Source organism: Microtus oregoni, unplaced genomic scaffold, assembly GCF_018167655.1.
Source record: "Microtus oregoni isolate MIOR12 unplaced genomic scaffold, Mior012 000112F_000, whole genome shotgun sequence".
In the NCBI taxonomy this organism is placed as follows: Eukaryota; Metazoa; Chordata; class Mammalia; order Rodentia; family Cricetidae; genus Microtus; species Microtus oregoni.
Genome location: NW_024544730.1, coordinates 406,328 through 477,526, shown reverse-complemented (window position 1 = coordinate 477,526; position 71,199 = coordinate 406,328). Strand labels below are relative to the sequence as shown.

General features: G+C 40.3%; 1 protein-coding gene across 2 annotated transcripts; it reads left to right on the top strand.

The window, feature by feature from the left end:
* The first annotated feature begins 29,753 nt into the window (after positions 1 to 29,753).
* Positions 29,754 to 70,435, top strand: LOC121443694 (protein XRP2). 2 transcript variants are annotated; one of them, XM_041645502.1, is made up of 6 exons: positions 29,754 to 30,005; positions 52,324 to 52,989; positions 55,750 to 55,864; positions 66,687 to 66,772; positions 67,313 to 67,407; positions 70,364 to 70,435. In XM_041645502.1, the coding sequence occupies exons 1-5, from the start codon at positions 29,904 to 29,906 to the stop codon at positions 67,394 to 67,396; spliced, it is 1,053 nt and encodes a 350-aa protein (XP_041501436.1). In that variant the 5' UTR covers positions 29,754 to 29,903; the 3' UTR covers positions 67,397 to 67,407; positions 70,364 to 70,435. The 2 variants fall into 2 exon arrangements, with proteins under 2 accessions (XP_041501436.1, XP_041501435.1); XM_041645501.1 differs by lacking the exon at positions 70,364 to 70,435 and having other exon boundaries at positions 67,313 to 69,783.
* Positions 70,436 to 71,199: the final 764 nt, after the last annotated feature.

The window sequence follows — 71,199 nt, the reverse complement described above, 5'->3', positions numbered from 1 at the left end:
ATGCATACAATAGTCAATATAATTTAACTTTGTATCAATATACAAGAATCAATACCAATATATTTGTCTAAAAGCAGTAACTCACAATTATAAATCTATTATCCCATCATCCCTCTTTTTTTTTTTTCAAAATGATCCCTGAGCTTATAAAATTCCTCCCCCAACCTCCCAACCCCTAAATGATGTCCCTAAACCCAGGGGTAAATTTTACTGGGAGAGGGGACGTAGTCCTCTAGAATTACTTCCAGCTGTCATGGGGGCGACGTTCTTTCTGGGGGATCCTGTGGAAGTAAAATGATGGTTAAATTTCAAGATCAATGTCTTTTAAAATTGCCAATAGTCTCTGAGTATTTTGTGGAGGTCTGGCCAGAATGTTGTACAAGATGTGCATCATTTCAGCTAACCAAGTTGGGATCGTCTTGTGCAGCTGGTACCCAAAACAGGTCTTGTAGTAGCGCTATCAGTATCATGACGTCATATCAACCAGGTAGAGTTGTTGTGGGGCCCCATCTTCTTCCTGGAAACTTCAAATGTCACTTCAGGAAAAACTCATTGTTCATTGTGAAAAACTTAAACATTAGTCATATAGACATAGACATACGTATATATATTCAATGAAAGGCATGATAGATATATTCAATGAAAAGTATGATAGATAAGAAGAAAAGCAAAGATGTTTTCTAAACTCACATTTCTTTCTGTCCCATATCATGGCTCTTGACATGAGACAGAAACTCCAGAAACTCTGGGTTTTTCTCTTACTAACAGGCTTGGAATTGGAGAGGGACTGAGCCAGAGTCCAACTTCAAAACCAGCTCTACATATTTATAAAGAAATGTTTAATAAGACATATATATATATATAATTATTACTTACAAAATGTGTCTATCCATCAGTAATTAAATATTCAGGGTCCCTCAATTTCTTTGAAGATGAGTATTTTCCTGTGGAGATAAGAAAAGAACCCTGCCTCCAACCTATCTGTATTTCTTACCATCAGTATGCTCGCCATCCTTATGAAAGAATTGTTATTTATCTTTTCCAAGTGGCTTCTCTTCTTCAAACCGAACCTTTATTAATTTTGACGGTATCCACAATTTTTCCTCACCTGTGGAGATAAGAGCAAAACCCCTTCCCCAACGTAGCACATCTCCTGGCTTCCATTGTGAGGTCAGCACATCCTTGAAATAAACTGGTTGATTTAGTTCAGTAGACTTTTCCATTATCCAATGTCTTTCTGCAGCCATTGTTCCCTTCTCATTAGCGTTGAGAAAATTCAAGGTTAACAAAGCATTATGTAACCTATTTCTGGGGGTGTTTTCCACCCCTTTCTGTTTGCTCAACATATCCTTTATAGTTCGATTTGATCTTTCTATGACTGTTTGACTTGTAGGATTGTATAGTATACCTGTAACATGCTTGATATTGTAATAATCAAAAAAACGTTTCATTTTCCTAGAGACATAAGCAGGACCATTATCTGTCTTTATTTGTGTAGGTATACCCATGATAGCCATGACTTCTAATAAATGAGTGATTACTGAATCAGCTTTTTCTGAACTTAAAGCAGTTGCCCACTGAAAGCCTGAATAAGTGTCAATGGTGTGATGAACATATTTTAATTTGCCAAATTCTGCAAAGTGGAACACATCCATCTGCCAGATTTCATTCCTTTGGGTGCCCTTTGGATTAGCCCCTGCAGGCAGTGGCGTTTGGTTATGGAAAGAGCAAGTAGGGCCTTTCTTTACAATCTCCTTAGCTTGTTGCCATGTAATTGAAAACTCTTTCTTCAAACCTTTGCTATTGACATGATGTTTTTTATGAAATTCAGAGGCTTGTAGCACACTACCAAATTGATCAATAATTGATCAATTTCTGCATTACCTTGTGCTAGAGGACCTGGCAGACCCGTATGGTTGTGAGTAGCACAAGTCTACAGCTGTAAGTGTAAACATTTATAAAGAAGGCAAATAGTTCTAGCCATTAGAAAAACAACATCAATAAACTTTCCCCTAGGGCCTATGACTTCCATAGCTATGGGTTTTTACTATGTTTACAATACCAGGCAAGAAATCCCTCCTGTACAACAGGCCTCAAATCCAATCAAGAGAGCAACTGGTAACCCCAATAAACAATACTGTCATTATTACACCAGTCGGCACATCTTGCTTGATAAGCCAGTATTGTATATGCAGGTTCCAGCACTGTATAAGACCACTGGAGCTTTTTTCTCCCCCATAATAGCCAACATAGCATCTTCAACCACCACAAAAGTTAGCCAGCATGGAGAGTTTTCTGGTCAATTTAAGGCTGATTCATCCTTGCTTCCCAATCAAAGTATATAGTGTCTTCAGCAATGGGTCTTACCATCTAATTATGGTGTAGAACCAACAGCAATAACAATAGCCTGTACTACTTGGGATGTCTCTGGGCCCTCTTTGTCCAGTAACTTGCAGGGAGGCAACCTATGCCAAGCACTGAGATTTTCATTTAATAGCTAGTGTCTCTGAGAGCAGCATTGTTCACTAATGTGTACTTTCATTCAAACTGTTTTAAAAATAGATTTTAATTAGCTTGCAAACTAGCAGAGCTACAGAAGGATTCCTTTCCCCAACCCCTATTCCCATCCCAACTTAAACCTTTAGCTCTCAATGTTCACTCCCTCTTCTTTTACATCATATGTGCTATTCCCCTCTTGTTACTTTTTAAACTTGGATTGCAAGATCCTAGGTTAAAGCTGAGAAAGAAGAAATATAAAATGTATAATTTGAGGAGAAAAGGGGCACAAGGAAGTGGAATGGAACTATGTCCTGTGCTCAAGGAGAGAAACAGATTAAGAAATTGAATAAAAAGAGTGGTAACCTCAGGGCCAGATTCTACCCAGCTAAGTTTCCAATTTGTGAAAATGAATTAAAGAAAATCTTAGAGTCAGGTGTGGTAGTGTATTCCTTTAATCCCAGAACTCGAAAACTGGCAGACTTCTGAGTTTGTGGCCAGCCTGGTCTACAGAGCAAGTTCCAGAATAAGCAACCTTAGGCAGTGAAGGAAACCACTGAAAACCAAAATCTGGTGAAGATGTAATTGAAAGATCTCTGAGTTCAAAGCAAGCCTGGTCTACAGAGCAAGCTCCAGGACAGCCAAGCTTAAGCAGTGAAGGAAACCATGGAAAATAGAAAGCGGGTAAAGATGTAATTGAACAAGGAGGCAACAGCAGAACTTGACAGCTTTGGTCATGTGTGCCAAGGATAGAAGAAAGGGCTTATGGAATCTTCCTATGCAACTAAGGAAAGCTGCTGAGGCCAGGCATATATCAGGAGTGTTCCTGAATGGAAGCCTAAAGACGCCATTGTGTGAAACTGTGAAGCCTGGATCTTGGAGACCCCAAGATGGTGGAGATCCAGAGCCATGGGATACCTGCTGAGCAAATCTGCTCACAAGGAGTGAAACCAGCCCAAGAAAGAAAAGTGTGTTGCCGTCAACATAGCTGACAGGAGTTGGAGATCTGAAGAGTGTTTTGACATTAGATATGGAGATGCAGAGTTTGGAGTTTTCCCAACTGATTTTCAGTCTTGCTTAGGTTTAGTATACTCCCTTCCCTATCTTTTTGGAATAATAACGCTTATACTGTACCACTATATGTTGAAAGTCTGTGCTCTGCTTTTTTATTTTGATTTTACAGGAGCTTACAGTTAAGAGACTGAATGAATCTCAGAAGAGACTTTAAACTGTACAGTTTTAAATAAGTTTGAGACTGTTATAGACTTTGGGGCCTTTTGAAGTTGAATTGAATACATTTTTACATTATGATATGACCACAAGCCTATGGAAGCCAGGGCATGGAATGTGGAGGTTTGAAAGAAAGTGGCCCCCATAGCGAGTGGCACTATTAGGAGGTACGACTTTGTTGGGAGAAGTGTGTCCCTACGGAGGCAGGTTTTGAGGTCTCATATATGCTCAAGCCACACACAGTGAGACAGTCCACTTCCTGCTGCCTGTGAGAACAAGATGTCAGAATTCTTAGCTCCAGTACCATGTCTTCCTGCACACTACCATGTACGACCATGACCATAGTAGACTAAACTATAATATATAATATATATAATACAACCCCAATTTAATGTTTTCCTTTTAAGAATTGTCGTAGACATTGTATCTCTTCACAGCAATAAAAACCGTAAGACAACCCCAAAGGGGTTGTGGCCCACAGGTTGAGAACTTCTTTTAAAAAGCTTCAGCACCTATTCCAGTAAGCTTCCCTTAGTCCTGAGAACAACCCCAGTCTCTGAAAATTATTCTTCTATGTTCCTGAAGCTCTATTCATCTCTAAAGTTGGAACTCTATAATTTTCTATCATTTTTGTCCACCCTGGCGTTGAGAATCATATCATCCTGTAGAGATAGAGCTTAGTATGTTGTGGCAATTGTTCCCAAATCCTTTTATTTCCCTTCCCTCAAAAAGAATAGCTTGCCAGATGATGGTGATACACACCTTTAATCCTAGCACTTGGGAGGCAAAGGCAGGAGAATCTGAGTTTGAGGATAGCCTGGTCTACAGAGTGAGTTCCAGGAATGCCAGAGACACACAGAAACACTGTCTCAAGAAAAAAAGGAAACACACACACACACACACACACACACACACACACACGAAAAGAGCAGAAGAAGGGCTTATTTTCCATTTCTTTGAGTTGGACCAATATTATGATTGGTTTATAGACCACAGAATGAGGCAGAGGGGATGCTTGGTGGCTTCCTAAGCTAGGTCAGAAGAGGCAATGCATATTCTATCTTGCTCCCCGTGATGTGAACTTAAAAACTGATTGACATAGAATAATGCTCTGGTTAGTTTTTGTAAACTTGACACAAATTAAGGACATTTTGGAATAGGGAAACTCAACTGAGAAAATGCCCCTATCAGAATTCCCTATAGGCAAGTCTGCAGAGAATATTTTTTATTAATGATTGATGTGTGAGGGCCTAGCTCACTGTGGGTACACTGAGTGAGCATGAGGAGCAACATTCTTTGCTCTCTCATTCAATTACTGTCTCCAGGTTTCTTCCCTAATTGACTTCCTGCCTTGTCTTTCCCCGAGGATGACTCTCACTGCTCTCTATCTGAATTCCTGATCCACAAAATTCATGGAAGCAGTAAATGGTTATTGGAAGCCACTAAGATTGGGGCTAATTTGTTTCTGAACAATGGTAAGCAGAATGGAGAGATTACAAAGCTGAATTGCACACTTACGGAGTATGCTCTCGGGCATTCTCTGGCTCTGCAGGAACCTGCAAATGGCTCAGAGAAATTTTCCCATATGAAGATTTGACAAGGAGAATTTTCCAGATTCCAAGTATCATTTTTAGAATCAACTGTGTGATTGCTTCAAGATGCAAGTATGTGATGACTATAGTCCAAGAGGGAAGACAGGTCTAAGAAAGTGGGAAGTTAATTTTGGTAAGTAATTTTTATTCAGAAAGTTGTCCATTTCCTTTAAGTTTTCCAATTTTGTGGAATACAGGTTTTCAAAATATGACCTGATGATTCTCTGGATTTCCTCTGTGTCTGTTATTATGTCCCCCTTTTCATTTCTGATTTTGTCAATTTGTATATTCTCTCTGTACCTTTTGGTTAGTTTGGATAAGAGTTTGTGTATCTTGTTGATTTTCTCGAAGAACCAACTCTTTGTCTCATTGATTCTTTGTATTGTCTTCTTTGTTTCTATTTGCCAAATTTTGTTAGTCTTCAATAAGCCTAAAATTCTACAGTCTGAGATAATGGAAATATTTATCTTATTACCCATAATGTCATCCTTAGCTACTGTAATCCCTAGCTACTTAGAGAAACTGTTAGAGACCACTTTCCAAAACTATACCTGAAGGGCTTTGTGGAACAGCAGACTTGTTCTCTGAACCTGATCCTGTTTTACTAAACAAAACCCCTGTGTTGTAAATAATGTCTCTTTCTATTTGGTGACATTGGGAATCTTCTCAAGAACGGTATGGCAACATATGAAATCTAATACTGTGTGTGAAAATTAAAACTAAAGTTTAAAATGATATGATAAGACACGATGAAAGGAGAGAAAGCTCAGTGGCAGTCTCTGTCACTTCAATCAGTGAAGGGCATTTTCTTCTTGTGTCACAAAGCTAAGAAATAGGGCAGAAACTCTTATTATCAGATAGAAAATTAAAGACAAAAAAGTCACTGCCTATGATTGCAAAATCAGGATGGGACACAGTCAAAATTTGAAGGCAGGAACCTTTCATTATAAGTCGGTGCTGCTTATTTCGATGAAAGTTAAAAAAGAAATTTAATTAAAAAACAAGTAAAAGAAAATTGAATGCTTGAGACTTTGGTTACTACCTACCATGCCCAAAGAAAAACAGGATGAAATAGATCATGAGCCACTCATTCTTCCTTTTCTCTTCCATCCACCTAGCATTTGTCCTTGTTAACCCAGTCATCCCCTACCTTTCTACTCAGCCTTCATACAGCTCATCCACTTTTATCACAGACACTCATTCCATTCCATATGCTAGTTAAGACAATTTCAGGGCACTATGTAAATTGCAATGTGCCATCTAGACGTGAGCTATTATTATCACTTTTATGCTAACTTGAATTCATGTCCTGTTTCATCACCCTGCCTAGAATGGCCTATACTGCCTTGAGAAACAGAATAGATGCAACAGGCTTAAAAAAATCCTTAAACTGTTGCAAAGTGTATCTGGAGTAACATTTGTATTATAACCACTTAACTGCAGAGTTTAGTCTTATTGAAGATATTCACATTATTGTTTAACCGTCACCATCATCCATCTCTAGAACTTTTTGATGATGAAAAAAACCCAGAAATTCTGCACCCATTAAAATCTAACTTCCAGCTCTCCTGTCCTACAGTCTCTGTCAACCACAACTCTATATTTTTCTCTATGAATTCAACTACTCTAGGCACCTCTTATGGATAAGATCATACCTTGCTTGTGTTTTCAGATCAGCCTATTTTATTTATGATAATGTTCTCAGCGTGAATCCATGTTGTAGCAAATGTAAGAATTTCCTTCCCCTTTAAGGCAACTAAAGTACCATTATATGGATATACTATGCATTATACATATGAACAAATGTCCATACATAGGCATTTCTGACATTTTTACTTACTCTTAGACTTTTAAAAATCAATGCCACCAGTACCCCATACAAAAAGCAATGGCCTCCACCCTTTCTGATCTGCTTCCTACTCTGCACTGTTATCTGGGTGTCACAAGCTAACCTGTACCTCTCTCTTTGACCTGTGTTCTCCTCGCCTTGGGCGTGGCTTCACTCTTCTACCTATCTTAACCTTCCACACATCCCCGTTCCCTGTCAATCACCACAATTCCAGAGCCCTTTGTTTTAGACATTGATCTTTTATTCTAGGTTTCTGAAGAACTGAGTCATATTCTCTACCAACCCTCCACATACTGGTTCCTAAGCCCACAGGCCCAGGTTACAGTCCTTTTAAGACTGAACTGGCTCCCTGCTGCCACCTGCTGGCTATAGACACCAATGAGACTGTTTCTTATTCAAAGGTAATCCTTCCCATTGTAGAGTGGCATATCCATTATGGGATATGACATTCAACTACATAATTAAAATTTGTCTTACAATATTTTGACTCCCTGTATTTAAAATGAGTACCTTTTAGAAAATCCTTGTGTAAGTCATAGAGATTCTCAATCACACTTGCAGAAAGATAAAGAAAAAATTTCACTCTCTTACTTGAACACTACATTTTACAAAATGATAAGAATATATATATATGAGTATATACATATATTAGTATATATAGTATATTACTTTTCATTAGCTTTATAATATTAGTTATGTTATAGTCAAGATGAATTGAATAATCTTAATATTTTGCTTTCATTTGCTATGATAAAGACCATGACCAATGAAGAGAAAAGGATTTCTTGGTTTACAGGTCCAAATCACAGTCCATTCTCAGGGGAAACTGAGGCAGAATCTCAAACAAGGAAGGCACCGGGAAGAAGGAACTGAGGCCTAGACCGCAGAGGAGCGCTGCCTACTAGCATGCTTCCCATGGCTTGCTCAACCCGTCTTCTTATACCACCCAGGACATCCATGAGCGATACAGTGGGTTATCTCTCTCAGTCTGAGGCCAGCTTAATCTACATAGCAAATTCCAGGCCAGCCAGGACTACATAGTGAAATCTTATTTTTAAAAAGTAGTTTTGAGGACTTATCGATATTATGGCTTGAATTTGGAAGGTCCCCTGTAAACCATTTATTAAATGCATGATCAACAGTCTGTGATGCTCTTGGGACATAGTTGAACCTTTAAGGAATGTGACCCTCTCAGAGGAAGTTAAGTCATTGTGAAAAAGACTGGGGCTCCCTCTTATGCCCCTCTTTTGCTTCCTAATCACTATCTACCACGCACTCCTATCACAATTCACTGCTACCACAGGCCTGAAGCAACAGGCTGTAGTGACCATGGACTGAATAAACCCATCCTCCTTTCCAATCCCTTTATTCCATGTATTTGTCACAGCATCAGCTAACTAGCAAAATGGATTAAATGAATTTGTGAATTGGAAAAACTAAACATGAAACAAAATAACAAACAACAACAATGAAAACCCAGAAGCAACAAGCCTTGGTATTGGAAAGTAAAGGAATAGAGTCTGGTATTTGAAACTCATCTTCGTATATTTACATACTGCCTTTATCTTTCCCTCGGGGTTATCTTTTGTCTTTCCACTTCACTTTAAATTTATTTTTCCATGTGATGTTCTCACAGACATCCAAGATCAGTGGCATTAGAAATACTATTTTTGAAGGTTGTTATATTGGTTTATTTTCTCATTGCTATGACAAAGCACATGACAAAAGCAACTTAATTGAAGAATTTATTTTTGACTCACAATATATGAAGTGACACAATCCATCATGGTGGATGAGACAGTAGGAGTATGAGACAACTTGTCAGAGAGAGAAGTGCTGGTACTAAGCTTGCTTTCTCCTTTTTTCCTTTTAATTTAGCCTTCACCTTAGCCCAATGACAAACCAAGGTATGATTCCACCAAAGTTCACTCTAGGAAAGCAGCGAATTTATTAGGCTTACTTACAAAGCAGTGAGAGAGGGGTTTGTGGAAGAAGCATGGGTGACTTAAAGAAAGCACACTGGAAGGATAATGATTCCCCCATGCCTTGTATATGGATTCCCCTCCCCTCATTTTCCTCCATATATATATACTCTAGCCCTTTCTAGCTTCTCTCATATGACATGCAGTTACGGCAGAGTTGTATACAGTTGTAGGGAGGAGTGACTGGGTACTCAGGTGAGGGTCTCAGGTCTCTCCAAGCCCCCTCCTTCCAAAAGGCAACATTAACAATCATTAAAACCAGCTGTGGTGATCTTTGGTGAGTAGGCCCAGTCATACTCCTGAAGATGGTGGCAGTTTGGCTCAGAGAATAGTCCTATATAACGCCAACAAAAACATTTATACCTATCGTACACTTTCTTGCTGTAAACTTGATAGTACTTGCAAATTAAGAAGTGTGCAACCTGGGACAAGACAAAAGTCATGTATGAGTTTTGTCTTCTTACCTATGACAACTCCAATCCTGCCTTGGCTCAGGATAAAGTTGAGATGTTTCTGAGGTGTCTATTCAAAATAGTTTGTCTTTTTCTTTGATACTATCCACTTGCCCAATATGCTATATTAAATATTCCACTCAAGTAGTAATCCAAAGAATGATCTGGACAGTCCACCAAACCGCTGAAGTTGGAGGGAATATATCATTGGTATTGTTTAACATCACTAATGCAGGATGGAGTACAAGTCATGCTGATTTAGTCAGTGTTACATTCTTATGGATATATAGGTGTGCAGCACCAAACACTGCTTATCGTTGACTTCAATTTTTATTATTATTATCAGTGCGTGTGGCATGGTGCATTTGTGTGCCATGGTGTATATATAGAGATCAGAGGACAACTTCAGGAGTCAGTTTTCTTCTTTCACTGTGGATTCTAGAGATTGCATTCAAGTCATCGGGCTTGTAAAACATATGTTTTTACCCAGAGTCATCTCCCCGCCCTATCATGATTTTGAATGCTCTAGAAAATGAACACTCTTGTTGCTTGTAGCTAGGGTGAGTCATTCTCATTGTTCCTTTCCATGATTGGAACCTACCAACTTCACATTTTCCCCAGAGACTTAATTCTACATCAGTGTCCATTTCTGGGCTTTCTCTTCTTGTATATTGGTCTGCCTCCTCACTAGTATGTGAGTAGCTCACTCCATTCGTAAAGTTTTATGCTTTAATATTTTATTCTGGCTCTCTATCTTTGCTTTTGTATACTTCAGACTGTTCTCATATCAATTTTGAAATCTGTTTAAACGTGGCTTTTGCTTTCACTTATAATCTTACTCACCTTTAAATTTGAATGTTGCAAGCTTGTAGCTCTTTTTGAAACAGGATGTCATGTAGCCCGGGCTTGCTTCAAACCTACCTGATCTTCCTACTCCTCCCTTCCTCCCTCCCTTCCTCCATCCCTCCCAGGTGCTAATATTACAAGCATGAACCACCAAGCACATCCTAAACATCCACGAAAACCACATCCATACTAAAACTTTTAATTTTTTAGTATTGCAAAGTCTTATCTACCAAGGTTGTAGAAAATTTCTCATTCTATGTTAGAATTGTGACTTTTTAAAAGATTTTGTTTCTTTTTTAATTATGTGTATATGTATGTCTGTGTTTGGGTACGTGAGTGACAGTGCTTGTGGAATTGGATCACATGGAACTGGAGTTACAGACCATTGTGGGTTGTGAGCATCCCAATATGGATGCTGGGAAGCCACTACACTTAAGGTTGTAATCTATCATGTCCAGACAGCTCTTTAAGGTCCAGACAGCAAAATGGAGGACTCCGTTTGCAACAGGGCTCCCTCCCTACCTGGATAATGTCTCTAGGCTCAGAAGTCTGATCTTATCTGGAAGCTGTCCCTAAGCCTGGATGCCTGATTACCTCAAGCAAGGCCTTTGACATAGATCCCTGCAGATGCTCTCCCCTGCTGCCCATATGATAATTAGGTTTTGTGCTCCCAGCTGTATGGTAGGACCATGCTGCCACATATGGTAACTAGGTGTGCTCCAGCTGTATGATAAAACTTTGCCGACAAAAGCAAATGAGGTGATGATTCCCCTGCTGCTGTTTCCATATTATATATTTCCCCTCACTCTGGGATAAAGTTGAACTGTGACACTGAAGCAGACTCCCGGAAATCCATCGTGCTCACAGCCTTCTGAACCCTGTTCCCTGCTTCTGCTCCCTCTCCCCTCTCGAACGGATGGCCAAAGATCCCAATCTCGGAGGAAGGAGGCTCACAAGCCATCTCTCTAGCCTTTTGATTTTAGCATTCTTATTTTTAGTTACGGTTTTACTGGTTGAGTGTTATGGTTTGAACAATGACACCCTTTCCAAAAATTAATTTCAAAACTGAATCCCCAAAGCAACAGTAATAAGAGGTGTAGTCTGGGAGTTGCCTCAATCTAGACTTTGCCCCCAAGAAAGCCCGCCAAATGATGACCCCTTACCAGAGATAAACAAGACCACACCCACAGAATATTTAAACTGCCCCCCAGAGAACAAACGTGTGGTTTTCCAGTCTTCCTTCCCTGGATCCTCTCTGGGGGACTGGAAAGCCATCCGGGAGCACTGGTAATCATTAAACCTTTCCGATTATTGCATTGGCAGAGAGGTTTATGGGGATACAGAAACTTTTCAGCTGATGTATGACTGTGCTGAGATCAACTGTGAACATCACAAAGTAAATATTACTAATGACAAAATGAAGGGTGATATATTGTTCAGTGGTACAGTGCATTGAGAAGTCCTGGGTTTGATACCAGCACCACAAAAATGGGAATAATTACTATCTTGTTTTCTAATTGCTTGTATGTTTTTCATCTAGACTCCAAACTCTATGAGGATGGCGTACTTTATTCATACTTACACCTCCAGTGTCTAGCATACTAGGTGCACATAATTGAGGAATATATGAATTAATGAATGAATGAATAATATGGATTGGTGCTGACTTCTTCCTTAACAGTAAGGTTTTAGGTATTTATTAACTCCATTTATTTTAACAATGAGATGAAGTTGTCTCCAGATCCTGATTTGATCATGATATCATAGACAGCTTAAATATGATTTCTTGCTTATGATTTTTTATTTTGATTATTTTCTTCTAACACAGATGCTATACTTAGGATCTTACTTAATTCTACCTCTGAAAGTGACACATAAATCTCTAAATTGTATCTTTTAGAAGGCTTTCATTTTTAACTTATGTGTCTATAACAAATTCTGTTATGGGAAAAACCATAAAAGTGAGGCTTTTTGCTTGTTTCTTGCAGAAAAAAGACAATGTTCTATGTACTATATCGAAGCTTCTGCAAGACTCTGTTTTTGTTTTTGAGGTGTGAACAACTGCTAGTAGTCAAGGAGATAGTATCATCACTAGAACCCAGGAGCTGAAAACATCCAGATGTGTAGTCAAGGAGATAGTATCATCACTAGAACCCAGGAGCTGAAAACATCCAGATGTGTAGTCAAGGAGATAGTATCATCACTAGAACCCAGGAGCTGAAAACATCCAGATGTGTCACATTATTAATTAATCGGCAGCACTATTTTTCCATCTTATCTTCAAATACAGTCCCTTGCCACCCTGGTTATTAACAAGTAGCATAATTTATTCCTTAGAGGCCCTCAGAGTGACATAATTCAGAACTACAAAACAAAGCAGGAAAGAACAACATATTTTACAACAGCAGAGACTGCTAGTAAAGTTAATCAGGCATTTAATGACAATAAACAATTTACACAAGAAACTTGGAACATGGAAACAGGGATGAAAATTATTGAGTGGGGTTTTTTTTGTTTTGTTTTACTTTATTTCGTTGTGCTTCTTACAAAGCGCACCTTCACTATTCCACACTATAATCATTGTTCCTGCTTCCTCTACTGGTTTGTCTCAAACACACTCCAGTCAGGGTATTGTCCCTACCTCTGTGTCAGAACCCTTACCACCTAAGTCCTTGACAACTTCCATGCAAACAAAGCCTAGGTTAAGTAAGTCTATATAAAAGATCATTCTTTTGGCCTCTCTATTTTTCATCTACTTCACCAATTTCTCATTAATTTGATTTTTAACATTTTATCTCAGAAAGTAGCAACACAAATACTATAGAGTGAAGACAAATGCTATAGATTGGCCCTGTGCAGCCAGCTCTCCACATGTTCACATGAACATACTATAAAATCAAAACCTGACATTGCAGATATAATTGGGATTTCACCATTTTTTGCACGCCTTTATTTCAAGAATATAATGCACAGTATATGTTCATGCAACCGTATTTGCATTAAGACACTGTGGCATGACCACAAAGAGACTTCCTGTGCCATCCCTTATATTTGTGCTAGTTACCTTTCTCTCATTGTGACAAATATCTGAGAGAAATAATACTCCCCAAAAGTTAGAAGATTGGGTTGTAGCCAGTATTTATCTAATGTTAGTGAGACCCTGTGATTAATTGCTAACACTGTAGGAAACATAAAAGAAAAATTTAGTTTGATCCAAGATTTCAGGCCAAGGTTGATGGATCCTTTGCTTGCTTTTGGCTTAAAGAAAGGCAGAATTTCTTCAAAGCAAGCAGGAACATGAGGTCGAATCTGCTTACTTCGTGGTAGTGATGAGCCAGCCTGGCTCCATTTTAATATTAGAAACCATCACTAGGCAATGGTGACACACTCCTTTAATCCCAGCACTCAGGAGGCTAAGAGATTTCTGAGTTTGAGGCCAGCCTGGTCTACAGAGATAGTTATACTACATCCAGGGTTACACACAGAAACCCTATCTCAAATGAATAAATAAACAAGCAAACAAAAGATTAGAAGTTATCTTGTTAGATGGTCAAAATAAGTTTACTTCTGTTTGCTGTAAAACTTCAGTTCCTGAGAAATTGAAGAAGACACCAGAAAATGGAAAGATCTCCCATGCTCTTGGGTAGGCATAGTAAAAATGGCAATCTTCCAAAAGCAATCTACAGATTCAATGCAATACCTGTCAAAATCCCTGCAAAATTCTTCACACACCTTGAAAGAACAATACTCAACTTCATATGGGAAAAGCAAAAAACCCAGGATAGCCAAAACAATCCTGTACAATAAAGGAACTTCTGGAGGCAACACAATTCCCAACTTCAAACTCTACTGCAGAGCTACAGTACTGAAAACAGCCTGGTATTGTCAAAAAAAAAAAAAACAGACAGGAGGACTAATGAAATTGACACTAAAACTCACATATCAATCCACACACCTTCGAACTCCTGATTTTTGACAAAAAAGCAAAAAACATAAAATATAGAACAGAAAAAAGAAAGTATATTCAACAAATGGTGCTGGATATTAACATGTAGAGGAATGAAAATAGATCTATATCTATTGTCATGCACAAAACTCAAGTCCAAATGGAGCCTTCAACATAAGGCCATCCACACTGAACCTCATAGAAGAGAAAGTGGGCAGTACACTTGAACGCATTGGCAAAGAAGACCACTTCCTAAATATAACTCCAGTAGCACAGACACTGAGAGAAACTTCTGTAAAGCAAAGGACATGATCAACAAGACAAAACAGCAGCCTACAGAATGGGAAAAGATCTTCACAAACCCCACATAGGACACAGGTCTGATCTCCAAAATATACAAAGAACTCAAGAAATTGATCATCAAAAGAACAAATAATCCAATAAAAAAGTGGAGTACAGACCTAAACATAGAATTCTCAACAGAGGAATCTAAAATGGCTGAAAGACACTTAAGGAAACGTTCAACATCCTTAGTCATCATAAAAATGCAAATCAAAACAACTCTGAGATTCCATCTTACACCTGTAAGAATGGCCAAGATCAAAAACACTGATGGCAACTCATGCTGGAGAGGTTATGAGTAAAAGGAACACTCCTCCATTGCTGGTGGGGTTGAAAGCTGGTACAGCCCCTTTGGATATCAGTATGGAAATTTCTCAGAAAATTAGGAAACCACCTTCCTCCAGACCCAGTAATACCACTTTTGGGTATATATCCAAAGGATGCTCAATCGTGCCACAAGGACATGTGCTCAACTATGTTCATAGCAGCATTGTTTGTCATATCCAGAACCTGGAAACAACCTAAATGCCCCCCAACCGAAGAATGGATAAGGAAAATGTGGTACATTTACACAATGGAGTACTACACAGCAGAAAAAATAATGGCATCTTGAAATTTGTGAGCAAATAGATGGATCTACAAAACATCATATTGAATGAGGTAACCCAGACCCAGAAAGACAAATATCATATGTACTCACTCATAAGTGGCTTTTAGACATAAAGCAAAGAAAAACAAGCCTATAATTCATAATTTCAGAGAACCTAGACAACAAAGAGGACATGGATCTAATCTACATGGGAAGTAGAAAAAGACAAGATTTCCTGAGTAAATTGGGAGTGTGAGGATCATGGGAGAAGGTAGAAGGAGAGGGGAGAGGAAGGGAGGTGAGCAGAGAAAAATATATAGCACAATAAAAACAATTTAAAAAAACTTGAGTTTCTCCTTCTTATAATTTGTTCTGACTATACCTTGGAACTTCCTGGAATTTGACTTGGTCCAGAACCCCTACTGTACCTTGACCTCCACCCTCATATGATAAGACATTCTGCTAATTCATTTTGAAATGTTCTGCCAAGTTCCTACATAACCAAGATTCCCCTGGGAATTCCCCAACCCTTGAAAATCCCCTAGTCTTGCAGCTTTGTAGCTATAAAAACCCCACTTCTCCTATGTTCAGGTAGTCCTCTTAAATTCCAAATTTAGGGAGATGTAGTCACCAGACCAGCTATATTGTGCTCACATAGTAAATCTTACTGTAAATTGGACTAATTTGGGTCTTTACTCTTTTCTGTGGGGTTGATAGTAGCTAGGAAGCCCAGATAAGATGGGACTGGAGTCCAAGTATATAAGCTTTAAGGACAAACTTCCCCCCAGGCTTTTCCTTACACAGTTCCAACACATCCCAATAGTCTATTCAGAATTTGAATCTATCATTGGATTAATCTATGGATGAAGGCATAGTGTTATGAAGAGTTAGTTTTAATTATTAACTTGACAGAATCTAGAATCACCTGGGAAGAGAATACCAGTGAAAGATTATGTAGATGAGGCTGGCATGTCTATGGAGGATTATATTGATTACATTATTTAAGTATGAAGACTAGCCTACTAGTAGGTGGCACCATTTCCTAGGCAGGAGATCCTTAACTGTCTAAGAGTGGAGAAAACAAGCTCAGGACAAGTAGGCATATATTAATTCCTTCTTCTTTGCTTCTTGACTACCATGTAATGTGACCAGCTGTCTCTAGCTCCTGCTACTGTGACTTCCCTGAAACAAAGGTGTTTTTGTTCATTGCTTCTTCATCTTGATTATTTTGTTTTTGAGAAAGTGTCTCATTATATAGCCCTGACTGGCCTGAAACTTGCTATATAGACCAGACTGGCCTCAAATTAATAGAGATCTTCCTGCCTCTGAATGCCAAGTGTTGGAATTAAGGGAATGCAACATCACAACTGGCTCCACGTTGAGTGTTGAGACAGGATCTTTCCCTGAACTGACAGCTTGAATCTTCATTTAAACTGGTTGACAACAAAACCCTCAGGATACTCTTCCCACCTCCCAATTCTGGAATTACTAGTGTGTGTCCACCCGCTCAGCTCTTTACATGAGTGCTAGGGATCTAAAGACAGGTCTTTGTGTTTTTGTGGCAAGCACTTCATGACTAAAGCATCTCCTCAGCCTCAAGGTCTATTTTTAGGGTTTGTACAACTCCTTGAATTTTTAGACTTCTGCTTTTTAAATTTTTAATCACAGTTCCCCAAAACAATTTATTATTTTTAAATGTACGCTTTTCTCTCTTTCTCATTTTGTATAATTTCTACTAATCTGTCTTTAGTTTGCCGGCTCATTCCTTCATCTCCATTCTACCATTGCACACATCAAGGTGACTTCTAATTTTAACTGTTGTATTTTGCATCTCTGAACTTGTTGTGTGGTTCACAACTGTATCTTTGTAAACAGAGACTGCGTGCTCATCTCCCGGTTGTTCAATCCATAATAATCACACAGAAACTATATTAATTACAACACTGCTTGGTCAACAGCTCAGGCATATTTCTGGCTAGCTCTTATATCTTAAATTAACCCATTTCTATTATTTTGCATTTTACCACAAGGCTCATGGTTTGTTGCCTCATTCTTCTTCGGCAACTACATGATGTCTTTTTCCTTTGGCAGCTACATGGCATCTCCTTGGCTTCAACTACTCTCTTTCTATATCTCTGTTTGTATTTCCTACCTGATTTTATTCTGCTAAGCCATTGGCCAAAACAACTTTATTCATTAACCAATAAAAGCAACACATATACAGAAAGGGCTGCCCACATCGTATCTTTTTTTTCTTTGATGAGACTTTGTATTTTTCAGCGGTTTAAAGAATGTTCATGACTACTTGTTGGATCACTTATACGGGTATTACTTTTAAAGCATTGTGAAACAGTTTCAAGGCTGTGTCATCTTGGTGTTGGCTACTGTTGATTGTCTTCACTTGCACAATTTTAAAGTTTCATAGTTCATGATAGAGTTAGTTTTTTATTATGTTCTAGATAATTTTCATATTACAGTGTAAAGATTCTGGTTTCTATTTGAGTCTTCTAGGACAGAAGACAATCTTTATAGGTTAAGAAAACATAATATTATTCCATATTTCTGGGATGTGATCCAAATACACATTTACTTCTCAGTCTCTGCAGCACCATTTGGATCTGTTCATATATGTGCTGCCCAGAAATTTCTGTCAAATCTAGGTGGGGTTCAATTCCCAAGTATTTCTCTGTTGTTTCTGTTCAGTTTCACATTTGAGCTGCTAATAGGTCAGCACAGAATTTCATAGGCAGATTTTAAAAATTACTTTCTTTACTTCCCTTCTCTTGGTAATTTTCAGCCACTTCCTAGTTAAGAGGAAGAAGGATATAGATTTCTTGATGATGCATACCAGAAGCAGGACAAGTAGAATCAACTTACTCCATTGAGAAAACTGTTCTTTACTTGGTCCTCTAGCAATCAGGAATGAGTGAGCTTTTAATGAAGACATGATTTTTGTGTGCTTATTGACATTTCTGGATTTGGGACCTCTCTACTGCCCAGTCCATGATATTAAGGATATACACAAAACAAAGCAGAGAACTAACTACTATGGTGCTGCTCTTGTACTGTTGAGTTTTGCTTGTTTGTGTGAGACAGGGTCTTACTCTGTAGACCAGACTATACTAGAACTCACTGTGGAACACAAAGTAGCCTCGAATTCATGGCGATCCTCCTGCCTCACTTTTCCATGTGTTAGAATGACATGCATAGCTCACAATGTTTGGATACCAGAGTACTTCTTAAGCCCCACATTTCACTTTAGCGCACTTCTGAGTTGTCTAATGACCACAAAACTCTTTTACCAAATGTGTGCAGATTGTTTACTATAAATTAATGAGAGGAGTATCCTGGAATGGATTACCTCCATCGAGAACTCAAAGTCCATTATCATTCCTTTGAACCCTGGTCCCAGATAGTCAACATTTTTAGTTACCTAATTCATACACCAAACTAAACACTTCCATGTATACATTCAATTTTTCCTCCCTCATACTTTTCTGTCTCTGTAAATATAAATCATGCTCAAATCACTCTGTTTTGTCTTTTTTATTTGTTTCTCTCTCACAACTGTAACATGTATGCAGAGTGCATATGTCAGTCCCATGCAGGCTCCCTGGTTGTCAGTTCAGTCTCTGTGAGCCCCTGAGCCCAGGTTTGGTGATTCTGTGGGGCTTTTTACCCTACTGCTCTCTCGCTCCTCCAATCCTTCCTCCTGCTCTTTGCCAGGCTTCTCACAGTTCTACCTAATGTGTGGCTGTGGGTCTCTGCATTTGTTTCCATCTCTCATGATGGTTATAACCAGGCTCCTGTCTACATGTATAGCAGAATATCATTAGAAATCATTCATTGAATTTTTAATGAAAGGGTTCCTCAAATCATTATTTTTTATTTTTTGAAACAGAATTTCTCTGTGTAACAGTCCTGGCTGTCCTAGAACTTGATCTGTAGACCAGGCTGGCCTTGGACTCACAGAGATCCGCCTGCCTCTGCCTCCCAAGTGCTGGGATTAAAGGCATGCACCACCACCACCCAACTCCTCAAATAATTTTTGACTCCTCGTTTATGCCTTTCCTATTCAGACCCATTAGTACTTCATCTAGACTCTCTGCCTTTAACAAAAAATACATTTCTCCTCATTTTTCCGCCTGTCTCCTGGTCTAACCCAGCATCAACTGTGACCTGGATCACTGAAGTAGCATTCTAACTGCTTTCTCTGTTCTCCATTTCCCAGTGAGACATTACACGTCAACCAGACATTACATATCATACCCTTTTTCCAGAAACTTCTTGAGTCCAACCCATAGTCCTGTTGTGCCCCCCGCCTAGTCTGACACCAATCCTTTTCTCCAATAGGTAGAAGGACAGGTGAAAATAGACTCCACCTCTGGTGGCAAGAGCAGCAGCATACGCAGGAAGTAATGGTATCCCTGACTACCTTTGTGGATTTATTTTCATAGCAAATATTATATTCATATTCTATTTTTCTGATATATATGATAAGCATGTTCATGCATTTTAAAACTTTCAACATAATTTTTAATATCTACATGAGATTTCATCAATGCATGCTCCATAATTTTCCACTGATCTCATATTAATGAATACTTAAGATATGTCATTTTAAACTATTATCTAAAATATCACCAAAAAAGTCTTGTTTATAAGTTGTTATCCCTGATCTCAACATTTCCTTAAGTCAACTTTTGGTAAGTGAAATTACAGGAAGTCCTTGTCACAGAAATTAGGTAAGAGAAAAAAGGCATCCAAAGTAAAAAGGAAGAAGTGAAATTGCTTGCTTTCTGATGACAAGATCATATGTATACAAACTCTAAAACCTCATCAAAGATGCTAAATTCAGAAAAGTTGAAGGGTACAAACCAAGAATGTAATATCCAGTAATATTTCTACCCACAAACAATGAACTATCCACAAAATAATCAAACAATCATTTCCATCAATTGAATTTCCCAGAGCCACACATACACAGTCGGCAAATTTACTTCAGAATCCATTTAAGAGCTGAAGAGATGGCCCAGTGACTAGAGTTTAATTCTCAGCACTCACCTTACATGACTCACAACTGCCTGTAATTCTACAGGTAGATCCAATACCTTTTTCTGGCCTTTCTAGGTACCCGCACATGTACATGCACATGAATAAAAATAAAAATAAATCATTTAAACAGAATAGATTTAATCAAGGGGATATAAGAAGCTTACAGAACACCAGATATACTGGATCATAAAAGTCCCCTTGCCATATATAAATTAAAACACAAAACATACAAAATAAAGAATATTAAGAGCTGCAAAGGAAAAAGGTCAAGTAACATATGAGGGTAAACAAACCTATCAGAATTACACATGACTTCTCAATGGAAACCATGAAAGTCAGAAGGTCCTGGTTAAATGTGCTGCAGACACTAAGAGACCATGGATGCAAGCCCAGACTACTATACCCAGCAAAGCTTTCATTCACCATCGATGGAGAAAGCAAGATATTCCATGATAAAAGCAGATTTAAACAATACGTATCCACCCACAAACCCAGCCTTACAGAAAGTACTAGAAAGAAAACCCCAACCCAAGGAAGCTAACTGCACCCACAAAAACACAGGCATCTGATAACTCCCACCAGAATAACCCAAAGAAGAGAAACACACAAACACTACTACCAAAAAATAACTGAAATTAACAACCACTGGCTATTAATAGTGCTTAATGTCAATGGACTTAACTCACCTATAAAAAGACACAAGCTAAGAGAATGAATATGAAAACAGGATCCAGCCTTCTGCTGTATACAAAAAACACACCTCAACTTCAAAGACAGACATCTACTCAGAATAAAGGGGTGGAAAAATGTTTTCCAATCAAATAGACCTAAGAAACAAGCGGATGTAGCTATCCTAATATCTAACACCATAAATTTCAAGCTAAAATCAATCAGAAGAGATGGAGAAGGACACTTTATACTCATAACAGGAGCAATCCATCAAGATGTAGTTTCAGTCCTGAACATCTATGCCCCTAATACAAGAGCACCTAAATATGTAAAAGAAACATTATTAAAACTTAAATCACACATCAAACCCTACACACTAATAGTAGGAGACTTCAACACTCCACTCTCGCCAATGGACAAGTAAACCAGACAGAAACCTACCAGAAAAATAAGAGAACTACCAGATGTCATGAATCAAATAGACTTAACAGACATCTATAGAACATTCCACCCAAACAGGAAAGAATATACCTTCTTCTCAGAACCTCGTGGAACCTTCTCTAAAATTGACCACATACCCGGAAACAAAGCAAACCTCCACAGATACAAAAAAATTGGAGTAAGCCCCTGTGTCTTATTGGATCACCATGGATTAAAGTTAGAATTTGACAACAATACTACTCCCAGAAAGCCTACAAACTCATGGAATTTGAACAGTGAACTACTGAACCACCCCTGGGTCGAGGAAGAAATAAAGGAAGAAATTAAAGACTTCCTTGAATTCAAATTTGATTCTGTGGGCTTATGTAACTTGTACTCGTACCTTATGAGCTATTTGCCCCAAGCCCACCCTTGCACGACTTTTGAATGTTGTTCTGGAGCACCATCCAGTATGACCAACTAAGATTCAGCTCTCTCTGAACAAGGAATGGAATTTGTTTGGTACATTCAATACATTTGGTATAATTTTTATCAATTTGAAAGCAAATGGGTTATCTGTAAAATTAAATGCCATTGACAAAAATCAAAGTATGGATAAGAAAATTTGGAACTGGGTTTATTTCTGCTAGCAAATATGGCAAATACAGTAAGAGTTTACACTATCTTAACAGGAAGCAGAAGTGTCAGCTCGGTAAATATTTGGAGAAAGGGAAAGCTTGCAGCCATACTAATTGAAATCTGAAATACTAAGCCTACACATAAATTTGATGGTGCTATCTTACCTTTCTTAGCGGTCAGTCCAAAGTATTTGATTAAATGTGTGCCAATGGTTGTCAAAATATTTGTACAGTTGTCTTTGCTGATTGCTAATGAGTCTATAATGCATGCATTAGGATTTTGTTTGAGCATATCTGACTCTCATAGTTAATCTTTGACTGACTTTCAGCAGCCTACACCCATTTGCTTCTCTGTTCCTCTTGAGGTTTGCGTGAGATGTAGCAGATCTGAGGCATGCTGGGCAAACAGTCTTTGTTATTTGCTCATGTGCTATGCCGACATGGATGCATTCAGAAGCCAAATGATATGTGGAAAAAATGCATAACGTGTAGATTTAGATCCTGATTCCTCAAGAAATAATAACCCTCATACATTCAGACAGGCTATTTTACAGAGTTTTCCATTTTTAGTTTGTGTATGAGTTTTACCTGAACATATGTATGTATATTGTGTGCATGCCTAGTCCCTAAGGAGGCAAGAAGAAGACCACTGATTCCCTGTGACTGGACTTAATTATGTTTTGTGAGCTTTCATGTAGATGCTGAGAACCAAATTCAGGTCCTCTACAAAAACTCAATAACTGAGCCATCTCTCCAACCCCAGATTCTTTTTAAAAGACTGGATCTCACTAAGTAGTCCTAGTTATGTAACCTGGAACTTGCTTTGTAGATCAAGCTAGTCTCAAGACTCACAGAGATTTACCTTCTTCTACCTTCCAAGTGTGTGCATCACCATGCCTGACTGGATAGGCAGTTTTATAGTACAACTAATAAAATTTAAACTTTAGAGTTTTCATTTGCTTGAGTCTTGCATATACCCTAGGAAAGGGCCTGGTTATTTTATGTTAATAATTTTGTACTATTTTTATTTAAAAGACATGGTACATATTACAGAAACTTCAAAAATCTATAAATCTTGAATTTCTTCCTGTCTTTGGGTGAGTTATTGTTGATTTAATGCCGTTCTCAGCCTCACACGAATCAAGGACTGCCCTATAGATGGGATTGAGTCACTTCCCTTCCTGATGCGCATGTGTATCCTTGGCTGAGAATGTACTGTGCAGCTGGGCTTTGTGGTGGGGAGGAGGGGAAGTGAAAATTGTACCAAACTTAGCAGAAAAACTCTGAGGAACATTTTTGTCTAAAATAAACTCCGGTGTTTATTAACTTTGTTGGAAACCAAAGAAGAGGGAAGGAGAGGAAAGAAATTCTACTTTTATAAGAAGCAGAGGTGAGTGGAGTGGGTCTTCTTAGGCATTGACTAGCTACATAATGTTAACATTTTTCTTATGGAAGATTCTGGAATTGTTATTAGATATAACATTTTTAGACAGTCTGAACTCACTGTCCAGGCTGAAGTAGACCTTGTCACTCTCCTGCCTCAGTCTTCTGGACTCAGTCTGCTATGTATGTCCATATTTGACTTTATATATATATATATATATATACATACATACTTATATATATAATGTTTAATTAAAACTTTTCTATTGTGACATAAGTTATTTTGTTCAATCATTCTACCTAACACACACTATTTTGAGATTATGTTGAAATTGTATAAATGTTTTTGGGTGACAGTCATGAGAACTGGGATTTTCTAGGTGTCAGATGAGAATTTATTTTAGTATACATGGTGTGATGACTATTCTGGGTTGTCAACTTGACTATCTCTGGAATGAACTACAATCCAGAAATGGAGGGCACACTTGTGATAGACTTTCTGCTTGGTTTGAAGTAGACAAATCCACTTCTAGTTCTGACCTTTGAGGCAGGAAGACACACCTTTAATCTGGGCCACACCTTCTGCTGGAAGCCTATATAAGGACAAATGGAAGAAAAAGGGAGGGAGGGAGGGAGGGAGGGAGGGAGAGAGAGAGAGAGAGGGAGGGAGGGAGGGAGAGAGAGAGAGAGAGAGAGAGAGAGAGAGAGAGAGAGAGAGAGAGAGAGAGAGATGATTATTCCATAAGTTCTTTAACTCTAGAGAACCCTGACTAAAACACATATAGGAAGAAGAAACTAGGTAAATCATTTATAGCTTGAATGAAATGGGAATCAGTTCTCTCTTTTTTTATACAAAGTAAGTTCCTAATAATAAAAACAGAGTTTTGATCTCTGGTGGCCACCCTCTGCTCAAGCACAAGCCACGTCTGCCAGAAGACTAGCAGAAGACCTTCTCTATTTTTTCTGTTCCCCTAGCAGACCCAATCCCTCAGGCTCATCCCTAGTATGGCAACAGAACAGCTGGAAACTCGCTTCTCTTCTCATCATGCCTCCTGTGGATCTCTGGCCTCCCTCCCCTCACTCATCACTGCATCCCAGCCTCCAAGACCATCAGGCATTGCCTGTGAACACAGCAGCTGAGAAGGGCATGAAAACATCCGTCATACAGCCATCATACTCTCTGAAAATCCAGAGGAAATAAAAACCAAGAAACAAAATACCCATCCAGCAAATAAAGACCCATAATCATAAAGAACTACAATCACCCCAAACCCAGGTGCCTAGATGATAGTGTAATAACACAATCAACAGTAGCCAGGGCAATATGTCTCCATTAGAGTTCAGCTATCTTACCACAACAGGCCCTGAATATTCCAACACAGCTGAAGCACAAGAAAAAGACCTTTAAAGTGACTATATGAAGATGAAAGATATCCTTAAAGAGGAAACAAATAAATCCCTTTCAAAAATCCAAAATATCACAATTGGAGGAAATTAATAAATACTGTAAAGAATGCAAGGAAAATACAAACAATTAGAGGAAATGAATAAACCCCTTAAAAAAGCCTAGAAAATGCAAACAAACAGTTGAAGGAAAGGAATATAACTATTCAAGACCTGAAAATGGAAATAGAAGCAATAAGGAAAATGCAAACTGGGGTGATTCTGGAAATGAAAAAAAAATTAAGAATTCAAACGAACTACAGATGCAAACATAACCAGCATTATACAAGAGACGAAAAAGAATCTCAGGCACTGAAGATACCATAAAGGAAATGATACATTGAAATTTTAGATTTAAAATGTTAAATCTAAAAAATTCCTGACACAAAACATCCAGGAAATCTGGGACACTATGAAAAGACCAAACCTACGAATATTAAGAATAGAGGAAGCACACACACCATCAAATAGATTGGACCAGAAAAGAAAGTCCCCTCACCACATAGTAATCGAAACACTAAACATACAGAACAAAGAAAGGATATTAAAAGCTGCAAAGGAAAAGTGCCAAGTAACATATAAAGACGACCCATTAGAACAACAACCCACTACTCAATGGAGACTAACCCTTATCCAAATTAACTAAAAGGTGGAGAGAGAATATCCAAATTAATAAAATGAGAAAAAAAGAGGGACATAACAACAGACACTGAGGAAACTCAGTGAATTAAAAGGACATTAAAAACCTGCACTCCACCAATTGGAAAATCTAAAAGAACTGGAGTTACAGACAACGAGCTGCCATGGGGGTGTTGGGACTCAAACCCGGGTCCTCTGGAAGAGCAGCCAGTGCTCTTAACCACTGAGCCACCTCTCCAGCCCGGGAAAATCTAAAAGAAAGGGACAATTTTTGCAATAGGTATCACCACAATTAAATCGCAATCAGATAAGCAACTTAAATAGACCTAAAACATCTAGTAAAATAGAAGCAGTAATTAAAATTCTCCCAACCAAAAAAAGCCCAGGGACAGGTAATTTTAGTAAAGAATTGTACCAGACTTTCAAAGAAGAGTTAATGCCAGTACTCCTCAAGTTACACAAAATAGAAACAAAAAGAAAATTGCCAAATTCATTTTATGAGGCCACAGTTACCCTGATACCCAAACCTCATAAACACTTAACCAAAATGGAGGATTACAGACCAATTTCCCTTATGAACATACATGCAAAACATCCAATAAAATACTTGCAAACTGAATCCAAGGTAGATGAAGTACCCCAGACCCAGAAAGACAAATATGGTATGTATTCACTTATAAGTGGGTATTACACATTAAGCAAATGATAACCAAGCTACAGTTCACAGACACAGAGTGGTTAGGTAAAGAGGAGACACCTGGGGGAATGTATAGATCTCCCTGGAAAGAAGAAATAGAATAGATTTTGTGGGTGGATTGGGGACCCGTGGGGATGGGAGTATAAGGGATCAGGTGGAGGGTAGGACAGAGAGAGAGGGTGTGGGGAGGGATGGCTGGAATTGGGGAGGGACATTTAGGAGATGATGAGGAAACCTAGTACAGTGGAAACTTTCTGAAATCTATGAGGATGGTCGTCCTAGTAATGGAGGATATGGAATCTGAACTGGCCTCTCTTCCATTGGCAGGACTCGATTGCATTCAATTGAGTTGTTCTCCGAAGGGGTCCAGTGGAGATCCGCAAACAATCCAGGCTTAATGCTAGAACAGAGGGTTGCTCTCCAAAAACTGGCACCGGGGCCCCATTGTCATGGACAACATACACATAGCTCATTGAGTGTAGAGAGGTAAAACTGGGGAAGCCTTCACCCTAAGTTCTAGTCTCTTTGGTGTGAGAAGGTACTCTATAGGCTACTGAAAGAGAAACCAACCCAGAAAAAAAGAACTGTCCACCTATAATCTGTCCTGCCTACAAAATATGCTAGAGCAATGGTGGCACAGAAGTAGGAGTGGCTAACTAAATGTTTGATTTACCTTGAATTATCTAAGCAGGGCTCATAGAGACTCACAGAGACTGGAGTAGCTAACTCCCTTTAGAGCCTGAATTAACATATAAGGAGCTCATTATACTGGGACAGAAGAACCAGAAGGACTCAAGGTAGGATGGCAGTTGGCAGCTATGCATATGCTGATTAGTAAGTACAGAGCCAGTCTGCAAAAAAAAAAAAAAAAATCACTATGAGAATTCATGGTGGGAAGAGCTAAAGAGAAGAAGAGAGAACAAAAGAAAGCAGAGGTAATCACTACTCCTACCTTTGTTTCTGAGCTTTTTAGTCCTGAGTTTTCATGGGTGGGTGGAGGGCTATGTGGAAAGGAGACAGTGCCTCAAGTAGCCCAGGCTGGTCTTGAACTTTCCCCTGCTTCTACATCTCAAATGCTGGGAATATATCACCACACCCAGCTACAACTTGTACAATTTCAATTTAATTTTAGTTTAATTTGGGGTTAGACTGCAGTGGACTCAGAGTTACTAGAGAGGACCCCTAATCTTCACTTTTATTTGAGAATCTTTGAAAAAATTACAGGTTGATTTAGGTTTCATTTTAGGTTTGAATTTCTCATGAGCACATATTTTAAAGCAATGAGTTTTAGAAATTATTTCTCTAAAATTATTTTTATTGAGTAGTATCTTTTTTTTTTTTGGTTTTTCGAGACAAGGTTTCTCTGTAACTTTGGCGCCTGTTGAGTAGTATCTTCATGTAAAGCATTATCCCTGAGGGACAGAGCTCCCCTAGGCACCAGAAGGCTGAGGGATGCATTTCAATTTCTTTGTCTCTGACGAATTAGAGAGAAACAATATAAAGACAGGAAAAGGGTCCAGACAACACAGGCTCTGGGTTTTTCTAGTACCTGCTCAATTACTGTCATTGTGGTCACAGACTCATTCCTGGATCTTGGCTTCTTATTCTGCACTATGCAGTGATCAAAGTTTTGCTATTCTATGAACATAAACCAGAAGCTAGGCTCTAAACCAAAACTATCTTCACATAGAAAATTATCGGACACTGAAGAAAAAAAACGTGTAATGACCAGCCTTTACCGACCAAGATCTGAAACTTCAGTTTCTGGTCATTTATAATTTCTTCCTGATTGTGCAAAAAGGACAGGAAATGAAATGGGGAACAATCTTAATGTCCAAATTAAGTTAGAGGCTCATTTAAAATCCACATTCCCATTAAATGTGATAGGTGTGGCAAAGTAAAAAGATAAACAAATTTGAAACTGAACTGATAAGTATTCAATGTCCTATCATGATGGCGAAATACTATACCTCAGAGAAATCAACTTATCTATTATGAAAGCAGTTCATTTGTATTGTACTAAAAGTCCATCTAAATACAACAAACATTAATATATATTCTTAAATCCAGGCAAACTTTGTACCACTTGCTTTGAACAGATCTGATTGTTTATGCGGTAGGGTTTATATTCTCTAATAGACTATGCACTGCTTGAGTTCCAAAAATACCTTTGTAGTAACTCCGCATGCCTCCCCCACCTCCACAATTGGGTCACTTTCTTTGGGAAGATATAGAGGAAAGGTTATATGTGTTTGTATCATTAGATGCATGTAATCACTTGCTCAACATTCTATGGAGCACCTAGACTGAGTGAGCCAAAGGCACAGGCCCCTTTACAATATTCTTTTGCTTTCAAACTCACAGTTCTAGTAAGGAGACAATACTCAGTTATTTTACTAGATACTTTTTCAGTTTTGGAGAGATAAGGAGATTTTAGAAAACTCAACGGGTTGGAGAGATAGCTCAGTAGTTAAGAGCATTTGCTTCTCTTGCAGAGGTTTGGTCTCCAGCACCCACTTGGTGGCTTACAACTATCAGTAACCAGGAGATTTGAACCCTTTCAACCTCTGCGGACACACCAGACATGCACAACTTGACCAGAAGCTTGTGGGGTCTATGAGAAGGGTGCTGAGGGGAGGAGTGAAGGACACAAATTTTAGGTCTTATCATGGCAACAAGAATTCTTTTGAGGGCTGGAGAGATGGCCCAGTGGTTAAGAGCAGTGACTGTTCTTCCTAGAGGACCTGGGTTCAATTCCCAGCAACCACATGGCAACTAACAACTATCTCTAACTCCAAGATCTGACACCCTCACACAGACATACATGCGGGCAAAATGCAAATGAAATAAAAGTAAATAGGTTTTTTAATTTTTTTAAATTTATTATGTATCTAATATTCTGTCTGTGTATATGAGGAGGGCAGTAGCAGACCTCATTACAGATGGTTGTGAGCCACCATGTGGTTGCTGGGAATTGAACTCGGGACCTTCGGAAGAGCAGGCAATGCTTTTAACCGCTGAGCCATCTCTCCAGCCCAGTAAATAGTTTTTTCAAAAGAATTCTTTTTCTCACGCGATTTATGTCATAAAACAAGTCTACTATTCCACAAGGCATCCCCTCCAGAGCTTAGAATTTCGAAACTTTGGAAACTTGAGCACCACATTAGGAGAAGGGAACTCCGTGTAGCCTAACAGTCAGCTAGCCCAGCCTAGTTCCCGGAGAGGAGGGGCTGAGGGCGGGGCAGGACCGACCAGGAGGTTGGGTCCTCTGTGAGTGCGCCCCAGCGGCCAGGCCAGCCCGGTTTGCTGACGTTAGGAGCCAGGCTTGGATTGGTGAATGAGTCCTTCTGTCTGAGCTCATAGGTGCAGAGCGGCTTGCGGGGCTTTGATTGGCTCAGTGGCTTCTGACCGTTCATTGGCTGTGGTAGGTCGTCAAGGCGACCGAGGGGCGGGGAAAAAAGGAGAAGGGTGTTGGGCCTGGCGGGAGTGCTGAAGGTTGTGGGCGGCTGGGCTGCACTCCTGGGTGGTGTCCGAGGAGCTGCTGGCCGAGTCGCCCTGTCGCCCTGGGTTTCCGCCACCCTCTGGGAGTTGTCCGAGCGCGTGGGATCCACTAGCGAGACCCTTTGGCCGGCGCCATGGGCTGCTGCTTCTCTAAGAGACGGAAGAGTGAGAAGGAGTCGAAGGCTGAGGGAGAGGAGGAGCAGCCCAAGCTCTACAGCTGGGACCAACGGGAAAAGGTGATATTTTGAGGGCTCCCTACTCTGCGTCCTCCCCGACTGCCCCTCAGAGGGTCCCGAAGGAGCAAACGAAAACGGGGCAGGGAGGCGGGTGGCCCACAACTGCCTTTCTCGCGCGCGCTCAGGGAGCTGAAGTCGGTACGCAGGACTTTGGGGTCTGGCTGGGAAAGGCTCGAAGGAGTTGGTGGTCTGCCAAGCTAGACCCTCAGGGCCTCATCCTTGGCTCTGTACCCTGACTCCCCATCCCAGGATGGACTTCCGGGGAGGTAAAGAGCCCGGAGGGTGCTGGATCTCCAATCAGCTCCTTTCACCAGCAGCGGCCAAAGAGGTTTGGTCGAATTTCACACACCAGACTGATTCTCATCTTTTCTGCAGCTTGTGTTCCTGAGCTGTTTCTCTTTTGTCTGCCCTTCCTGACAAATCTCTTTTGGTACCTCTTGGTGTTACTCAGTTACTAAATGAATTGTTTCATGTCCACCTTTGCTCTCTCTCCTTTTCCGTTTACCGGAAAGAAATAATGAAAGTTAAGGCAGTCTTGGAATATATTATTGTGTGAAGTGAAAGTCACCAACATAAACCAGGAAGTAGTTTATTATTGTTGCTTTATATGAATGAAAACACCCTTATTTTTATATTATATATAGCTAAAACCCAAAAAGTTTCGAAAAAGTCCCCTATTCTTACACAAAACACACTCACTTAGGCATACATTTCACAATGGTTCCTCTTTCTACATAGTTCTTCATTTCTGCCTAGTATAGTTGCTTGTAAAACAGTTTGATAGGCGCCTATTCTTTTGGTTTCCCAAACAAAATGAAAGATCTTATTTTTTTAAATGGGTGTTGGTTAACTATTGCTTAATGCAACACCTTTGACCAAAATATACTTTATAGTAAGTCTGTTATTAATGCTTTGATATAATAAATCATCCTGCATCTTTTAAAATCCCCAGAAGAATTTAGGTATTCATATAAACGAGATTCTCAAAGTATTGGCTTTAAAAAAAATCAAAGATTTTGCTGGACTTCTCAGGCCCAGATTTGTGCATTTGATTCTGAAACCCTGGGCCATGTGGCTTTTTGTTTCCCTTCTCTTATAGCAAGATTTTGTCATGTAGGAAAGTGGTCGATTTTCTGTTTTATAAGAAGATTGTACCTATCAAAGTTATTTGGTTGGTGGATTGTTAAATATTCATTTTCGATAGCCTTGGGATTTCTAACAGTGCTGTTTAAATTTTTTTCTCCCCAGTACTGGAGATTGAACTATGCTAGGCAAGCATTCTACCACTGAGTGGCATCCCTAGCTAAACAATGCTCTTTAAACTTGAACTTACTGCTCCAGAGAGTTGTTTTTGTTTTGTTTTTCAACTTTTTGTTTTAAGGTCACAGGCTAAAACTAAAAGTGTGCTTTACATTTTTTGCAGTAGTCTTGGGTTGGCTATGGCTCATATTTTCACAACAGCTAACTTCTACTGACAAAGTTCTGGTTAGCTGGGATCTTCTGTTCGTTTTGTTGTACTATGTTACGATATTTTGAGACAAGGTCTCATGTAATTTTGATATCCTTCGCTAACTGACTAATCCTCCTGCCTCTATCTCCTGATTGCTGGAATTGCAATTCTGGTTAGAGACGATGATTTGTTATGTACCTCTAGCTAGCCTGTTACACATTCTATAGCCAGGCTGACCTTGAACTTTTGGCAATTCACTTACCTTAGCCTATTGAGTACTGAAATTATAAGCTTGTGTTACCACACCCTGATAATTGGGATCTTTCATGTGTACGTGTTTTGTGATTTCTTTTTTTTTTTTTGTGGTCTTTCTCTAAGTACTGAAAAAGGAGCATAGTAGATATTAGCATCTAAATCCCCTCCTCCACCATGTGAATGTGCTTTAGGTTTCAGAATGTCATAGAGTCTAAGTCTATGTGGTTTAAAGCTAGATCAAGCAATTATTCAGCCTGTAAGACTTTTTTAAAAATGAGTTGCCTGTAATTTCCTTACCATTGGAAAAGTAGTATTTAAAATTTTGTTAGGTTGCATAATAAGAGTTGAAAGGCACCCCAGGGTTTTGGGGTTTTGCATTGGGTAATTGGGTCAGCCTTAAGGGATTAAAGCAAGGAGAAATTGTCTCAATTAGAAAGAATGTTTGGGGACTAAGTAGTGTCATGGCAACTTACATACTGCAGTCAACAGTGGAAGAAATTCATTTTCCATTGCGGCTGACTTTGAAAAAGGGGGAAAAAGCCTACTACATAGTTACTGCATTGACATGACAAGAAATATTTTGGGGTTGCAAGATCGCTGTTTAAATTATTTGGAGCCAGGCGGTGGCGGCGCACGCCTTTAATCCCAGCACTCGGGAGGCAGAGGCAGGCGGATGTCTGTGAGTTCGAGGCCAGCCTGGTCTACAAGAGCTAGTTCCAGGACAGGCTCCAAGACTACAGAGAAACCCTGTCTCGAAAAAATAAATAAATAAATAAATAAATAATTTGGAAAGAAATGCTTTTGTCATTATTATTTGTATGCTGCATTCATTAGCTAAGCAAATTATTCCATGTATATGTATTCAAACACCAAGGAAAAGCCAAAATTATTATTCTTGCCCTCCAAGAGCTTACTGGTCCTTTGGAGTTAAAACACGAAATACTGAAGCAAAAATAAAGATGAGTGGCATAGAAAAGTAGTTTTAAATTTCCAGTTACTCATGCTAAAACTCCTAAATAATAGAAATAAGAACTAGTTTTCTTGGGCAGGCATGGTGGAACACACCTATAATCCTAGCAACTCTGGAGGATAGGTGCTTATGAGTTCAGGGCCAGCCTTCTGGGTAAGTGTGGTCATTATGAGACTGAGATCTGGACTCCTTAAAAAAATAGTTCTCTAAATGATAGCCTAAGTAGGAAACTTGTGACTTGAGTATGAAGAACACATTTGTATTTGTCTCATGATCATTAGAAATTCAAGTGTCTGTTGTGCATCTTTGGGTAAAGCAACCAATTTGTGCAGTTCAGGTGTCTTAGATATAAGAGTTCTGCACAGTTTAGCAAGGTGAAGAAGGTCTGTCCTGAAGAAGAGACATTCATTGATAGTAATGATCATCTCCAGAGATAATACTTTGAGCACAACTTACGAGAGATCATAATCCCCAGAATTTTCATCAATAGATGGGGGTGACTTTGTGAGGAGCCGATGTCTATGTTAGAACCTTCAGAGAGGTTGGATGGGTAACCTACTAAAAAGTGTCTGCAGTGGCTAGGAAGCTAGATGCTATTTTCATCATCTTCTAAGTATGTGAGGTAACTCAGTTGTCCATCGATGTGAACTAAACCAGCCCCAAACTTAATACCTTCAAACACTGGTAAATACTGGTTTTGTTTATGACTCTGCCCTTTGTGTAGGGCTAAGCAGGGTTGACTCTATATGGCATCAACTGTGACAACTTGAGTAGGGACTGAAGGATCACCTTCAGGGTGGCTTAGCCCCAAAGCCGGCTGGCAGGGAGCTCAAGTGGGACTGAAGGCCAAGCACTCTCCATGCGCAGTCTGGGCTTCCTCCACGGTGAAGAGGTCCAAGGACCAGTGACCCCAGTGAGACTAGTACATCTTTCTCCCCCAAATAACTTTCTGATGTCAATATTTCATTACATACATATTTTAAGGTTTTTTTTATTTTGCAATTATAGGTATATGTGAGTATCTGAGTGTGGGTTTGGACACATGAGTACAATGCCTGTAGAAGGCAGAATCCGATTCTCTGGAGCTGGAGTTTCCTTCAGTGATGAACCACCTCACCTGAGTGTTGGAAACTCAGGTTCTCTGCATGTACTCTTAATGACTGAGCTATCTCACCAGCCCTTCATTACATATATATTAAGAGAAAGTGTTTAATGTGCATATTAAAACTTAAATAATTATCTGCTAAGAGCTGTTTTTTTAAAAAAGGACTTCCTTTTGTAAACTGGATTTCCATTATATTGAGCAAATTCCATTATTGTATCTCAGAATATCATTACTGAAGTTAACTATGAAAATAAAATGTAATGAAAATTTTGCTTGCTTCTTAGTAAAGGAATAAAATGTTCACTTATTTTCTGTTAGGAAAATAATGCCTAATAACTATTGGATACTAAATCAGATTAAATCCAGCTTCTGCTACATAGCAAGTTTGAGGACAGCATAGGTAATAAATATAAAAATAAACTATGCTCACTTCATCAAGGCTCTTGCTTTAAAGTACTTTAGATTATAACTTATCCATGCTTATAATTTTAGACATTTTAAGAACTAGTAACTTTTATAAAATTATTATGGTTCTAAACTACATATTCGCTATTAATTTTTGTTTTGAAAAACTTTTGGAAATTTCTGAGAAAATATAGTAACACAAATCTTAAATTTGTCCTTTGAATACTGTTTAATAATCCAAATAATTTTATATTGTAAAGTTAGCTATTGCATCTTTAGCTACAGGATTAATTTCTCTTCATAAACTCATAAAAATGGAATGTCTAGGGAAAGACTAAGAGGAGTAAATTACATTGAACACCTCAGCACTGGGGGCTCTTATAGAATGTGTAGTAATCAAACATTGTTGAAGGCCTAAGGCCCCTTATATTTGCAGTTAGGGCCACTAAAGAAATAAATAAGGTCACATAAGATTCCTAAGGATGGAATTCCGATCCTACAGGATTAATGACTAGAAGATTCATCAGAAGGGAAGCACAGTCATGTCCCCTGACTCCACATGGAGGAAAGTGCTGGTAAAGATACAGATACAGGGATTAAAAGGGCTTTTTCATTTGGAGCCAACTATACCAGGCTGCCATAATAAATTGCCATATTCTGGATGTCTTAAACAAGTTTATTTCTCAGAGTTCTAGAGCCTGAGACTCACAAGATCAAGATGCTGGCAGGTTTGTTGTCTGGTGAGATCTCTCTTCTTGGCTTCAGATAGCTATCTTTTTGCTGTGTCCTTTTATATGACTTTGCTTCTATATACTCTCCAGCTCCAGAATGCTCCTTTCCCACTTTTGTGTGTGTGTGTGTGTGTGTGTGTGTGTGTGTGTGTGTGTGTGTGTGGTTTTTTGAGACAGGATTTTTCTGTGTAGCTTTGGAGCCTGTCCTGTCACTTGCTCTGTAGACCAGGCTGGCCTCGAACTCACAGATGCACTTGCCTCTGTCTGCCTCCTAAGTGCTGGGATTAAAGGTGTGTGCCACCACTGCCTGGCTTTTGCCACATTTTATAAAATTAGTAACCCCATTATGAAGGCCTCTAGTTACTTCTCAAAGGTCCCACCTCCAAATACCAGATATTAAAGGCTAGGTCTTCCATGTAGAAATCTGGGGAGACAGGCTGGAGATACAACTCAGTGGGAGAACACTTGCCAAGCATATATGATTTCCAGGGTTCAGTCTTCAATAGCATTAAAAATGGGGGCAATATGAATGTAAGTCCATAGCACACTCAATCCTATTAAGAAACTAAATAGCTCAGTAATTTAGCAATAGATCTTATGTTGGTATTTGTAACAAGAAATCTTAACTCCTAGTAATGGTTTCTCTAGGGTGTGTGTGTGTGTGTGTGTGTGTGTGTGTGTGTGTGTGTTTTAATGCATTTGAGCATGGTGTGGACCCACACTTGCCTTGGTGTGCTTGTGAAGATCAGAGGACAACCTTGAGTGTCAGCCCTGGCTTTCCACCTCATTTGAGACAGTGCCTTTTGGTTTTGATGCTGCACAGGCCAGGCTGGTCAGCCTGTGAGCTTCCAGGAATTCTCCTATTGCTGTCTCTTGTTTCAGGATTCCACATATCTGGCTTTATATGAATTCTGGGGATCTGAACTCAGATCTGCATGAGCCTCCCAAGTGCTGAGGTTCTAGGTGTGTGCTGCCACCACACCCAGCTTCCTTCTTCCCTCCCTCCCTCCCTTCCTTCATTTATTCCTTCATTTTTGATTTTTTGAGACAGGGTTACTCTGTGTAGCTTTGGAGCCTGTCCTGGCACTCGCTCTGTAGACCAGGCTGGCCTCGAACTCACAGAGATCCACTTGCCTTTGCCTTCTGAGTGCTGGGATTAAAGGCATGCGCCACCGCCGCCCAGACCCAGCTTCATTATTTTTAAGAAAAAATTTAAATGTTTTTCTTTTATGTGTGCACGTGTTTTGCTTGCATGTGTGTCTATGTACCACGTGCATGTCTGGTGCCCAAGGAGGGCATTGGATCCCTTGGAACTGGAGTTATAGATGGCTGTGAGCTGCCATGTGGGTGCTGGGAATCGAATTTGGCTCCTTTTCAGGAGCAACAAGTGCTTTTAACTACAAAACCATCTCTCCGGTCCCCTAATTTCACTTATAATTTCTTGCAGTGTGTGTGCTTATATACAAAGTCATTTGACTCTTATTAGATGTGCACTTGAAGCTTATTTGTTATGCGTTCAATTCTTCTGTATTTCTAGTTTTATCTATTTTGTACATATATGTAGATGTGTGGGTGAACTGTATTTTTAATTTTATCTACTTTTTGTACGTGTGGGGGGTACACATCCATGTGCCTATGGAAGCCAAAGAACACCCTTGGGTGTCATCCCTCAGACATCCTCCACACATGCACCCTCTTTGGAAACAGGTGCCCTGGAATTCTCCATGGATGCTAGGCCATGGGCCAGTGAGCTACAAGGATGTGCCAGTCACTGACTGCAGTGCTGGGGTGATAAACTTTGACTTAACTGCTGGGGATTGAACTCTTTTTTCCCTGAGGCTCTTTTGTGTTCTCATACATGGATTGTTTTGTTTTTCCTGTTCAAGGTAGGCTCTTGCTATTTAATAGAGCCTGGATCTGAGCTATTTTCCTGCAACAGCCTATTTATTTCATATGCGCGTGAGTGTGCATGCAACCCCCCAATCCTGTATGTCTAGATTTTAATTTGAGGATCTTCTTTACCTATAAGTAATCGAGAGTAGTAGTGTTAGAAAATATTCCTTAGATTTAATTTTCTATTTTAGTTGGCTTCCTTTGGAAGTCCTAGGGATACAACCAAGGGCCTTGTGAACGTTAGGTGAGTGCTGAACAACTGAGCAGTGCCTCAGCCTCTTCTCCTAGATAGTTTTGTCTTTTGTTTGGTTGGTTAGTTTTGGTGGGGTCTCATTGTTTAGCCCTAGCTGACCTCACACTGACAACTTCCTGCCTCAGCACATCTGCTGATTCTCTTTCCTCAACATTTTTCAGTTTATCCCATCGTTCTCTTCCCCTCTAACTGCTTCAGTCCCTTCTGCCTAAGGCCCTCAGATTCACACTTCATATTTCCACATTCTTATTGATATTTCTGAATGTATGTTTAGCATGTTTAAGTTGTTCTGTAGCTTCTGTTGTCCATAGCTTCCACACTTTATACCAGGACCCCTAGTTTCATCTACTAAGGAATTTCAGCGTGTTCAATATGATACCTTTTTCTGGAATGCTCTTTCTTTCCCAGTATTTCCAATAAACTCCAACTTATTCATACTCGCTTTGTACAGTAAGTCTTGTGTTGCCTGCTATGTGACCCTCCTCTGTATTTCTAAATTATTCTCAGCACCTCTCACTACATAGTCAGGTTGTTTAAATGGTCTATTTAGGCATATACTACTTCCCTTTTAGTGCCTAAAAGAGTGTCTAGTTAATTTTGGGTATTCAAATGTTGGTTGAGTGACTGAAAGGTAAAGTGACTTTTTGAAGATCATGTTGTTCATAGGTGACAAAATTGAGGCTGGAAAATGAGTAGCTCTTATTGCTTCATGCTATAGACCAGTGCTCATCCTAGAATATTATGTAAACTTGGATAAATATAATATTGTGTATGATGGAATAACTCACTTTAAGCTAGTTTAATAACAATTAACATGCTAACAAGTTACTTTGTAAGTAAACAATATGTGTAATGTATATAAAGGAACCTGTTTCTAGTGTATAGTTTTGCATGAAATAGTTATATTTATAAACAGTTAAAATAGTAAAATAGTTTCAATAAACTAAAAAGTAATACATTTCAGCTGTTGTTTTAAACTGTCAGACTGGCCTTTTATTAACACACTCCCTTCTTTTCCTCCTCCCTCCCCCTGCCTCTTGTGTGTGTGTCTAGTGTGTGTGTGTCTGTGTGTTGGGGTTATGTGCTGCAGATCAGACTCTGAGACTCAGGCCTGTTAACCACACTCCATCACTGAATTATATGTCTAGCCTCTGACTATATTTTGACAGCACAGTTAAAATTAAAAAAAAAATAATGTGACATATTTTAGGCCTAAATTTACACCTAAATATCATTTTGTAGTGGGGTAAAGATTTTCAATTTAAAATGTTTTTTAAGAAGTGGAAGTTTTAAAAATTAAAGCACCAGGAAAAGCAAAGCACCAGAAAGCTGAAATAGTATGCATCTTTATTTTTTATTTAAATTTATTTATTTTTAAGACAGTCTTTTCTCATTTTACATACCAATCCCAGTTTCCACTCCCTCCCCTCCTCCTGCTCCTTCCACCTTTCCCTCAGCCCTAGCCCCCATCCATTCCTCAGAGTGAGGCTTCCCATAGGGAGTCAGCAAAGTCTGTCACTTCATTTTGAGACAGGACCAAGGCTCTCCCCCACTATATCTAGGCTGAGCAAGGTGTCCCTCCAAAGAGAATGGGTTCCAAAAAGCCCGTTCAAGCACTAGGGATAAATCCTGGTCCCACTGCCAATGACGCACAGACTGCCCCAGCCGCACAACTGTCACCCACATTCAGAGGGCCTAGATTAGTCCTATAAAAGTTCCCCCTCTGTCAACACAGAGTTGACGAGCTCCCATTAGCTCAGGTCAGCTGTCTCTGTGGGTGTCCCCATCATGATCTTGACTCCTTTGCTCATATTCTCACTCCTCCCTCTCTTCCACTGAATTTTGGGAGCTCAGCCCAGTGCTTCACTGTGGATCTCTGCATCTGCTTCAGCAGTTGCTGGATGAAGGTTCTATGGTGACAATTAAAATAGTCATCAATCTGATTACAGGGTGAGGCCAGTTCAGGTACCCTCTCCTCTGTTGCTTAGGGTCTTTATGGATTACTGGTAATTTCCCTAGTGCCATGTTCCTCACTAGCCCCACAACGGCTTCCTTGCTCTCCCTCTCTGTCCTTCCCCCTTCTTGAGCATCACATTCCCTCATGATCTCCTTCCCCCCGCCCCTTCTCCCCTCCTCTTCCCTTTCCACCGCCACCACGCTCTCAATTTTCTCAGGAGATCTTGTCTATTTCCCCAGGGGATCCATTTATGTTTCTCTTAGGATTCTCCTTGTTACCTAGCTTCTCTGGGGTTGTGGACTATAGGCTAGTTTTTTTGTTTCTTTACGTCTAATATCCACGTATGAGTGAGTACATACTGTGTTTTTTTTTCTGGGTCTGGGTTACCTCACTCAGGATGGTTTTTTCTAGTTCCATTCATTTGCAAGCAAATTTCAAGATGTCTTTTTTTTTTTACTGCTGTGTAGTACTCCGTTGTGTAAATGTACCACATTTACTTTTTCCATTCTTCAGTTGAAGGGCATCTAGGTTATTTCTAGGATCTGGCTATTACAAATAATGCTGCTATGCAGGGGCTGGAGAGATGGCTCAGACGTTAAGAGCACTGGCTGCTCTTCCAAAGGTCTTGAGTTCAATTCCCAGCAACCACATGGTGGCTCACAACCATCTGTAATGAGGTCTGGTGCCCTCTTCTGGCCTTCAGGCATATACAAATAATGCTGCTATGAACACAGTTGAGCAAATGTCCTTGTAGTATGATATCTTTGGGGTATATGTCCAAGAGTGGTATTGCTGGATCCTGAGGTAGGTTGATTCCCAATTTTCTGAGAAACCGCCATACTAATTTCCAAAGTGGCTGTACAAGTTTGCACTCCAACCAGCAATGGAGGCGTGTTCCCCTTGCTCCATATCCTCTCCAGCATAAGCTATCATTGGTGGTTTTGATGTTAGCCATTCTTACTGGTAAAAGATGCTATCTCAGAGTTGTTTTGATTTGCATTTCTATGATGACTTAAGATGTTGAACATTTCCTTAAGTGTCTTTTGACCATTTGAGATTCTTCTGTTGAAAATCCACTGTTTAGATCTATACCCCATTTTATAATTGGATTATTTGGTATTTTGATGTCAAGTTTATTGAGTTCTTTATATATTTTAGAGATCACTCCTCTGTCTGATGTGGGGTTGGTGAAGATCTTTTCCCATTCAGTAGACTGCCGTTTTGTCTTATTGACGGTGTCCTTTGCCTTTTTTTTAAATAAATTTTTTAAAAGATTTACTTATTTATTATGTATACAACATTCTGCCTCCCTGTATGCCCACACGCCAGTGGAGGACGCCAGATCTCATTACAGATGTTTGTGAGCCACCATGTGGTTGCTGGAATTGAACTCAGAACCTCTGGAAGAGCAGTCAGTACTCTTAACCACTGAGCCATCTCTCCAGCCTATCCTTTGCCTTATAGAAGCTTCTCGGTTTCAGGAGGTCCCATTTATTTATTGTTTCTCTCAGTGTCTATGCTGCTGGTGTTATATTTAGGAAGTGGTCTCCTGTGTCAATGTGGCTGGATTTATATTGAGGTCTTTTATCCATTGGGACTTGAGTTTTGTTCATGGGGATAGATATAGATCTATTTGCATTCTTCTACAAGTTGACATCCAGTTATGCCAGCGCCATTGGTTGAAGATGCTTTCTTTTCCCATTGTACAATTTTGGCTTCTTTGTCAACAATCAGTTGTTCATAGGTGTGTAGATTAATATCAGGGTCTTCGATTTGATTCTGTTGGTCCACCTGTCTGTTTTTATGCCAGTACCAAGTTTAGCTCTATAATAGAGCTTGGAGTAAGGGATGATGATGCTTCCAGATGTTCCTTTCTTGTACAGGATTGTTTGGGCAATTCCTCTTTTTTTTTGTTTTTGTTTTTCCATATAAAGTTGAGTATTGTTCTTTTGAGGTCTGTGAAAAATTGTGCGGGGGGTTGGAGAAATGGCTCAGCGGTTAAGAGCACTGGCTGCTCTTCCAGAGGTCTTGTGTTCAATTCCCAGCATCCACATGGTGGCTCACAGCCATCTATAATGAGATCTGGTGCCTTCTTCTGGAATGCATGGAGGCAGAAGTTGTATACATAATAAACAAATAAATCTTTTTTTTTTTTAAAAAAAAAGAATTGTGCTGGGATTTTGATGGGGATTGCATTGAATCTATAGATTGCTTTTGGTAAGATTGCCATTTTTATGATGTTGATCCTACCTATCCAAGAGCACGGGAGATCTTTCCATTTTCTGATATCTTCTTCAGTTTCTTTCTTCAAAGACTTAAAGTTCTTTGTACAAGTCTTTCACTTCTTTGGTTAGTGTTACTCCAAGATATTTTATGTTATTTGTGGCTATTATAAAGTGTGATATTTCTCTGATTTCTTTCTCAGCCCCTTTATCAATTGTATATAGGAGGGCTACTGATTCTTTTGAGTTGATTTTGTAACCTGCCACATTACTGAAGGTGTTTATCAGCCCTAGGAGTTCCCTCATAGAATTTTTGGGGTCACTTATGTATACTATCATATCATCTGCAAATAGTGAGAGTTTGACTTCCTCTTTTCCAATTTGTATCCCTTGATCTCCTTTTGTTGCCTTATTGCAATAGCTAGAACCGTGAGTACCATATTGAATAGATATAATGAATAAAAGAGTGAACAGCCTGGTCTTGTTCCTAATTTCAGAGAAGTCACTTTGAGTTTCTCTCCATTTAACTTGATGTTGGCTGTCGGCTTGCTGTATTTGCTTTTTATTATGTTTATATACGTTCCTTGTATCCCTGATATCTACAAGACCTTTATCATGAAGGGTGTTGGATTTTGTCAAAGGCCTTTCAACATCTAATGAGATGACCATGTGGTTTTTTTTCTTTCAGTTTATGTGGTGGATTACGTTGATGGATTTTTGTATGTTGAACCATCCCTGCATCTCTGGGATGATGCCTACATGATCATAGTGGATGTTTTTTCTGATGTGTCTTGGATTCAGTTTGCCAGTGTGTTATGAGTATTTTTGCACAATGTTCATGAAGGAGACTGGTCTGTAATTCTCTTTCTTAATCACATCTTTGTGTGGTTTGGGTATCAGTGTAACTGTAGCCTCGTAAAAAGAATTTGGTAATGTTCCTTTTGTTTCTATTGTGTGGAACAATTTGAGAAGTATTGAGGAGTTTTTCTTTGAAATTCTGGTAGAATTCTGTGCTGAAGTCATCTGGTTCTGGGCTTTTTTTTTTTTTTTTTTTTTTTTTTTTTTTTTTTTTTGGTTGGGAGGCCTTTTACATTCTAAACACACATTTTAATACTGAGCTGCATTCCAGCTGAAATAGTATGTTCTGATTAGGATAGATGCAGAGGATATAAGCTTTACTTTCTTAGCAATATTTTTGCAGCAGACTCTTGCTCTGTAGCCCTGGCTGGACTTGAATTCCTAGTAATCTTCCTGCCTCAGCTTCCCAAATGCTGGGATTGCAAGTGTCTACTCTCATGTCTGACTTACATAGCTACTCTGTTAGAATAATTGTTTTTAAAAATATATTCTTTACCATTGCACTCCATACTATTTTGTGGTCACACAGATTCCAAATAAGCTGAAAGACTGTTGATAGTAGCAATGATGATATGTCACCTGGGTTAACTCACAGGCAGACCCAAACCATAGTCACACAGGCTTTCTTTTAGCTTTGCATGCCCAGGCATGAAATTTGATAGCAGAAAGAGCAGATCCATTTCTTGGGAGGTAGATATATATTAATCAAGGTTATAAACTTTATATTAATTAAAATTGCCAAGTTCACCTCTCTGTAACAGCAGTATTGTTATCACACTTAGAAAATGAAAAAAAGAGAAGTCCTTGAGGTTATAGGCTTTGTGTATGAAAGACCCCAGTGGTGGGCAGTCTTTCAGGCTGAGGAGACCCTCCCAAGGAACAGCGAGTCACTCTTCGGATGCAAATAGCAAGAGGCTTTATTCAGTACACAGGTACCTGGGGCGACTTAGTCTCTCGGGAGACAAGCGCGCCTGCAGACTGGGGGAAGGTCTTTTTATAGGAAAGAGGGCAGCAGAAGCAGATTACAGAAGCAAATGCATCGTTAGTGGTCAGTTGGAATGGGGCAAGGGGCACAGGTGGTTTTTCCTCTCCCAGCACAGATGTATGGGAACAGATATCCTGTTAATTGATGTCCTGCCCGAATCTATGGATATAAATATCCTGTTTTGCAGCCAGGGACCCTGACCTTACTCTGCACTTACAGTCGTTCATCAAAAGCTTTGTGAAATGACGTTACAGCAGCCAAGCTGGGATCTTTCATAGGGGGAGTTGTCTCTTCTGTGAATTACTGATATTCTAAGTTGGGCACATGTGCTGACTATAGGCATCCTGTTTCCCTAAGCAAACGGGAGGTTCTCATTAGAGCAGGCCAGCTGCGGGTTCCTTATCGCTTGGGGCCAGATGGCTGACCGGCTGACCGCAGATATCTTGCCTGGCTTCTCCGCCCTTGTTCTCAAGTCGAACTTCCCTGCTCTAATGTTACTTGCGTTGCTCCAAAGTTTAAGCCTGGCATTGCTGCTGCTTAGCTGTTTGTCTATACTGTGGGGGTCTTTCACCCCCCCCCCCTTTTTCTATCAACTGAATAAAACCCTTTATTCATTTAGCTGTGGTATCCATGTCTTCGGGATCAAACTGTCTAAGCTGATGATACTGTTGTGTCAGGACCAGAGCCTGGATGACAGACAGCCTGTCCTTCATGAATTGGACCAAGCGATTTAGGATACAAGGCCCAAAAAGCAAGATTAAAAGTATAACGATTAGGGGGCCTATGATGGAGGAAACCAAGGTGGTAAACCAGGGAGACCTGTTGAACCAGCCTTCAAACCATCCCTGCTCTGACTGGAACAACTGCTGTCTCTGCTTAAGTCTTTCCCTCAGTTTTGCCATATTGTCTCTGACTAGGCCAGTATGGTCTGCATAAAAACAACATTCCTCTTTCAGGGCAGCGCATAAGCCTCCTTCTTGCAGGAACAATATATCAAGCCCCCTGCGGTTCTGCAGCACCACTTCTGACAGAGAGGTTAGGGATTTCTCAAGGGCGCTGACTGATTCTTCTAAGGCCTTGATGTCCGTATGCATTGCCGCTTGAAGCTGTCTGAATTGGCTGGTAGCTACAAGGGCAGAAGCACCAGTTCCTACCCCTGCTGCTATACCTCCTGCAGTTAGTCCTCCTAACAGCAGGGCTAAAGTAAGGGATACTGGTTCTCGTTTGAATCGAGGTCTCCCTTCAAAATGACTGTAAATATATTCAGGATCATGATATGTAACTTTAGGCCATAATTCAACTAAAACACAGTAATCAGAGGTCAGGTTAAGTACAGTTGTTGATAGACAAGGGGTGATCCCAGTGCTACAAGCCCAGTAGGTACCGCTTGGTGCGGTTAAATAATAACCGGATGGGATGGGCTGTCGAGTATTGCATAAAGCTTGATGAGAGCTTGGGACCGTTCCCATGCAGAGTCCTTTTCCTGATACCTCCGACAGGGTTAGTTTGTGCTGGGGAAGACCGATGCACTGTGTGGGTGGCGAGTTATATACGACATAGGTACCTGTCACTGCTATCCCTTCATAATAGGGGGGTCTGGAAATCAAGCATAGCCAACATTCCTGGGTCTTATTGGGGTCTGTCACATTTAAGGCTAGATATGCCCCCTGGACTAAATCAAGTAACCTGTCCCCAGTCCCGGATTGGTAGGGAGTCGGGGAGGCTGTGAGTGGGGTAGAAGCAGTTGATGGGGTGGCTGGTACATTGAGGGGAGCTTCTGGGAGCACTGCCTGGCCGGGCTGTGATGGGGGTCTTTGGTCAGAAATAACTAGATTAGGACCAACTGCTTGGCGGGCCGTTTCCACTTTTAGTTTTATAGTGAAGATGGCACCTAGGTCCTTCTTAGTCATTCTGTTTGGGAAGTACCATCGGAGGCCCCAAGTCCTCCCTGTCATCCAGTTAGACTGCCCTGATGCTCGACCTCGGGGGGTGAAGGTGATGTTTAAGGGCAGGCAGGTGGGGTTGCCTTTACATTTTCCAGTATTCTTTGCGGAACACTCCCTAGGGGAGGTGTAGTTCTTATGAACAGTGATCCAGTCCCATGAGGAGCTAGGCTTCCAAAACGCATCCCCGGTTGTTTCACATCCCCAGGCATTACAGAATAAGCTTTCCCATCCTCCACAGCGTCGGACCTGGTCTCGCTCCCGCCCATCCCGGGGACAGACATAGAAATCCAATTGCCCCAGGAAGCATCTTCCTTCAGGGCTTCCGCAGCCGAATTTTCCCCCAGGAGAAAAGCGGCTGCCTGCCCGGTCCTTTAACTGTGTAGGTAGCAAATCAGGAATATCCCAGATCTCTGATCCTGCTGCAAGCTGGCAGAAATCCGGGGTAAGTGGGGGCCACCAGGTGTCTATCGCATGGTTTGCCTGAATTTCCCAGACAACTTCTCCGACCGAGGACAATACCTGCCATTTTAGGGAGCGTACCAGGTGAGGGCTGTCTCCCCGGACTATCATCCCTAGTCCCAACAAGATCCATAAACCAGTCAATGGGGCCCCCGGGTAAGTCTTATCTTTAGAGGGTTTTGAGAGCGCTGGACCCTCCATAGTGGTTCTGCTGTATCTCCTTCTGTACGAGCTGCTTTTACGTGGGAGGCGTGGACCCAGGCCGCGATGCCGTCAACTTTCAGTGCCGTTGGAGTGGTTAGCAGCACGGTGTAGGGTCCTTTCCAGCGGGGTTCCAGATTCTTAGTCTGATGTCTGCGGACCCAAACTGTATCGCCAATCTGGTAGCTGTGAGGTACCGCTGGTCTGTCTAATTGTTCCTTATAGGCTGCAGCGAGTGGCTTCCAGACCTCTCTCTGCACGATCTGGAGTGCCTGTAAATGAGCTTCCAGAGAGGGGCTATTAGCAAAGTCTGAAATGTTGGAGTCGAAGAAATTAATGAAGGGCGGGGGCGCCCCATATAGTATTTCAAAAGGTGTGAGCCCGTGGGGTCCTGGTGTATTGCGAGCTCTGTAGAGGGCTAGGGGTAGTAGGAGCACCCAGTCTCTAGTGCCAGTTGCAAGCGTTAATTTGGTCAAAGTCTCCTTAATAGTTCTATTCATTCTTTCTACCTGTCCTGAACTCTGGGGTCTGTATGCACAATGTAATTTCCAATCAATCCCCAATAGCTTGGCCACCAACTGACTTACCTGGGAGACGAAGGCAGGTCCATTATCAGTGCCCAGCACTTGGGGCATGCCATACCTGGGGAAGATTTCTTCCAGCAGCTTTTTGGTCACAATTTTTGCGGTCTCATGCTTGGTCGGGAAGGCTTCCACCCATCCCGAAAAGGTGTCCACAAATACCAATAAGTACCGGTATCCATACATGCCTGGTTTTATTTCAGTAAAGTCAATTTCCCATTGTACTCCTGGTCGATGTCCGCGGATTCGCAACCCCTGTCCCACCTTGGTTTTTCCTGCATTTACCTGTGCACATGCTCTACATTTGTCCATAACTTTTTGGAGGATGCTGTCTCGCCCTAGTAAATAGCAAAAAGTTTCCTGCCGGTCTAACAAAGTTTTCATCTTTCGGGGGCTTAGATGGGTAAGTAATTATGTAAGTAATCAAGCATCTTATAAGTGTATGCCATCGGCATCACTGTTTTTCCCTTCCATGTCCATTCGCCCGTTTTCTGGTCCTGCTCCGCTCCCATGTCTGCCAGGAGCTTTAGATCCTCCTCATCATATTTGAGGGGGTCTCTCTTATCTTGGTGCATGGGCAGTATGGCTAGCGGAGCCTGCAGGGCCACCTGTTTGGCGGCTTCATCAGCCAGCCGGTTTCCTCGAGCCTCAGGGCTGTCTCCTTTCTGGTGTCCTGGGCAATGTATAATGCTCAGTTTCCGAGGCAGAAATAAAGCTTTTAACAAGGCTAAGATCTCTGTTTTATTTTTAATTTCCTTTCCTTCTGAAGTCAGTAGCCCTCTTCTTCTGTATATTTCCCCATGAACATGAGCAGTGGCAAAAGCATATCGGCTGTCAGTATAGACATTGAGCTTCTTACCTTCTGCCATCCTCAAAGCTTGTGTCAAGGCGACAAGCTCTGCTCGCTGCGCAGAAGTCCCCGCAGGCAGAGGCTGTGCCCAGATCACCTCGGTCTCCGTGGTTACCGCTGCACCCGCCTTTCGCTCACCTTCCCGCAGAAAGCTGCTGCCGTCAGTGTACCAGGTGACATCCGCATCCCGGAGGGGTTGATCCGTCAGGTCCGGTCTGGTCCCGTGCATTTCCGCAAGGATCTCGAGACAGTCGTGTTGGTCCGTCTCCCCCTCCTCTGGGAGTGGTAGCAGGGTTGCAGGATTGAGCGCCACCACTGGTCCGAAATGGATTCGGTCCGAGTCCAGGAGCATGGCCTGATAATGGGTCATGCGGGCATTGGAGAGCCAGCGATCTGGGGGTTGTCTGATTAGAGTCTCAATTGCGTGTGGGGCCAGGATGGTCAAAGGTTGGCCCATAGTCAGTTTGCCAGCGTCCTTGGTGAGGACTGCCACTGCTGCTACCATTCTGAGGCATGGGGGCCATCCTGTGGCCACGGGGTCCAATTTCTTGGATAGGTAGGCTATTGGCCGCCGCCAGGGCCCCAGCCTCTGGGTCAAGACCCCTTTTGCATATCCTTGCTTCTCGTCGACAAACAAATCAAAAGGCTTAGTCAGGTCAGGGAGGCCTAAGGCTGGGGCTGTGAGCAGAGCCCGTTTGATTTTCTGAAAAGCCTCGTCCTGATCCGATCCCCATGAGTACATCACCCCCTGCTTAGTCAGTGGGTACAAAGGGGCTGCCAGTTCCGCGAATCCGGGGATCCAGAGCCGGCAGAATCCCGCTGTCCCTAGAAACTCTCTCAGCTGGCGGGGTGTCCGGGGTGTAGGGATTTTTATAACTGTGTCTTTCCTGGCCTCCGTTAGCCACCTCTGTCCTTCTCTGATTTGGTACCCTAGGTAGGTGACCTGCCGTTGGCATATTTGGGCCTTTTTGGCAGAAGCTCGGTACCCTAGATCCCCCAAGGCTTGTAGTAATGCCTCAGTTCCTTTTATACAGTCCTGAGCCGAAGTAGCAGCTAACAAGAGATCATCAACATACTGTAACAGCATCAGGCCAGGATGCCTCACCCTGAAATCCGCTAAGTCTCGGTGTAGGGCCTCATCGAACAGGGTCGGGCTATTTTTGAAACCCTGAGGCAACCTGGTCCAGGTCAGCTGTCCTGAAATCCCCAGTTTAGGATCCTTCCATTCAAAGGCAAATATTGGCTGACTTCTGGGGTGCAGTCTCAGGCAGAAGAATGCATCCTTGAGGTCCAGGACGGTATACCAAGTATATGAGGGTGATAGTCCACTTAACAGATTGTAGGGGTTAGGAACTGTCGGGTGTATGTCTTCCACCCGTTTATTGACCTCTCTTAGATCCTGCACAGGTCTATAGTCCCCAGTCCCTGGCTTTTTCACGGGCAGCAAGGGGGTATTCCAAGGGGACCGGCAGGGGACTAATATTCCCTGGTCAAGAAGCCTTTTGATGTGAGGCCTTATTCCTTCCCTTGCCTCGTGAGACATGGGATACTGTTTAATCGAGACAGGAGTAGCAGTTGTCTTGAGGCTTACCACTAGAGGGGGCTGCTGTCTGGCCAGCCCCATTCCCCCGGTTTCTGCCCATGCCTGGGGAAAGCGATCCAGCCAATAAGCCTCAGTGGGGGCCGCAGTGGTACTGTCTTTTTCATGCAGCCTATATTCATCTTCTAGGCTGAGAGTCAGCACATGTAAGGGTTGTCCCTGAGGGCCAACTACCTGTGCTCCGGTTTCCTTGAAGTAATTTTGGGCTTTTAATTTTGTGAGCAAGTCCCTTCCTAGGAGCGGATATGGACAGTCAGGCACGTGGAGGAAAGAATGAGTCACCTTACCAGTTGCTAGGTGAAGCTTGCGATCTGTGGTCCATCGGTATCGTTTTCCACCAGTGGCCCCTTGGACCCAGGCAGACTTGTCACTCAGGGGTCCGGGGTCCCGGGTTAGCACCGAGTGTTGAGCTCCGGTATCAACTAGGAAGGTGACGGGTTGCCCCCCAACATCTAAGGTTATCCTGGGCTCAGGGGGAGGCTCCTGGCCCTGATCTCCCTAGTCGTCCAGAGCTAGGAGGGAGGTCTGAGAAGGTCTTGGTCTCCTGGGTCCCCTCGAGTTCTTGGGACAATCCCTTGCCCAATGCCCCTTTTCTTTACAGTAGGCGCATTGGTCCTTGTCAAGGGGTGGCCTTCTTTTGTCTCCCTCCTGTCTATCCTGTCTTTGCCCTGACACTACGGTGGCCAAAAGTTTACTCATTTCCTTATGTCTCTTGCGGTCCCTCTCTTTTTCCCTTTCCTCGGCTTCTTTTCTGAAGCGGTCCTCTCGTTCCTCTGCTTCTCTCCTGAGGCGGTCCTCCCTCTCTTCCTGAGTCTCCCTCTTATTGAAAATCTTTTCTGCTTCCTTTAGCAGATCCCTGAGTGAGCTTTCCCTGAGGTTCTCTAGACGCTCCAGTTTGCGTCTGATATCTGGAGCTGACTGCCAAATAAAAGACATGGAGATATTGGTCTCCTGTCCGGGGTCATCAGGGTCATAGGGAGTATATCTGCGGTAAGCCTCTTTGAGCCTCTCAAGGAACGCAGAGGGAGTTTCCTCTGACCCCTGTATAACCTGCTTTACCTGAGCCAAATTCGTTGGGCGTCAAGCCGCCCTGTGGAGACCCGCTATGAGCAACTGGCGATAGAGGGCTAGGTGATTCCTACCTTCCACCGTGGTGAAATCCCAAGAGGGGCGTTCAAGGGGAAAGGCAGAATCTATTTCATTAGGCAATTGGGTGGAGCGGCCATCAGGTCCCCGGACTTCCTTCCGGGCTTCCAGGAGGACCCTCTGCCGTTCCTCCGAAGTCAGCAGGGTCTGCAGCAGCTGTTGGCAGTCGTCCCATGTAGGCTGATGGGTAATCAAAATAGATTCAATCAGAGCAGTCAACCTAGAGGGGTCCTCAGAAAAAGGAGGGTTATTATTTTTCCAGTTGTAGAGGTCTGAGGAGGAGAATGGCCAGTACTGCAGTTGGCCGTTCATTCCCGTGCAAAGAGGGAATGCCTGTGAGGAGGTTGTATCCGCTGCATGCAGCTGGTCTCTTCGTCCCCTCAGGCGTGTGGCCATCGGAGAAGGACCAGCAGAGGCCGGCGCTGCTTGTTCTTCTTTTCTTTCAGTTGAGTCAGCCTCATTCGGAGGCCGTGGAGCTGGCTCCTGATATGGGGGAGGGCCCTCCGTGAGGAGGTCCATCAGTAGGTCATCATCTGGGGGCAAGACTTTTGGAGGAGGGGGCTTGGGCACCGGGGACTTGGTGAGGGTTGGGTACAGGGAGGAGTGGGGCGGAGGTCCCGTTGGGGTGGGAAGGAGTGGAGGGGGTAAAGTAGGTGCAGAGGGGGTTTCGGGGTGACGAAAGGCTTGACCCAGGGCGGTGGGTCATAAGCCATCGCCTCCCAGATCACGATATACGCGACCTGGTCTGGATGCCCGTGAGGGCCAGGATCCATCACTTGAGCCTTTACCTGTAAGATAACATTGATGTCAAAAGTACCATCCCTTGGCCAGCCCACATTGAACGTGGGCCATTCCGAGGAACAGAAAGTTACCCAGCATCTCTTCCGAACGTCCACTGACTGGTAATTTGCAATGTCTTGGACGTCTCGCCAGTGCTGTAAAGTCAGACTTAGAGGGGTGGTTACAGATTGGCCCATTCTCTCAACCGCGGTGACAGTAACAATTAGACAGACAAACAAAATACAACTTAGACAGACACAGAAACTCGCAGCGCGGCTTTGGCATAAAACCGAAAGCAAGAATTCAAACGGAGACTTTGAGGACCCGGGCTCCTCGTCTCCCAAAAGAGTCACGAATCCCTCAGACAGTGGGGCAGCCCCCAACAGTCCCAGTTCCACGTGACTCACAAACTGCAAATGGGCCACGAATCGGGCCCCCAAACGCCACTGGGACGTCTCCCAGGGCTGCGGTGGGGAGTACGAGCTCGTCAGCTCCTCCCCGGGTCCGCCAAATACAAATCTGATTAGCTAACCAGTACAAACGCAGGCGCAAACATAAAAGACAGAAGACAGACAGAAAACAATTGTGCTGGCCAGCTTACCTCCCGGTGGTGAGTCGGTGGTCCCTGGGCAGGGGTCTCCAAATCTCGGTGGGACCTCCAAATGAAAGACCCCAGTGGTGGGCAGTCTTTCAGGCTGAGGAGACCCTCCCAAGGAACAGCGAGTCACTCTTCAGATGCAAATAGCAAGAGGCTTTATTCAGTACACAGGTACCTGGGGCGACTTAGTCTCTCGGGAGACAAGCGCGCCTGCAGACTGGGGGAAGGTCTTTTTATAGGAAAGAGGGCAGCAGAAGCAGATTACAGAAGCAAATGCATCGTTAGTGGTCAGTTGGAATGGGGCAAGGGGCACAGGTGGTTTTTCCTCTCCCAGCACAGATGTATGGGAACAGATATCCTGTTAATTGATGTCCTGCCCGAATCTATGGATATAAATATCCTGTTTTGCAGCCAGGGACCCTGACCTTACTCTGCACTTACAGTCGTTCATCAAAAGCTTTGTGAAATGACGTTACAGCAGCCAAGCTGGGATCTTTCATAGGGGGAGTTGTCTCTTCTGTGAATTACTGATATTCTAAGTTGGGCACATGTGCTGACTATAGGCATCCTGTTTCCCTAAGCAAACGGGAGGTTCTCATTAGAGCAGGCCAGCTGCGGGTTCCTTATCGCTTGGGGCCAGATGGCTGACCGGCTGACTGCAGATATCTTGCCTGGCTTCTCCGCCCTTGTTCTCAAGTCGAACTTCCCTGCTCTAATGTTACTTGCGTTGCTCCAAAGTTTAAGCCTGGCATTGCTGCTGCTTAGCTGTTTGTCTATACTGTGGGGGTCTTTCAGTGTATATGTGTGAATATCCCCAGTTGCCTAAAAAAGTTTACAACTGAAATGGTTGGAACAAGATCCAAGCACTTGCTGATTGTGTCCTTGAACTTTGGTTTCCTTCCCCCTTTCCTTCCTCATTCCTTTTATTTATTGGTTTCTAATTTATTGCAAAGTCAATGAAATTGGAAACTTAAGCTTTAGCATTAACAACTGTGTCTGGTATCCCATAGGCACTTACATGTTTTTGGTGAATATCTTAACAATACTCAAGGTCTTGTGCTTTGTCCCTGCAGGTTGATCCAAAAGATTATATTTTCAGTGGACTGAAGGATGAAACAGTAGGTCGCTTACCTGGAAAAGTGGCAGGACAACAATTTGTCATTCAAGACTGTGAAAACTGTAACATCTATATTTTTGATCACTCAGCTACCATTACCATTGATGACTGCACCAACTGCATACTTTTCTTGGGACCAGTGAAAGGCAGTGTATTTTTCCGAAATTGTAGAGATTGCAAGTGTACATTAGCTTGCCAACAATTTCGTGTGAGGGACTGTAGAAAGTTGGAAGTCTTTCTGTGCTGTGCCACTCAACCCATTATTGAATCTTCCACAAATATCAAGTTTGGATGTTTTCAGTGGTACTACCCTGAATTAGCAGCCCAATTTAAAGATGCAGGGCTCAGTATCTTCAATAATATATGGAGTCATGTTCATGATTTTACACCTGTGTCAGGAGAACTCAACTGGAGCCTTCTTCCAGAAAATGCTGTGGTTCAAGACTATGTTCCTATTCCAACTACTGAAGAATTCAAAGCTGTACGAATTTCTACAGAAGCCAATAGAAGCATTGTTCCCATATCCCGGGGTCAGAGACGGAAGGACAGCGATGAGTCATGCCTAGTGGTATTATTTGCTGATGATTATACAACTGCAAATGCCAGAAAATTAATTGATGAGGTAGAGAGAGAGAGAGAGAGAGAGAGAGAGAGAGAGAGAGAGAGAGAGAGAGAGAGAGAGAGAGAGAAGAGAAATAGACATAGATAGGACTTGCTAGGTTTTATTTATTGTTATTATTTGTAGTAGGAGGGAGGCCGCTTATTTGTTCCTGGCCACATAGCCCCAAAATAATCACACAGAAACTATATTATTTAAATCACTGTTTGACCCATTAGCTCTAGCTTCTTATTGGCTAACTCTTACATATTAATTTAACCCATTTCTATTAATCTGTATGTCACCACATGGCTGTGGCTTACTGGGTAAAGTTCCAGTGTCTGTCTCTGGCAGCTACATGGCTTTTCTCTACTCTGCCTTCCTTCTCCCAGCATTCTGTTTAGCTTTCCCTGCCTACTTAAGTTCTGCCCTATCAACAGGCCAAGGCAATTTCTTTATTCACCAGTGGTATTCACAGCATACAGAGTGAAATCCTGCATCAATTATTTACAAATTAATTATTAGAAATACTAGCAACCCTCAAGTTATAGTCCTCGAATTCCTTGGATCCACAAAGTTTACCTTAGAAGCAGATCTCTTGGTCTACAAAATCCTTTCTCTCTCTCTCTCTCTCTCTCTCTCTCTCTCTCTCTCTCTCTCTCTCTCTCTCTCTCTCTCTCTTGTTTGTTTTTTGAGACAGGGTTTCTCTGTGGCTTTGGAGCCTGTCCTGGAACTAGCTCTCTAGACCAGGCTGGTCTCGAACTCACAGAGATCCACCTGCCTCTGCCTCCCGAGTGCTGGGATTAAAGGCGTGCGCCACCATCACCCGGCCAAAATCCTTTCTCAATGCAACCTTTAAATCTAATTTAATTTAGTAAGCATTTGTTAGCATCAGTTATATGCAGGTTATGCTATTATCATATTTCATTCATTATATGATACAAGTTTGTTTTCCACATCTTTGCTTAAATACCTTGTAATTAGTTGCAACTTAGAAATAATAGAACCTAGGTGATACTGGAAATTAAGGCATACAGATACATTTCTTTGCCTCAAAGATTTTCCATTCTTCATCATAAACAGTTTCCACACATGCTCACAACAGTACTGCGTATTGAAGCATAGTCTTTGCTAATGATTTTTCTAATGAGGAAATTTTTTTTGGAGTTTTAATTGGTTTAGAGGTTGGAAATGATGTTTAAGAATACAACTTTTAGACCCTGTTTTGACAGTGTCATCCACACTGGGCTCCTTATTTTCTCTTGTCCCGTCACCATTGAGGGAGAGGTTTCTTTTGTCTGTGAGTTTTTACTACATATAATTTTCAAAGATTAATCATTCAAGTTAAACTCCATTTTGTTAGATAATTAGGATATTCTAACTTGTTTAAAGAAAAAAAGCCATCAACACAGTCTATTTGTGAGTCATCAATGCTCTGAACCTTTTGACTTTTGGTATCTGATGTGTGAAATGGCCTTTGCAAGAATATGACTTAGAAGAGTGATGTTCTTTAAATGTCCTTCTGGAATGCAAAATAACAATCCTACACTAATAATAATAGTAACTTACTCTTACATACTTTTTACCAGTCGGGTACTTGTAAAGAGAGTTACATGAATTAACTCAGTGTTCAAAACAACTCTGTGACCTACAGACAGGGTAAATAACTTGGCAAAAGTCACTCAGCTAGCTGGTAAACATCAGAGCTGTGATTCATACATGCAGGCTGATACTCTTCCTGTATATTAACCCTTAAACATAAAGCTCTTGTGCTGTCCCAGTGCTGAAAGAAAGCTAATGCTAAGAAAAGGGAAAGACCTAAATGTTATGTTGACAGGTTATATACTATTTAAATTATACTTGAGTTAGCAAAGAAACTAGTTCTGAAAAAAATAAAAGTTAAGTATTTTCATAGCACAGCTATATTAGGACAGCTTAGACTGGGAGATGCAGTTACCAACTCTGATTTGCTGAGGAACATTATAAAATCACATTTTATATTGTTTTCACAAACAAATTGTTTTCTTATATAGGAAGTAGACCACAACCTCGTGGTAATACACAGAACAATAGAAGTGGATTACTTTAAGATGTAAGAGCTAGCTAGAAACACACATAAGTTATTGACCAAACAGTATTGCAATTAACATAGTTTCTTTGTGATTATTTTGGGTCTGGGTGGCCAGAAAATGAACAAATAGCCTCCATCTACAAGCCACCATCCTGAAAAATAATTCTTTAATCCACCATCTCATTAACTTGAATTAAAATCAAAGCTCTGTTAATTTATAGACCTTGGGCAAGTTCTTAACCATGTCACATCTTAATTGTCTCATCCCTACAAGGAAGATGGTGGTGGTACCCATCTCATGAGAGGTTAAATGTATTTTGTATGTATATATGTATAATATTCAGAAAACTTCAAATGGTCCCATATGTGTGGTCAATCATTCTTGCAATATACTATACAAATTGATGTGATGGCTTTTAAAATTAACATTACATGGTATTTTTCTGTTTTATTTTAACATCTTTATTATATTTAACAAATTATGTTAATTGTAGTGAACTATGGTAATTTTCATTGAACATTTTCTGTATCATCAAATTAAGCTTCTGGTTAGTAGTTGTAAAGTAGTGACAGCGGAGTCTGAATTACTCAGAACTAAAACAAAAATCAGAATGCTGGGTTGCATTATATATGGAAAAATGTTCAAATAACAAAACCTTGTTTTTATCCCAAAAGTTCATTTTCCAATCTGAATGAAGTTTTATTCTCCACAGATGGTTGGTAAAGGGTTTCTCCTAGTGCAGACAAAGGAAGTGTCAATGAAAGCTGAAGATGCTCAAAGGGTTTTCCGAGAAAAGGCATCTGACTTTTTTCTTCTTCTAAACAAAGGTATTTTCTGGGTGACTGGGGTACTTTTTTGGTTATTTTCTTTTTTGACTCTCTTAACATTTCTTTCATGTTGCCTTCTCTTTCTCTTTTGTTCAGTTTTCCCCAAAACCCAAGAAGCACTGTAGAACTCACTTTTCTCCTGTTCTTTCTCTTAGTACTTAAATGGTCACATTTCTGTATTATTTTAGTTGTCATTTTATTACTATTTTACCTTTGTACTGTTACATAATAAGGATATGCGTTGGCTCTACTGAAAAAGAAGAATTATAGTCACTAATTTTCTGTTTTCATATAATTAACTTTTTGTGAAAATTATAATTTTCCCTAGCAAGTGAATACCAGCAATAAGTTTCAGATAGTGAAGAAATGTGCGAAAGAGAGGAGCTAGAATCTGCCTGCCCCGCTGAAAAGATGATGCTTGCCTATATTTTCTTAAAGGCATATTGACTTTGGAGGCCAAAGTACTATCTTTCTGTTGGGAGTAGGGACATTGTTTGCTTAAGGCTCCAAGCCAGTATGAATAGCAATATGGAATGCTAATTGGGTATACTCTACAGACAGGGCACATCTGTATGTGTGTTCTTTATGTATAAATAAAATATAATGAACTCTAAAACTGTATGAAAAAAGCATAGAAGGACTATTACGATAATTTTAAGCAATAATGCTCTATGTAATTGGGCTGTTAAGTGTTAGCATAAAATTTCATATCTTTTTCTTAGTTATTGTGGTAGTGGCAATGACTTATTCAATCCAGTGCTTGAGTCTACCTCAGAATATATTTTGACATAGGAACATTCAAATAAAATCTTGGAAATGAACCTTAAAACTCTCATCAACTTCTAGGAATGGAATTAAGCAATAAGTCTAATGGATATCCTAAAGTGTAAGAGTTAGTATTGAATTCAGTAGCCTGAATTGGGTTTATATATTTGTATAATATTAGTAAAGAAGTCTTATAGAATTGCTTCAACCTAAACAGTACCTGTCTTTCAATAATACAACATTTCACATGGAAGTAGTAAAATGTTTTGTTTCTGGAAAAAGCAGAACTAAAACCAATGAGCAGATGTTACCAGAATTTCAGGAAATAATGTCATACAATCAAGTCTTAAAAAAACAAGAGATTCTGGGGCTAGAGAGATGGCTCACTGGTTAAGAACACTGACTGTTCTTCCAGAGGACCCAGGTTTGATTCCCAGAATCCACATGGTAGCTTACAGCTGTCTAATATTCCAGTTCCAGGGCACCTGACATCCCTTGGTAATACACCAATTCACATAAAATAAAAATAAGTAAAATAAAATAATTAATTAATTGAAAAAAACATGTCTACAGGAAGTACTTAAAGATTGAAGCACTCATGTCGGGTCAAAAGAATCAGCTTGAAGGAGTTTGCATTGGAAAAATTTGGGGGCAGTTTGACCATTGACTAATGGGGGTTGGGGTCAGAGTAGTAAGAGTGCTTGAATAGCATGAGGACCTGGGTTCCATTTCTATCACCAAATAAACCTTACAAAGAATAATGCAGGGGGGCCGGGCAGCAGTGATGCACGCCTTTAATTTCAGCACTCGGGAGGGAGAGGTAGGTGAATCTCTGTGAGTTCAAGGCCAGGCTGGTCTACAGAGCGAGTCCAAGACAAAGAAACCCTGTCTCAAAAAAAAAATAGTGCAGGTAATTTAATAACTGTTATGCACCTTTGGAAAAGTACTCCACACCTGTAATCCCTGTACTTGGGAGGTAGAGGCAAGAGGAGTTTAGGAGTTCAAGGACATTCTCAGCTATATAAGGAGTTCAGGACCATTTCAAAAAAAGAGGGAAGGGGCGATGGTGGCACACTCCTTTAATCCCAGGATTGGAAGGCAGAGGCAAGCCAATCTCAGTGAGTTTGAGGTCAGTCTGGTCCACAGAGCGAGTTCTAGGATAGCTAGGGCTACATAGAAAAACCCTGTCTCAAAAAAAGAAAAAAAAGGGGGCTGGAGAGATGGCTCAGTGGTTAAGAGCATTGCCTGCTCTTCCAAAGGTCATGAGTTCAATTCCCAGCAACCATGGTGGCTCACAACCATCTGTAATGAGGTCTGGTGCCCTCTTCTGGCCTGCAGGCACACACACAGACAGAATATTGTATACATAATAAATAAATAAATATTTTTAAAAAAAGAAAAGAAAAAGAAAGCAGGTGGATTTTATGATTATAGGCTGCGTCTCTTACCTTCTTTCTGCCTCCAACCTCTTCTGTCTTTGTTCCTTTCTTTTCTAAATCTGGGGAAAGGGAATCTTTCAATCTATTGCTAACTGAACCAAGATAGGAAAGAAAGTTACATGACACCACAAAGAAACAATGAACCAAGCCCAAAATACAAGACGTTCTATAAGATAACTAGCTTTCTTCAGGTGAGGGAACTCTTTTAGATTAAAATAATCTAAAGGGATATAACAATTAATGCAAAGAGAGAACCCTGATTTGATATGGGATTGATACAGTTTTTAAGCTAGGAGTTTGAAGGTGATAGGAGTTGTTTAATTTCCTTAGGTATGGAAATAGTATTGTGATTAGGTAGGAAATGCATTATGAGTATCATGGTGTCAGCAAAACAAGAATAAAGCATGTGTGTGCACTAATGTATAATATGTAGGGGCCAGCAAAATGACTCAGTGAGTAAAAGCACTTGCCACCAAGCTTGATGACCTTGAGTTCAGTCCCACGTGGAAGAAGGAGAGAACTTATACCCACAAGTTGTCCTCTGACTTCCATAAGTGTGTCCATGGCATGAGTGCCCACACCTCTACATCTATAAAAATAAGTAAATATACAAACAAATAATTGTTTAAAAAAAACCTATGGGGCTAAATTTTGACTCTTGGTGACTATAGTTAAAGGTAAGGTGGATATTTATGCTGTTCTTTCAGTATTTCTAGTGTGTGTGTGTGTGTGTGTGTGTGTGTGTGTGTGTGTGTGTGTTTTAATTGAACATTGGAGGAGTTGAGCAATGTCTCAGCAGTTCAGAGCACTCACTGGCTGCTCCTCCAGAGCACCCAGGTTCTCTGGTCTCAGTGGTGGCTGACAACTGGCTGTAATTCCAGTTCCTATGGATCCAATGCCCTCTTCTGGCCTCCAAAGGCACTGCATGCACATGGTCCACACACATATATGCAGGCAAAGCTCCCATAACACATAAAATAAAAGTGAAATAAAAACTTTAAAAAATTATATATCTTATTCTCAAAACCACCTAAAATGGATAAAATAATTTAGTCTGCCCAATAGTGAGTTTATTAGGTCATGTGGAATAGCAAGCCGACTTGATGCTAATATTCTAACACGGTGGAATAAGGTAAGCAATAGTCATTCTCAGGTAGGTAATTGTCCTGAGTAGGGCTGCTGTGTGCATTATAGAATGTTGAACATCATTTCTGGCTCCTGCCCTCTTGATACACATTTCTTCAGTTGTGGCAACAACAACAAAAATGGTTTTAGACATTGCCTGATGTCCTTTGAAATAATTGTCAGTTGAAAACCATTTTTTTTAAATAATAGGCTTACTCTTGGAAATTTACCTTTATTGTAATTCATAGCTGAATCTAAATAGTCTTTAATCACAATTATCTTCTTTAGTTAATAAATATTACTATTTGACTATTAATAAGAGAATCTATTGTTTTCTATCCTAGAACTTCCAAACCATACTAATCCTCAAAACTATGTAGGATGTTTTTAAAAATATAAATTTCGAACTACTCTCTCAGAAGTCTTTATTATATGTCCTTGGAATCAACATTTTGGTAGCTTCTCAGATGGTCTTGGGCACTAATTAGACTTGTTTTTCTTTGTTTGAAAGGCCCATCTTCTTCAACAAAAACAGTAGATGAGCTATGAGCAGTAGTGGACAAAATGGTGCTTTGTAGGCCATGCCAGGTTTGGTAGTTTAGTCTGAATTTTCATGCTTTTTATTTTTAATAAATCTCTAGAATAATTTAAATTTACAGAAACTTTGCGAAGACAGTACCAAGAGCTTCTGTATATCTTCTTCCTGCTTCTCCAAATGTTAACGTAGCCAAGGCACATTTGTCAAAAGCAAGAAATTGACATTGGTAAAATGTTTCCTTGTACAGTCGATTCTCATTTCACCAGATGTTTGCCAGCAAGTTCCAGGTCCAAAATTCATTTCTAGATCCCACGTTGACTTTAATTGCTGTGACAGTTGTCAACCTACTTTTGTTTTTCATCACCTCCAGTTAGTCTGAAGAATGTTGTTGTGTTGGGGATCATCTGCTCTTTTCTCAGGTTAGAAAGGGTTATAGATTTTGTAGAAGAGGTGAAGTTGAAATGGCATCTGCTGTGTTTACCTTCCATCGTGGCAGGGTAGGGTTACATTTGTGTTACAGGGCAAAGGTAGAAGTCAGGGCCGAGAGGCTGGAGAAAGTGCAAGATGCTGGTTACATCTTGTAGGAGCTGATTCTCTTCTTCTACCATGTGGGTCCCACAGATCAAACGCAGGGTGTCAGGCTTTTATTCTCATTTTTCCATCAGTCTAGAAATTTATATTTTGTTTGGTAACTTTTTTAATTTTTTCAGATTTATTTATATATAATTGCCAGATACTACATTTTAAAGTATATAATCTAGTGACCTGACCTATCCATATATTATAAATGATTACAACAAACAGTTATGTCTTCAAATTTTTTGTTTAAAATCTATTATTATTATATGTATGTTTGTGGGTGCATGTTCTGTGGCACAGCTATGGAGGTTAGGGACAACTCTGTTAAGTTACTTCTCTGGATTCTAAGGGTTGAACTCAGTTTTCCGTGGTGTGCAGCAAACTTTACCCTCTGAGTCATCTCAATGGCCCATAATTGGTTTTTTGTGATAAAAGCATTTAAAGTCTCAGCAATTTTCCAGTATACAATATGGTATTACTAACTATAGCCATCATACTATATATTAAATCCTAAGAACTTACTTATCTTAAATGTGTGTTGGGGGGTTGTGTTGTAGATTAAACCCCATGCATTTTAGACAGGAGATAGCTCAGTCTATATATGCAGCCTCAACATACTAATCATATAACTACACAAATTTATATGATGTAACCAGCATCTTGCACTTTCTCCAGCCTCTCGGCCCTGGGCTCACCCATGTTGTTGCAAATGGCAAGATCTTTTTTTGACAGAATAGACGTGAGTGTGTGTGTGTGTGTGTGTGTGTGTGTGTGTGTGTGAGAGAGAGAGAGAGAGAGAGAGAGAGAGAGAGAGAGAGAGAGACAGTCAGACAGACAGAGACAGACAGACAGACAGACAGACAGAGACAGACAGAAAGAGAGAGACAGAGATACAGAGAGAGAGAGGAGAGTGTGATGGAGGAAGGTCATTGGCTAATAAAGGCACTGCCCTGGCCCATTTTATTGGTTAGAGGATAGGTGGGAGGAGAAAACAGGACAGAACACTGGGAGGAAGAGGAAGTGAGGTCAGAGACTACACAGCTCTCCTCTCGGGAGCAGACGCCTGAGAGAGACATGCCATGCCCCGCTCCCGGGATGAAGCTCCGACCCAGGATGGACTAGACTAGAATCTCCCTGGTAAGCGCACCTTGGGGTGCCATACACAGATGATTAGAAATGGGTTAAATTAATATGTGAGAATTAGCCTAGAAGAGAATGGGCCAAGCAGTGATTAAAAGAATACAGAGTCCGTGTAATTATTTCGGGGCATAAGCTAGCTGGGCAGGCGGCTGGGGTGTGGGGGACGCAGCCCTGCCGCCGCCCCTACTACTTCAAGAGTGAGATTTTTTTGAGATAAGGCTTTACTACATAACCCTGGATGACCCAGAACTCACAGAGATCTGCCTGTCTCTGCCCTCCACGTTCTAGGATTAAAGACATATGCCACCAAGAGTAGTCCATACCATACTTTTTTTGTCCACCCAGTTGTCAACAAGACCCCTAAATTTGATTCCATTTCTTGGTTAGGGTGAATAATGCCTCAATAACGTAGGAATTCTTTCTGGGTAGTGATTTGATTTCTTTTGAATATATACCCAGAAGTGGGATTGCTGGATTATATGGCAGCTCTATTTTTAATTTTTTTGAAGAAGTATTATCATAATGACTATATATAACAATTTAAATTCCCACTAGCGATGCACAAGGGTTCTTGTTCTTCTTGCTTCACATCCTCAGCAATGCATTTCCCTTTGTGATAATAGCCTAACATGTATGTGAAGTTGATATCTCATCATGAGTTTGATTTGCATTTTCTTGATTAGTGACATTCAGTACCTTTTCACATGATGTTTCTAATTTTACTGAGAGTTTCAAAGAAGTGCTTTGCATTTCAATTTTCTTTTCAATTCCATTAGGTTTCTGTTCTCGTATTTATTACTTCCTTACTTTCACTAACATTAGGTATGATTTGTTCATTCTCTAGTTTCTTAAAGTTTGAGCATAAGTTACAGATTTAAGTATGATTTTTGACATTGCTCTAAGAACTACAGCTAACAGCATGCCTGCGTGAAGCATATGTACACACATGTTCTCATGAAGCACAGAATAGCCTTCCTCAGTTAGGTACAGTGGACACCAAGTTTGGGGGCTGTGTCAACACCACAATCAATAGGGATCTCAGAAATATGAAAAATAAGGCACAATTCAGATGGTGAAAAGGATATTTGCGTATATAAGAGGAATAAAACAAGAATGCTAACTTCACTTAGCTAGGAACATGAACTACAAGCATGTCTGAGAATAACTACAAAAGTAGACTCAAGTATTGATGGGTAGTACACACCTAAGTGTAGAGGTAGTTACAGGAGAATTTTAACAAGTATGCAAATAAGGATCTCCTGCATATATATTTAATAATGATTTTTTTCCCTATACGTATGACTTTAGCTGTATCATGCAACTTTCAACACATTGTATTTTCATATTTATTCAACTCAAGATTTGGCAAAATACAGCCCACAGCCTGCATTAGAAAATGAAGTTTTTGACTGGGTGGTAGTGGCACATGTCTTTAATCAGGAGGCAGAAGAAAGTGGATCTATGTGAGTTTGGGACCAGCCTGGTCTACAAGAGCTAATTCCAGGACAGGCTCCAAAGCTACAGAGAAACCCTGTCTACTAAAACCAACAAAACAAAATGAAGTTTTATGGGATTATGGTCATATTCATTCTTCTGTCTATTCTGCTGGGTTTTCTTTTTTTTTTTTTTTAACTACAACCAAAGATTTGTTTCATGGCAGGCAATGTATAGTCCACAAGGGCTAGAATACTTTCTATCCGGTCCTTTATAGAGAAAGTAACTTAATATTTAATTTAGTGAAAAGTATTTTTAAAGCCAGTATAGTGGCACATTCCTGAGACATGATCATGAGTATCAGGCCAACATAGGCTATATGTTAGTTCAAGATCAACTTGGGTTACGTATTAGAATACTGTCTCAAAAAAAAAAAGAAAAGAAAAACAAAAAATTGGAGATTAGAGAGATGTCATTAGGATCACTTGCTACTCTTCCAGAGAACCAGAGTTCAATTCCCAGTACCCCATGTTGGGTGGCTCAGAAATGTAAAATCTGTTGCTTGGTAAAATGCTATATAAATATCTATTATGCCAACTTAATTGATAATGTGCAAGTCATCTCTCTCCTTTATTTTCTGCCTACTTATTTGATATATTAATGAGAGAAATGTTGACCTCTACAGGTGTCACTGAGGATTTGTGTATTTCTCTTTTCTAATTATTGAGGCTTCACCTTGTGTACTTTGAAGGTCTATTAATTGCATATGCATTAGAATTGATAGATTTTTCTTTGGAAAACCCTTGTTTATATAATAACGCCATCTAGCTCTGATTATCTTCCCTGTTTTAAAATCAATTTTATCTGAAATTAATTAATTAATAAGGTTACTGTTTTTTAATTTGGTTAATATTTCATTCTGTATTTTTGTTAATTTTTTATTATTTTTATTACTTTAAAAAATAATATCAATCCAAATTTCCACTTCCTCCCCTCCTCCCACTTCCCTACCACTCCCTCCACACACCCTCCCCCTTACCCCCTCCCACACACACCCTCCAATCTTAAGAGAGGTTCAGTCCCACTCTTGTGGAATTTGTTGCCTCAATCCTGCTTGGCCCAAGGTGGAGTTTGTTGCCTCAGGCCTACTTTGGCCTAGGTTACTGGCTTTGATCTATTTCTGTAAACCCTGGTCTGGATCCACTCCTGCAAAGGTCCTTGGCATGGAGTTGGTCCTGCAAAGGTCTCTGGCTCTGATCTACTGCCTTGGGGCTCCCAGGCTCAGGAGCCCCCAGAACCGCAGAGGCTTACTCCCTCAGAGGTCCCAGACTCACTCTAGGACCCACAGAGGTTCCAGGTTCCTGCCTATTCCCTTCGATGTCCCAGACCAATGCCAGGACCTACAGAGGACCTGGCTCAGGCCTACTCCCTCTGAGGTCCCAGACTCACACCTGGCCCCACAGAGATCTCTGGTTCCTGCCTTTCCCCTCTCGGAGGTCCCAGATTCACACCCAGACTGGCAGAGGTCCTGGCTCAGGCCTAGTTCCTGAGGGGTCCTAGACTCAAGTCCAGACCCACAGGGGTCCTGGCTTAGGTATACTCCCTTGAAGGCCCCAAATTCACATCTGGACCCTCAATAGTCTCTGACTCTGGCTCACTCACTCAGCAGTTACTCTCCTGTACCTGTTCCAGTGGACTTCACTGTCTCTGGACCAGGACCCTGGTTCAATCCTGGTCCACCAGTGTCCCAGGACTGGATTGGCTCACAGCTCCTGCTCCCATGGAGCTTGCTTCCTCAGGTTCACTACAGCCTAGGTAGCTGGTTCCATCTCACTACTGTGGAATTTGTTGCCTCAATCCTGCTCTGGCCCAAGGTGGCGTTCGTTGCCTCAGGCCTACTTTGGCCTAGCTTACTGGCTTTCGATCACCTTCTATATTTTTATACTTAGGCCACATACCACTGAAGGTATACAGACAAGGCATTGCCTTCTAAGGTTGCTTAGAATAAGTCTTTGTATGGTCATATCACTAACTTGATAGACTCATTTATTTTAGTTTGCTTTTAACTTTTAGAACTGCTTTTCCCCCCACATTTACTTTTGGCTTTGAAATACTGACATGCTTTCCAATATCAAGTTATATAAAAGGGTACATTGAGACGATTTTCACCTGCATCCATGCTACTACATGACCCTCTCTTTCCTCTTCTTATCAGCCACATTTTCCACAGAGCCTTTTTGCCAAGAGTAAGAAAATGTAAACAGTTGCCTCTTCTTTGACTCAGTACTTATCATAATCTATAGATACTATGTGCTGTAAACTCCTAGTTTAGCTTGTTCACTAGGTCTGTGTGAGGGTACAGTTGACTGTTTTAGTACTTGCCTTTCCTGTTTGTTTCTGTATTAAATTTCAACCCTCCAGTTATTTCAGTGCCAAATATAATGAGATCTATCTCATTCTTGTGCTTTGTCCAGGTCTCAGAACTACATTAAACTTAGCATTCATATTTTGTTTACCTTGGCTTTTCAGATGTAGTACTCCATTATTCTATATTGTTTTGTTTGTTTAATTAGTTTATATCTGTTTTTGAGACACATTTGTAAACTCCTTGAGGTCAAAACTTCTCCATCACCATAGGAAATAAAATGCTGATCTGTTTGGAATATAGTGATAGCTGAATACACATTAATTGAAGCACACATTTTCTTGGTCTGATTGGCTTTGGTCATGCTTGCCAACAAATCTATGCTAAATTCCAGGTTTGCCAAAGATTAAATCATGAATATTTAACTCAAAATGTAAGTCAGAGGGGGTCTTAAAAGCATTCAAATTAATGGGTGGGAAAGGAGGCACAAATCTTTCTATTCAGAGGATTAAAAATAAAAGTTTGATATTTACTTTTAGAATGTAACTTTAAAACACACTTAAGGAAAATTCTTTCAAAGAGGCATTGCTTTGGTGCCTGGCCTCAATTCCCTTTTGATTTATTTCCATAGTTGGTGAACTAGAACTTGGATGGTTAAGTAGGGGAGCTGGAAGGAGGGCAGGCTGCCTGGTAAGACTTGTGTGTTGACTTGGATTGTTTTTATCTTGTTTGGTATTTTGCCCACTAGTCTTTGTACTGCTAAATTAGTGGAGATTCTTTTATTTTGTTTGTTTGTTTTGTTTTAAAAAGAAAAACAAAAACCAAAGAAACCAGACAATTTTCAACAGTTGAAAGCGTGACAGTAAGGGTTGGAAAGATGGCTTAGCAGTTAAAGAATGCTTGCTGTTCTTGCAAAGGACTGGAATTCAGATACCAGGACCCAAATCTGGAAGCTCAGGAACAACTGTCCATAACTCCAGCTACAGGGAGTCCAATGACCTCGTCTGTCCTCCACAAGGCACTTGCAGGACTCCACATGTACACATACCCACACACATACATAATTTTTAAAAATGTGATACAGTTGTGTAATAGTACGGGAGCTGTGCATCCTAAGATGAGACTCAGTGTTTATTTGTTTTATGATAGGGATAGGGAAAAGTTAAAATGATGTGCCTTTTTATCTCCATCCTTCTTCTTTCCCACCTGATGAAGATACTGGAAATTTCTCAGAGAAGAATCAAAAAATGAATGCTGGGTTTAATACATACCTGTAAAGGCAGAAGGATGGAGAAAAGCTCAAGGGCAGACTAGTCTACATAGTGTCTTTCAGGGCTACATAGTGAACTATGTCAAAAATCTAAAAGAAATTCAAGAATAAGCTTTACAATATATTTGTATTCGTGGTGAGAAAAAACTTCTTGGGGTTCATTTTAGGTCCTGTGATTGCCCTGGAATTTAATGGAAATGGTGCTGTAGAAGGATGTCACCTTATCGTAAACGAGATATTCAACGGGACAAAGGTATAGATCTTACTTATCTTAATCTAATTTTCCATTTTATCTCCTTTCCCTTACAACCAAATAGTACTTGTATCTATAGTATATTCTTTAACCCATAGGCTCACAACCATATGTAACTCCAGCTTCAGAGGTCCAATATCCTCTTCTGACCTCTGAAGAAACCAAGCATGTAAATGGTACACATACATACATGCAGGCAAAACATTCATACATATAAAAAGTAAATCTAAAAACTTCTTAAAGATAAAACCCTAAGCTTGGGCTGGAGAGATGGCTCAGAGGTTAAGAGCACTGGCTGATCTTCCAGAGGTCCTGAGTTCAATTCCCAGCAACCACATGGTGGCTCACAACCATCTGTAATGAGATCTGGTGCCCTCTTCTGGCCTGCAGGCATACAAGGAGGCCAAACACTGTGTACACAATAAATAAATAAATCTTAAAAAGAAAACCCTAAGCTTATGACTTTGTTCTATAAATATGTGGCCTTTGGTATTTAAGGGCCACAGAACTAATCTTATGTTTGTTTTGTATTTTAAATAGATGTTTGTATCAGAAAAGAAGGAGACAGCATCTGGAGATGTTGACAGCTTCTATAACTTTGCTGAGATACAGATGGCGATTTGAAGCAGACTGTGGTATTAAGCTCTTTCTAATCTTTATATAGAGAGTTTGATAAAATACTTATGTCTATTAGTCTTAAGCCATTAGTAATTTTTACTGATTCTAAAATTGTTAAAGGCTATTTTTAAATAATTCTTTGAATACCATATCATTTACTTGAAGATCTAAAATAGTTCATTTAAATTAAGTAATTTTAGTCATCTTATAAACTATTTAACCCCTTCAATGAGCTTTCAGTTTTCTTTTTATATAATACTCTTATTAGAAAACAGAAGTTGCTACCGGTTAACAATTTTAATACTAATTAAAAATTCTTTCAAATCTTTGATAATTTAAACTTTCCTTAGTGCTCTATGGCATTCATTTGATAGTGTATTTTGTTACTTATTTTCTCTTTTTATTTAGAGGAATTTGTTACTAGGTAATAATTAAATAAACTTATGTACTTTTTAAATGCATATCCAGTTAAATAATTATTTTCTTCTTGCATTATATGGCTAATGAGATTTTGTACATGGAGTTGACATACTATTTTGTAAATTGAAAATTTTTTAAAAAAATAGGAATTTGAAAACTGAATGTGGTAGTGCCATCTGTAGTCCCAGGCTACTTGGGATGCTAAAGTGGAAGAAGCTCTGGAGCTTGGGAGTTCAAAACTATCCTTGACAACATAGTGAGATCCTATTTTAAAAGAAAGAAAAAAACTAAGATATTTGGTAATCAGCTTTGCAGATACTTCTTACTGATGCTGACATTGCCATTTTAAGAACTAACTTCTTCATAAGTTGTATTGCTGCTCTTTTTAAAATACAACTGCCAGATGATTCTTCTGTTTCCTAGTAAGAAAAAGCCTATGCAATATAAAACTATAGAACAGCAATCACCAGCAGATTTGACAGAAGTGATCACTGTCTGATAGCTCTTGTGACTAGCAAGAGACCTAGAGCAAAACCTGTGACTTTTAGATAAGAAATACTTTTGGGTAAGGTCTGATGATAAGCTAGGCAGGTTATTCAAGATCTCCATACATGTTTTTACTCATGTAAAGTAATGTCCAAGTATGATAAAAATTTTGGTAACCTGAAATCATTATTTCTCAAATCCATTTAATGATAGTAATTTTCCAGGAGGTATGGGAATTGTTCAGAAATCCACATTGGTCTTCAGAGGCATAGATTGTTTTCAAGGGAAACTGCTCTAGGGAGGGTTGTCATCTAAACTAATCAGTTCTGAAGGTGTTAATAGGTTGCTCTTATCACATTTAGCAGCAAACAGGGGCAGCTTTCTAAGGCCTATTTAAAGGAATCTGAAACTCTATTTTTATAAAACTAAGACTGAAAATGGCCACTTGTAAAAATTCCTCTTATGGTTGTTACTAAAACTGTATTTTCTGTTTAAAATGCTTTAAATCAACTTATAACTACCTGTTGAACTGTTAATGTGTAGAAATAATACTTTGTTATGCTAAATTAATAATATGGAACACCTACCCTGTGCCTAGCCTTGTGCTGACTGTCATCATTTGAGCATTTCTTTTATAAAAGCATTGTGTTCTACAAAGTCAATATGATCTCATGAGGTACAAATAAAAACTTCTGGCAGGTATAATAGAATTTCTGTCATATTTTAAAAATGATCTTTACAAATTGTGGTTAGAGGCATTAACATTTCCCTGAGCTAAGCTATAGTAAATGCATTCTTTTCTGTCTTGGTTATTAAATGTTATTATTCACATTTAAAATAATCTCAATACTTGTTTTTTCAGAACTAAAATGCAGCGTTATACAAAGCTATACCTTAAGTTTTTATCTTATCTGTAACGTTGTGCAAAAACTCAGGAATATAATGTAAAGGAGACATAAAGATTTTTCCACCAAATTTAGCCTGTTAACCAAAGCCTAAAATTTTCTATTCAGTTAGATAGGAACTTTTACTGATGTTGACTATTTACTGACATTAATAATTGTCAGTTGGCTATTGAATATTTGAAAGATTTTTAAAATAAGTAGTTCTGTGTTGTTTCTGTAATTCTAAACTTTGATAGTATTCATGATATACTAAATACATTTCATTTCTGAGTAGTTTTTAAATTTATGAAAAATAAATAGCAATGAAAATTATTTTTATTGTCATATTTGTTTAAACATCTTATCAGTTTACTTGCATTAATAGTACTGCTATTTTTCTTTTGGGTCTGTATATGTGTAGCTTTTATGTAAATTTAGTGTTTATAAAATGTGCTTTGCAATAAATGTTAAAATTAAAATGGTTCAACACTAACTTTTTGAAGAGTACTTCTATATTTTTTATACATGTACCAAAATTTGATACAGTTTTTATTTTCCTTTTGGGTGTTTTGTTACACAATTTTTAATTTTAAAAACAAAATAAAGTGGTCTAATCTATGTGTCATATTAATGAGAAACGAACTGTATGCTGAGTGAGTGTATATGTGTTTGATGTATATATGTGCATGTTTATATATGCAAGGTACTCTGAAGAAATGAAAAGGAAGCAACATATTTTAATATAAGGAATTTCTATCATAATGTTTTCTTCGGTAAAATAAGTTACATTTTAGTATGACTGAATATTTGCTAAGATTAGGCATCTTTCTCTTCCATATTAAAAAAAAAGCTGTGTGTAGCATATAGAGTTATAATCCCAGCACTTGGAAATTCAAGGCCAGCGTAGGTTATGCATTGAGTCCCAGGCAGGCCTGGGCTACATAGTGAGAGCCTCTCAAAAAAATAAAGAATTGTCATAAACTTTCTTTCAGATTTAGAAAAGTAGATGATAGTTTTAATTGTCAAATTTACCAGTTTTTATATTCCTTTCCTAGCTCATAAAACAAATACTGAAAGTGCAAGTTAGTTTTAAAAGATATAACATGATGTTTATTTCCACTTATAAAGGTTCTTCAAGTTAGTTTTAAAAGATATAACATGATGTTTATTTCCACTTATAAAGGTTCTGCAAGCACAGTAAGAACATTTGGAGCATTGGAAACAAGCAGAAATGACAACACAATAATAAAATTACTTCATGTTGGATAATTCTTCATGTCTAAACTTTGTTTTCCTCATAAAAGATATATTTAAGTTTTCTATATAAAAGGGAATGTGATTTTGATGCACATTAAAATTTGAGAAGCTCATTTCATACTGTTAGTTCTCCAAGCTCTAGAATCAAGGTGCCTTCAAAACCCATTGTAGTACTGGAGAGATGGATCAGAGGTTAAGAGCATTGACTGCTCTTCCAGAAGATCTGGTTCAATTCCCAGGAACCACATGGTGACCCACAACCATCTATAATGAGATCTGGTGCCCTCTTCTGGTATGCAGGCATACATGCAGGCAGAGCACTGTATATATAATAAATAAATCTTTTTTAAAAACCCACTCTAGAAAACATATCTTTGAAAAGCACCTCCTTTGCAGTTGATGGCAATTAATGTGCAGAGTATAGACTGGTGAGTTCTCGGCCCTAAATGGGACATTTGCATCACACTAATCCCTACAAAGCTCAGGGATCTTCTTGGAATAGGACTCGGAAAGATCCAGAGGTGGTGGATTACATCAAGGGAACTATATTCTGGATACAAACAGGCAGTTGTACACATGAACTTAGAGTGATTGTAACCCCATGCATAAGACTTGTGCGAGCTCCAGTCAGATAAAAAAAAAAATCACAGCACAGCCGGGCAGTGGTGGCGCACACCTTGAATCCCAGCAGAGGATGGGGAGGCAGAGATGCCTCCCAGGGAGGCAGAGGCAGGCGGATCTCTGTGAGTTCAAGGCCAGCCT

Coding starts and splice junctions, on each gene's coding strand:
- LOC121443694 (XM_041645502.1), top strand. CDS start 29,904: ATGGGCTGCTGCTTCTCTAAGAGACGGAAGAGTGAGAAGGAGTCGAAG. Junction 30,006..52,323: donor GCTGGGACCAACGGGAAAAG/GTGATATTTTGA, acceptor TTGTCCCTGCAG/GTTGATCCAAAAGATTATAT. Junction 52,990..55,749: donor CCAGAAAATTAATTGATGAG/GTAGAGAGAGAG, acceptor TATTCTCCACAG/ATGGTTGGTAAAGGGTTTCT.